General features: G+C 43.0%; 2 protein-coding genes across 4 annotated transcripts; both read right to left on the reverse strand.

The window, feature by feature from the left end:
- Window positions 1–13,389: 13,389 nt before the first annotated feature.
- CHAT (choline O-acetyltransferase) lies at window positions 13,390–45,490 on the reverse strand. Of its 3 annotated transcripts, none has more exons than XM_027895935.1 (15): window positions 45,403–45,490; window positions 41,659–41,803; window positions 39,553–39,744; window positions 37,308–37,426; window positions 35,822–35,875; window positions 33,012–33,192; window positions 31,804–31,981; window positions 27,409–27,578; window positions 25,269–25,369; window positions 24,948–25,076; window positions 24,306–24,428; window positions 22,736–22,877; window positions 19,647–19,709; window positions 15,481–15,618; window positions 13,390–13,760 (listed from the first exon to the last, which is right to left on the reverse strand). In XM_027895935.1, exons 2-15 carry the CDS (start codon window positions 41,719–41,721, stop codon window positions 13,491–13,493), a joined length of 1,923 nt encoding a protein of 640 aa, XP_027751736.1. In that variant the 5' UTR covers window positions 41,722–41,803; window positions 45,403–45,490; the 3' UTR covers window positions 13,390–13,490. The 3 variants fall into 3 exon arrangements, with proteins under 3 accessions (XP_027751736.1, XP_027751735.1, XP_027751737.1); XM_027895934.1 differs by lacking the exon at window positions 45,403–45,490 and adding an exon at window positions 44,667–44,796; XM_027895936.1 differs by lacking the exon at window positions 45,403–45,490 and adding an exon at window positions 44,260–44,283.
- Window positions 45,491–46,702: 1,212 nt separating this feature from the next.
- Window positions 46,703–48,496, reverse strand: SLC18A3 (solute carrier family 18 member A3). The gene has a single exon (XM_027895929.1). It carries the CDS (start codon window positions 48,494–48,496, stop codon window positions 46,916–46,918), a length of 1,581 nt encoding a protein of 526 aa, XP_027751730.1. The 3' UTR covers window positions 46,703–46,915.
- Between the last annotated feature and the right edge of the window lie 18,773 nt (window positions 48,497–67,269).

The following is a 67,269-nucleotide window of genomic DNA, read 5'->3' on the forward strand; positions in this document are numbered from 1 at the left end:
AAGTTTTCAATTATTAATAAGCGCACCAGGCAGTTCCTTTGTGATATTTAAGTGATGGAGTCATTAATGGCAAATGGAGATCTAATTTGTTTAGGGGGAAAACAGTTGTAGTCATCACTAAAGATGCAGCATGAAACACTGAAATATCATTTCTGTTGCAGAAATCTTTACTTCCTGTTCAGTAGCCCATAAATTCACTGATACCCTTATAAAGGAGCACAGACAGACTTTCTGCCCATGTTCTACCCAGCCAGCCTTAAATTCTCCTCCCCTTCAGAAGAGGGTGCACTCACACAAGAGAAGGTCTGTGTGAGAGCTTGGTTTGGCGTTAGCTTGTTTTCCTTGGGTGAGTATAAGACATTATCTCTATAGTGGGCTTGTTTTAGTACTGGTTTAAGTAACTGCCTTTGATTTGGCTCTCAGTGCAGTAGCAGCTGTCGGCACACAGACTTGGTTGAAGGGCAGTGATGTTTAGTGCTCTCCTAGATTTCCCTGTGCACCTGTGATGCTACCTGGGCTAAAGGAAAAGGTGCAGATCAGTTTTAGAAGATGCCTGAAAACACACCCCTGGCACCCTTTGTCTGGGGTTTGTGCTGTGCTGTAAAGAACACCTTCGTTCTTCTCTCTAGTGTGTCCCAAAATGACCTTGCCCGGTTTGTGAGGGTAATTCTGCAGTGATGCCTTGGATAGTCTTGCTGGCGTTTCCAATAAAACTCCCATATCTGTAGTCAGTCAGTCCCACAGGAGAGGCCGTCAAGTAAATGTGAGCAGTCGCTGTGTGCTGGTCAGGACTTTGCAAGGGTAAACTTCATTAGTAAAAAGCAAAGGACATATGAAGGAAGAGTATATTTCATTCGCATTAGAGGAAAGATTGTATTTCCCCAAATGAGTGTATCCACTGCTGGGGGTAAAATAAAGAGGGTAAAATAATATTTTCTAATATAGAACATGACAAAATGACCGTACATAATTTCCCGTGACTAGAAATAAATGTTTAACAAACTGCTCCCAATAGGCTTGTTAAAGATGAAATATTTATTACTATATGTTAATTACGGTGTTTAAGCAGTACTTAAGTAATTTAAGGGGTTTGGCTTCATCTTGCTTTCAAAAATTTTATGTGATTAAATCCTTCATTAGTTGTTCTTTGTGCTATAGCAGTTTGCACAAGCCTATCCTTAATTAATCAGTGTTTGCAATGTTGATTATATTGTATAGAATGAAGAGTGGCAAGTTTTCTTCATGAGTTTCCTTGCCCAACCAAAATCACATTCTATCACAATTAATGTTTTTGCATGTCGACTGAAACACAGTAACTTGTCAAGTCTAGAAAAATCTTATTAATATAGTGAAGTTACATCTTACTCCTGGAATATTAATGTCTGACACTACCACGTTTCAGGAAGTCCAAGTATACTTTTTTAGGCTGCAATATATGAGAGATACATACTTACCATATAAGTTCTCCTCCTTCCCCTGAACAGCGTAAGATATCAAAAGAACTGTAAATATTTAGCACTTTTACATCCTATGTACTGTCTTGTGCCAGCATATTTGGCACAAAATTACATTGAGGAAAATGTTTGGTTTATCATGGCTTCAGGCTGGTGTTGACAAAACTGTTGTCTTAGAGTTGATGAAGAGCTGAAGCTTTGTGTTGCTGAGGGACTCTTCATTGCAACGACCTACTGCCTATTCGGAAGGAAAGATAAACAGAAATAAAGCAGCTTAATCTCCAGTGATTCTAAACGGTTCCGAGTTACACTCTTAGATAATTAACTTCTCCTGTGATGTGCTTATTTAGTAGATACCTGGTCATATGTGACCATGTTTATTTAATGTGCTCTGCAATATTTATACCACAATACACCCTTCTCATTATAAACCAGACAGTCTTTAATTTATGTACACACACATATTCTGAAGATTTTGCTTAGACGAAACTCCACAGGCTTCAGGAAAATATATCTGAGAGTGCATGCCAGTTTATGACTGTACATAAATAGCTTCTGGAGGGATTGTCAGGAAAAAAAAAATCTAATATTTTTCCTTCTTTTCCGCATCACTGTTCTGATATTTATGTGAGTTAAAAAATTAGGGACGTGCTACATGAAGTGTGATAATTTTTTTTTCATCCCTTTTTTTCTTAGGCCTTTATCACAGCCCTCAGGCCCCTCATTAAACTCATCAGTAAAATCACTGTTTTCATAGTGAGCACAATAGTGGCCAGCTCATGAGCTCAACAGATTTATGCAGAAGTCTAACTTTGTGGTACCTGTGTCTGAAACAAAGCCCAAAGGGAAAGAGATCTCTGTAGCATATTCTGTTCCCCAGAATTAATTCCAAAGCCTATGACAAAGGCCACTGTTTTGTAATATTTCTGACTATACTTCATGTGATCTCAGTGGATGCCTTCCTGGGTACATTTACGTATACAAATACAAGTGAGCAAATATTTATGTGTCTGAAAAGTGCCTGTGTGTGGGTGTCTTTTCTTAAAACTGTCTTAGGAAACTGATCAAAACTGAAAGTTGTAGCAAGTAAACATTTCAAATTAACTTTAAATTAGTGATGCATCTTGTCTCTCTCTTGAATGAGCCAATACTGAGGAATACCATTGTAATTTCCCTTCCATGCACCACTTCCACCTCCACAGAAGAGCTCCTAGTAGCACACATCTCTCCCAGCAATAGCTGTGCCACTTCTGTGTTAGGCTTCTGAAAACGAGCTACTTGAAAATAAAGTGCCCGCTGTCCTTAACATGATAACGCACGAGATAAGCACCTACATGTTTACCCCGTGTAAGGGGAAGTGCCCCTTGTTGCAGTGTGTGGCTTGTGGCAACCACTGGGAGTGATGGCCAAGAGCAAAGTCCTCCTGTTTGCTGAGAATGAAAAGAGCACCTCAGTAGTGTGTTGCTCCTTTTCAGATGTGCTGCTTGTATGAGGAAGAAGCGTCATATCTAAGGAGGTCCTCTGGTCCATATCTAAACCAGAGGTCCTACAGTCTGTGCTTTGTGGAGATCTGCATTGCTCTGTGGAGGTGCCTCTCTCTGTCAGTTATAGAGGTGGCCCAGGGCAAGAAAGATCCTAAACTAAGTGTTTACCAAATTGTCTGCAACTGTGACAAACCCAGTCCTTGGAGGTGTGTTCTGCGAGGGGGAGTGGACTGGGTGCCACACAACCATGCTGCTGTGCAGCTCAGAGTTACTGCAGTTGTGTCCACTCTTTTTTTTTTTTTTTTTTAATACATCAACCATTTTTAATTTGTTTCTTGATACCTAATTTATTTTTTTTTTTAATTTTCCCTCCACTTTTGAAGAAATTACTGGAAAAACTGTCATCTTTTCAGCCGTTTGCAAAACGCAAAGAAACGCACTTGACAGAGCTTAATCACATTATGAGAGATTGTTACTCTAAAAGGCAAACTATTTTAGTTATATTGGGTTATTGTGCCATTAGTACCATTTGACTGCCAACTGTGCAGCAGCAGGGCTCCAATCAACAGGAGCCTCTGAGCGTTTTCCACTGCAAATAGTGCCAAGGATAGGAGGGAGAGAGGCTCTTAGTGGTACGGATTTTTTCAGTGATTAATAATACTTGAGATCCATTTCACTGATCAGAAATGTGCCTTAATGAGACAATTAGTCAGACCGTAAAAGCTGCACAGCAATTTAGTTGGTGTTACTACTGGAATAATTTGCTGTGGCTGTTTTCTTCCTCCTGACTGGACTTTATCACAACGGTCTGGATGAAAGTCACCGTGGACAAGACTTGCAGGCTAAGTTCAGTTTTCAAATGGCTATGATTGTATATGGGGTAGATAACTCCCTTAAAAATGAGGGAGACTTTGAGGAAAAAATTGGTTATTTCACCATAAAAAAAAAATTACATGCCTTTGTCCAAGTGGCTACTAGAGTGCCTTCCAACATCCAGCTGCCTGCTAGTGCCATGGCAACTAGTCACAGGTAGCGCCTGGGGGACAGGCACCAAACTGAAAGGACTACTGCAAATTTGTATTTTTAGCTTCTGTAACAAAAACACAGCAAAAGGGCCTCCTTTATGTGGAGCTATGAGGTCTCTTTTAGGTGCAGCTAATTTTTCATCTCATTGGAAGATATCTCAGTGTCACAATTTGGTCAGAGTATTACTCCAAAGCAAAGTCAGAGCAATTGTCCTCAACCCATGCTTGTCTTGAAAGCTTGCTGTCTCAAACCTGCAGCTGTGTGTTCCTCACAGCTTGTTTGTGTTTACTCCAGCTAAATATGTTGATCTATCAAGGCTTAATATCTCCCTACAAAACTGCTGTTATTCTAACTTGAAGGTATGTCAGAAACGTCCTCAGAGTGATGTTACAGAGCGCACTGAACTCAGCAAAATTAAAACTTTCTTTTTTCTTTGAAAAGAAAAGTAAAACCCAAAACAAATTACACTAGTGAGTTCATCTGCCTGGAGCACTCCCACTGATGTTCACAGCATTCCACACTCAAGGGGTCTGGGTATTTTAGTCTTCTATTTTTGGGAGTAAATTCTGCCCAAAACTAACTGATATTTAAGCTTAGTCTAATTAATCTGCATTTACCTAAGAGGCAAATAAACAATGTACTTGAAGAGCAGAAAGCCATCAGTTGCTGTCCCCCTGAAAAATGCAGTCGGTAGGTTTGTCAAACCCGTCCCTGTGCCAAGGGCTGCACTGGAGCTGGAGGCTGGAGCTGGAGGCTGGAGCTGGATTATGGCCGGGATAACCTGCTCGGTAGTTACAGGGAGGCTCAGGGTGACAGCGAGGTGTGAACAAACTCCCTGCTGTCCTGCTGTAGAAAGTGCTGCTGTTGTCTGTGCCAAGCTTGATTGTATTGCTCTTCTCAATCTGGTTCAGTCTGAATGTTCCAGCTTTCTAATCTGGTTATATCAGAGTTGCAGAAAGCAAAGATGTTTCAGTCTTTGAAAGCGACAATACAATTTCTGCTTCGCTCAACTTTGAGTATTTTTTTTTTCTTACTGAAGAATATTGGTTTAAGGCCTCTGTCATCTCTAGGGAAGTGGATGTATCTGGACATATAGATAGTGTTATTTTGACAGCACTTTTGTGTCAGATCAGTGTTACTGTAAGTGTGGTTTGCTATCTCCCTGCAGATACAGCTGGTAGGAGATACCGAGTGAAAGGATTTCGCTGTCTTTGGTTTCATGCTGGGCAGCCCATCTCTCCTGCAGCCTCACTAGAAGCTGCAGCTTTTCTGCCTGGTGCTCCTAGGCCCCAGGAAGTCCTGTGTTTCTTGGCTCACACTACTCTGTTAGGATGCAAAGACCAATCACTTCCTTCTTTCATAACTAATTACAGGCCAAACTGCCCAACTGAATATTGCTCAGGGTACCAGCATTCTGACATATGATTACTTGCAAACTGCTGAATTTACCTGAGTGTAAAGTGTTTTTAAAATAACATTGAGGTTGAGAGTGTATGTTGGCAAATGAGGAGCAATAAAAAAGATTCATACCCTAGTTATTGCAGGGAAAAGAGAAGAAAAGACAGAATTACTTTTGAGGTACATGTAAAATTAGTTGTGGTAATATGTGTGGTAATAATTAGCTTTAATCCTGTCCTTATGGCTATGCCAACTTCTTTCTCTCTACTTTTGGGCTGTCCAATGATTCACAAGTGTTCTCTGAGGTATTTGTGACCAAGAGTGGAACTGGCACATCTGTATAAATAAGTATCATAAGCTATGAGTGACTTTGAAGTTATCTTTGTCATAGGAAACTTTATAAAAGTTGGAAGAATAAAAGATATCCAGGGGTTTCAGTCTCCTTTTAATTAAAATCAAATATAAAACCTACATACAAGTTAGTTCTACATGAATTTGTAACATTCAGGGCAGTAACATACAACTGGTTCTGGAAAAGGTGGTATATTCTTATCTGATTGACACATGGGTGTAACAAGATTATCTAGTGCTTCATTAAGAGACCTAGAAGTGTAAAGAACCAATTGTCTCCTGACAACTGGTAATATCTTTGTGATGCAAGTGAATTGCCTGACAGAAACCCAAGACAGAAGGGAATGTGTCCCTGTAAATGGTTAAGCATTTAACACTACTTTTCTGGCTTCTTCACAAAGTGAATCCAACCTGCCATCGCCTCCAAAAGGAGAAAACCACAACTTACACAACGTGTTCAAGTGAATTTTTTGCCTTTTACATTTCTACTTCTTATCCCAGCATCTATATTCCTTTGTGTTCTCCCTCACAGCACTTGAGACCAGCCAGGCTCTACCTTGGTTAGCTGTGTTATCTGAGGGATTCACCTTTGATCTGGATTTGAAACAGAGCAAAAAGTGGATGCAGCAGCAAGGCCTGCTAGCCAGTGCTTCACTGTCTAGGATTGGAACAACAACAAAACAGTCTTTTGGTGGAAGAAATTTCCAAGTGGAACCTCTCAGTTCCTGGCCTGTTTGCCTTCCTTTTCACGAAGGTGAAACCAACAGGGCTATGGTGCTAGAAAAGCTACTGTCCTTGGTCACTTTGCTGCTCTTGCTTCCCAGCTCCTGTCCCCAGCCCTAGAGAAGCTGTTGAAAAGCGGGGAGTGGAGAAGCAGTGGCTTTCAGCCATTTTCTGCAAGACATTTGCCCAGGAGATGAAAAGACTTAAGCCTGGAACTCCTTGTCTTGCCTGCCACAAAAAAAAATGATAACAAATTACTCCTTGTGAGGCAGTGAAATGCTATTAGCTATGTTTTGCTGGGGAGGAGGAGGGGAAGATGGGGAAAAAAAAAAAACTCCACCAACCAACCAAACACTCACACAAAGAAATTTAGGGCTCAAGGAAAAAAAAAAAATCACTATTTTGAAAGCAGAAGGAAGCTGTAATACCTCTGTGGACCAAAACCCAGCAGTTTTTCTTGTGGTTGTGTGCTGGTGCATTCAGGATGGCCCTGAGTGGTGCTCTCCCAAGCATGGCCCTAACTCCCAAGCCATCCCCTGTTACTGACTGTGCCCTTCAAGCTGCCTCAAATATAAAGCAGTGCAGAGCTTAAAAGTGTTAATGTTGATGGAACCTGGACTGTTTATGCCTTAGGAAGAACTCATTTCAAAATGTAAGTCCTTTTGGACAGACTGTGATAAATAAAACTCAGGAGTTATCAAAATCCAGGTAATTGATGCTGCAATGAAATACGATCTCACCTACCACCAGCTCTACAGTGTTCCAGTCTGGTATCTTCCAGAATAAACTGATGTCCATCTTCCTGCAGGACAGTTGGAAAAGCACAAAAAAGTAGTCGCCAGTACTGTATTTGCTTGGTTTCTTGTGAACCCTGAGTGTGTCTAAGTTTTAGCACTTATGAGGGCAAGGAGCAAAAACTGTAGTTAAGTGCTGTACAAAACTCCCCACAAAGCCTGTCAGCTTTAATCTCTGGCTTCACTATTATTGCATTAATGGATCTCCTTTGAACAAAGCCTCCACCCTCTGTCATTTCTAGTTCTAATGGTAAAAGGCAAGAAATTAATTTTGTACTTGTGTTTGCCATTAACTGGCACAGCAGCTGTAAGAAACACAGTGTATTTATTTGTAAGTACCATGGAATGAGACTAAATTCAAAGAAATCTCCAATAAGCATTAAGATGGTATTATAGAACAGCTGGAACATGAAGTGAACAACCTTGATAACCCAATTGTTCATTGACGCATAATTCATTTTGCCTCTACTGAAAGAGTAATTCCTCAGGACCTTAAAGACTTGAGGTTTTTGTGAAGCTGAGAGTCAAACCAGAACAGACAAAACCATCTCCTGACCCACATATTTTTTTTTAATTAATTAGGTGCTATTTAGTTTCATTAGGGTACATTGTATAATGTTGAAAATTAATCAGAACTGGTGAAATAAGAGAACTGGCTGATAATGCAGTTCCAGCAACACAGGAAGGCAACATACTGGGCCCCCATAGATTTAAATTTGTTTTAATTCGTTCCTTTCTATTGACTTGTTTTACAAGGCAGAAGCATATTCTTGTATGTTTGATCACTCAGGGTCTCACCTTTCCAGGTTTCTATCAGCTCTGTGTTAGGGCTGTGCTGACCATCCCACATCAGTTGTTTCGGCAAGTGGAGCACTGCATTCTGTATCCTGGTTCCACTGTAGCTGTATGGGGTCAGTGTTCCTCAGACATTTAACCTAACTGCTTCACCTGCCACAGCTGTTTGCAGTATTTTAATTCAGCTTACTGAAAAAGTAGGGAAAGTGGCTGAGGAAACAGTCTGTTTCATTAAGCAGCATGCTTTCATCTTCTGCTGCTGCTTTGCCATCCTCATCAGACAGCTCTTGCTGCTTTCTAGGAAGCTTTAATGGCAATCTCTAACAATTAATTTACACTTATAAAATGGACGAGAGAGATGACATCTCTATACTCTGGGCTCTAAATTAAAAAGCCCACCCTATCAGTTTCCCTAGGTTAGGGCCTGGTCTCTCTCAGTCCATGTCAGGTACATTGCAATGATCTACCAACCCCAGTGAGACAACTGGAGTGAGTTGCCAGTAGCCCATAAATTGTATTAACTCGTGCTCTCAAGTTTCCAGTGTCAAGCAAATAGTGATTTATCTGATACTGACTAAATACATATTGTTTTTTGGTGCCTCTATGTGATCTAAAGCCTTTTTTAATCATATAATTTTACTTATTTGAATACTTGAGATCACACACATGCAATTCGACTTGTCTTGTAACCTTAGATTAGTTTTGGTAGGCAGAAATTTTTATTATGTGCGCTCTTACGACTGGAAAGCAACAGAGGAAAAGCGTTGCTCATTCCCTCATAAATGGGAAATAGACCACACCAGTACTTAATGAGGTGAATTAGAAAAGCATTGCTACAACTCTCCTCTGTGGGTGATGCATCACGGCAACCTGAGGTACGGAGAGTGAAGTTCTGCGGCGCTCGCTAACTCAGCGATGCCCCGAGGCGCTGCTCTTCTGCTGGAGCTGCCGGGGAGCCGCTCCACACCCTGCAGCGGTGCCGGGAGCCGCACAGCCGGCTCGGTCCCGCTCCGATGGCGTAGCTCACCTGCGGATGCGGCAGCTCCAAAACGTGGCACAGCTGCTCCGACCCCGGGGGCACCTGCTGCCTGCGCGGTGTTGGTTGCTGGAAATAATAGCTGAGTTGTAAGCAACAAATGTTGCTTCTTACTCTCGAGTACTTTGCTTTATGGCTAAATTTGGGGTTAAACGTTCCCGTCTTTGGTTTATGAGTTTATTTCAGACCGCGATTTTAATGAGTCTGTGCAACTGGAAAAGAAAAATATATACACAGTGTAATGCGAGCTTATTTAAGCAAACACAAAAGATGGAGGTGTTTGTGCTTTCCGAGGCGCGTTTGAGGAGCAGCTCTTTCCCCCTCTCGCTCTGACACGATTGCCAGAGCCCCCTTCGCAGCCTGCTAGCCGTGGGATGCGAGAGCCTTCCCTACGGCACGGCTACAGGGAACCAGGTGGCTGGTGCCAGGACAGGAGGGAGCGCCCGACGGTGCGGTCCCGGCTCGGGGGCTCCCCCGCCCCTGAGGGTCCCTGTGTCGGGGCCAAGGGAACTCGGGGGCTTCGGGGCTGCCCGGCAGAAAAAGGCGACAAAGGCTATTCCTCTGGCAGCTTTTATTTGCGGTGCGGAGCTGCGCCTGTGAACGAGCTGAACTCGCGTTACCGGCGTACACTTCAGCGCGTATATATCGATAGAGACAGATAAATAGATTTCGATAGAGACACAACAGGAACAACAAGTGCTATAAACACACATTTACATTTGTCATAAATCTATACTTTTTTATAAAAATAAAAGTATCCCTAAAATATTTCTATGTCATCTGCAACTCATAACGCTGTGTTGTCGCAGCCATGTCCTGCCAAACTACCCGTGGCACAAGGGGTTCTGGCAGCACTCCTGTCAAAGGAGCGAGGTCGGGCTTTTACACCCTTGAAACACCCCTGTTTTGAACTCAAACGTCTTTTACTTTTGCTCGCTGTGAATACAAAATTTCACGAAAAAATTGGCTTTTAATTTCCTTCATCCCAGCACTGCGTGAACGGTGGTGTACGCCCACGGAGAGAGCAAAACAATTACCTTCTCCAAGTTCTCTTGCAGGGGGGCTGTGTGTCCCGGGTCCCACCAAGAGGCTCATTAAATCATTGCCACTTGTTACATTAACGTAATTACACTTGGTTTGTCAATCAAAATTTTCTCTCTTTTTATGCCGAACAATCTATTCCACAGTTTTCTGGTTAGGAACGTTTTAAAAGCTTCATGTTTGATTTCTGTAAGTGCATAGAAGTGTGTATTTTTAAACTTCAGAAAGGAACTTCATTTATATAATACAAATAATTTTAAATAAGGACTCAAAAAAACTACCTATTTCCTGAAATCCTTAACAGATGCAGCTGCAGTATGAGATCATCCCACACAGGTGTAGGGGATTCTGTTAACTGAGAAGCAGCACAGTCCCTTAGGAAGCTTCTGCTGTCAAACAGAGAAGTTTGTGATGCCCTGTGAATTCTATCCATCCGTAATTTAACCAGGACTCTCCAATTTAAACAGACCTGAACTGAGTCTGAAGGTCCTTGCACAGAGTCAGGTAGTTTGCAGGTAGTGCTTTTAGCAGGGGTAGTGGCTAAGGTAAAGCACGTGCACAGGTGGCTTCCTCTGGAGGGACTCAGTTCATCAGAGCTGCTCCTTTCAGGTACTCAGGCTGAATACTAAAACCAGATCACTAAGATGCAAGTCTGGGATGGTTAGCTAAATAAACAGGAAGGGTGGGTGGTCACTGGTCCTCAAGTAAAAATATGGTGTCAGTATCTTCCACCACCAGTATATTGCAGAGTTGGAGAATCCAAAACACCTGTTATGGCAGCTGTAAACAAGTAAGGGGCTCTTAAGGATAAACTGGTATAAGGTTTCAGGTGTGGGTGTAGTTGCAGTCTGAATTCTCACAGTGACTGTGTTGAGTACAGTGTCTAAGCTACTGTTATAATTCTAAACAGAAAACTGAAATAAGAAACAGGTAATACTTGCAAATAACTATCAGGGCCTATGTAAGTAGGAATACAAAATAAAATTGTATATTTAATTAGAAGAAAATTAATAAATTATCAAATAACTATTTACAGTATTGTTATACACTTCAAATATTATAATTTTAAGCATAAAATTCTATGAAAAAATGTAGTGCTGCATTTATGTTAATAATGCAGAATGCCTTTCCAATGAAATGAGACAAAGAAAGATTACTGGGAATGTTGTGAGGAAATTTTCATAATTACAGTATAGGAACAATTTAAAGTTATATTTTGAACAGTGTATGCTTTAAGTGAACATTTGGTTTGACTAGCAGTTTTCTTGATTTTCATTTATTTATTTTCACATCCGAACTTTTAGATTAGATTAGATGTTAGGAAGACACTCTTTAACGTGAAGGTGGTGAGGCCCTGAAAAAGGGTGCTCAGAGAAGTTATGGATGCCCCATCCCTGGAAGTGTTCAAGGTCAGGCTGGATGGGGCTCCAGGCAACCTGCTCTAGTGAAGGTGTCCTTGTCCATGGCAGGGAAGTGAGAAAGAGATGATCTTTAAGGTCCCTTCCAACCTAAACCATTCTATGATAATTGTGGGGCAGATTTTATGCCATAATATTATTTATATAATCTAAAAATAGATTTTATCTTTGATTTGAACCAAAGCTTATAAAGTAATGAAACATACATATCTTTTAAGTGAAACATATTAACTTTAAAAAAATGACCCCAGCTCTTAATGTCTGTAAGTCATCATAGCTGATTTACTCCAACATAGCTGACTTTTCTCCAACTGATTATCAGGCCCACTGTGCTTTACTTATGGGGTTATGGAAATCCTTTATCCAGCAGACTGCTTAATTGCATGCATGCAACTCCGAAGAGGTGGTAAAATAGGCACAGACATACAGAATGTACTGATTCTGTATCTAGAGTTCTTAAACAGAAATATATCTGCATCTCTAGTTTATTGTAATAAATGTCTTCTGCTTTTAGGCTTGAGAGTGCTTAAGCATGGGATTGTTCAGTCTACCAAAGAAGAAGCATCTCCACCACTCCATGGGCAAGTAAGCAATCCCTGGCCAGGCCTCAGAGTGTGTTCCAGCTTGTGTAGCAAGGGATCTGCGCTGGAGTGAGTGGGTAAGTGTCTTTAGTCATTGAGTAAGTTGTATTCTACCAACGATGACTGAACACTTCTAAGTAAGGCAACATATTTTGGCTTGAGAGAGAGTAACTGAAAATATCAGTCCTTGGAAGGATTTGTAGGGAATGAAAGACATAATGAGAAAACCCTCAGGATAACACTCACATAATATGGGGATTACTAGATACTCTATTATTTTCCTGATTGAATTTACTGTATATTGCAGGATATGATATGCTAGTTATGCTATTAAAAATATAAAATCTAAATCCCTTCACATGGGATGATGCAAAGATGATATGAGTACCAGTACTCTTAAACTGGTATTCGTAGCTCCAGCTTGAAGACTTCCTTATATTGCAAATTTGCCTCTTCATTCTTGTTATTGCTCTTTGATTTTGTGTGTTTGCATATACTCTCCTCCTAGTCACAGTGACTGAATTCATTCCCATGCAAACAGAAAAGGTCTTAAGTGGGATTGAGTGGTGCTTATGCTTTATGCTTTGCTGCTCTGTCAGACTGGATTTTGCTCACTGATAGAAAGAAATAATTAAGTCAATTCATTATGGACACAATTCTCCCAGTTCTCTGTGATGGATCATGTCTCCAATATGCTACTTTCAGAACAGGACTGTGCTTGAGGCCAGTGCAAACCAGAATAAAGGCAAAATTATTTCTGCAGCATTTTTGAACTGGGGTAACATGTAAACGCTAGTATTGTCTTTTTAATCTCTGTGGAAATGCACAGTGGCCACTCTTAAAAGTTATCAGTTTTTCTTATATAGTAAATAGACTGGTGGTATTAAATACTCTTCATGCAAATATTCAAGATATAATGGTTTCAGCCTATTATTTACAGTGTTACTCTCAAAATTCCCAGTAGAGGAAATGTCTTTTCTTTTTTCTCTCTCTACATGCAAATCTTGCAGGAATAGATGTGAATATTTTAGAACTACTTGCAAGGGATGTTAATTAATTGGTGTGCCTTAGTATTTAATTCATGTCACATACAAAAGTACTCAATTTTTTAGGTAATAATATGGCACAAGTTAATTATGGTTAGAAATGTAGTACAACACATACTTGTATTACTTCCTCCTTCATTTCAGCCAGGGAGACCAAACTTTTTTGCTGTCCCTTAAGCGAGAAATGGTGGATTTAGTACACAGAGTTGTAAATATTGGCAACAATGAGAAACAAATGACACTTTGGTTGCACACTGTTCTATTACTATTATGATCTTGCCTTTGAACAACTATGTCATGTTTCTTCACAAGGTGGATCAGGAGAATAATTCTCACATCCTTCTTAGTGTTTGCTGGCACTCTGCAGCTGTGTGGCTGCATCTTGTTTAGCAAGTGGCTTTGCCGTAGCAGAATTGCATTTATTGCACAGATCTCTCATTGCTAGGAGACTTTCTTCCACAGCTTTTGCAAACACAGCTGAGGAGGTTTCTTTACATTCTTTAAAGCTTGAGATGCAGAATAATATATGCTCTGGCTGAGGGTTATAACATGCCCCATATCCATTGGGCACCACAGGCCCGTAGCAGCAGAACATTTCCATAGTAGTTGGAACCTGGTTGTGGGGAGAAGGGAAGGAGTGATCTCTGATTAATCAGGGGACCTGAAATCAGCTGGTTAGGAATGAGGAAAAAGATAAACAAATGCTAAACAAATGCTACAAATGCTGGTAATGTGGTGAATCCCCCCCTTATGGAGTATCACTGGCTTCAGAAGTCCAGACCCGGAACTCATTTACCTTGGCAGGTAAAAGCTGATCTCAGTATAGAATTTGGTTGCTCTGTTTGTTTGGTATCATTTAAAAACTGCTGTCATTTGAAGTAGCTAGAATGCATTTCTTTGGTCAATTTATATAGATATTGAAAAGCTATTATAAGCTTTGTTACAGATAGATAGGAATTTTGTGTAATTCTCATACACAAAATTATGGTACATAAAACTTCTCTGAGGTTTTTAATTTCTTAAGGTTATCCTAAGGTTATGTTAAACTTGTAATGTGAGCACTGCATTAAATTATAGAAATTAGTACTGTCCATTTCTAATAATAGTTTATAATTGGGATCATGTATAAAAACATTTTAATGCATCTTGGTGCTATATTTCTATTACACCCCAGTTTAATCATGGCATAATAAGGCAGTGAAACACTTTCTACTGCAGAAAATAAAAGATGTGTTAGAAATCTATATGTTTCAGACTTTGTGTACATGGGCCTTCACAAACGACATTTGGCTTTTTAATGGTGTAGAACAAGCCATCAGTCCTGCTAATAGAGCCATAGAATTGTCAGATAAATTTGCTGTGCAACAGCCGAAGGCCATAAAGCTATTCAGAAGCACTCTTTGCTCATGGATAGTTTCTTGGAGAATTTATGTAGTAGTGTGTTGGTCACATTCACTCATGTCTGAAAGCCTGCAAACATTATGACAAGATCAAATTACTTATTAAGGTTTTATGCTGTAGCATGATTTTATAACTCTCTTTTGTTGCAGAGTTCCAATCTGTGCAGTTGGGTTAGTGTTTCAGTTAATGAATTCATACATAGATTCCTTCTTTCATTAGGACTGCTACTACATGCAATGAAACATTTAATTTTTAGGCTGTATGCCATAAGGATTCTTCCTTATTCAGAACATTAAATGTAGGAAGTGTTGACTCTTAGAGTATCTTTGAATGTGCGAATAGCTGTAAATCCGTAAATATCTGTACGTGTCTGAAATGTCTGTAAATCTAAGTTGCACGTCTGCCTGGGTTGCAGTCTTACAGTGAATAACTGAAGGCTCTCAAAGATTTCAACACAGCTACTTTTAAGAGTAAAATATCCTCATGGCTCTCGGCTTCTTGTTTCTCAGAGTGGCAGCTCATTGGCTTGTGGCTGTACTGTCACTTCCCACTGGAGCTGTCACCTTGGGGAAGGAGGAGAAGAAAGGGAATGGGAACACACGTAGTTTGGAAAATGAGGAAACTCTGAGCCCTCAAGTGAATTTTACTGAGTTTGTTTGTGTGCATTTCCAGAATTTCCAGGAAGGGCTCTGGAATGTTGCAAATGTAGTGATAACTTCATTCAGTATTCACTGTGCTGATGTTGCTGATTTAGTGTGCTGATGGACTAGAAGTGAACTAAAAATGTGGAGCAATTTGCAGGCTTCTTGATGGTACCACTTTTGTTTGTTTTACTTCTTTACATTGTTTTCACGGTGAGCCACAAGGTCTGGCAGAACACAAATGAATTAGCCTTTGCTTAGCAAGACCAATGAACAGGAGAGAGAACTCACCTGGCTGGTTGAGAGGATGAATCGATTGCTTGTCAAGTATGTCTCATCCGTAAATATCTCTGGCAGTTCCTTGAAGTGTTCCCGTGCCACCTCTCTGAGCCCTAGCAGGTGATTGTCTATTGCCATTCCTGTAATAGCCTGTGTACAGTGTGATAGGACAACAGCATTTAACTGAGTTTGGAGACATTTTTTGGACTGTTACTCCCTAGTTTTCTGGTCAGAGTTGATGAACTTGGTTAGGGTGATGTAATGCCTGTAATGTTCAGATATTACTCTGAGTATGTACTTTGCAGAGGATCAGTAACTAGAAATTCATGTGGTGCTCTGAAGATGTAAAAATTAGAAAGGCAACGGTCTTGGGATGTACTGTATGATGATGTTATCTGGGTGTTTCTCATCTCTCAGAGCTGAATGTCCTGGGCTGGGCTTCCAAGGGTGCTGAGGGGAGCATAGGGGACACCAGAAATTTCTCAGCACGTTTTGGAATTTTCTGCTCATCATTAGGGTTATATTTTAAGATAGAAGGCTCCAAGACAGCTCCAAACTGGAATACATTAATCTTTCATTGCCTTGCTACTTGCATGTCACTCTGGCAGTTAAAGCATGTGTCATTCCACAGAATCTAGATTCAAAGATCTGGTAGGTGTCCACAACAGATTTAACAGTGCTTACAGAATAACAGACAGATTTGCCAGTGATCCTTCACAGATCTGTTAGCATATCCCACTGCTTGGGAAGACTGGGGTTGAGGATATAGAATGCCACTGAAATTTAATTGACTGCCAAAATATCCAATTTCTTCCCTCATTCCCTGTGTTGGCTCCATTGCAGAGCTGGAATATCTCACTACTTTGGCCTTCACTCCAATGAGACAACTGGGAACAGTGAGTGTAGGACAGCATAGTTGGATGGTAGCATAGTTGGGGTACCAAGGGTCTAGGGTCAAACTAAACAGGGTTTAACAAAGGAGAATAAAGTTCTTGACAAGCAAGAGGCCCTCAGCAGTCTCTACTCGCTGTCCTGCTCGCCCATGTCTCTGCTCACCATGATCCCCAATGCAGAACCAGCCATGCTTGCCCCCTGATTCTGCTCTTGAATGTCCCCAGTTCCCTCTCCTGTCTCAGGATCGTAGGCAAGGTGATAGGAAGCACGTGTGGGGGGTTGGCAACAGTGGCACACTGGTGGCTGGCTGGCCGGGTCGCAAGAACTGCTGCTGAGCCTGCACTGAGGCTTTCTGCCAGCAGCTTGCCCTGCTTGTGTCTCTGCTCTGTCCAGCTCCCTAATAGCTGTAGACTTAAGGGATTTATTCACTTTAGGATCTTTGCCTTGCTAGCAAACGTGATTGAAGATGGCTAACGGGATCAAAAATGAGCAGTGGGAGATTGGCAGACAGGATAGTTACAGAGTTTAGTTTCTTTAGGAAACCAAATCAAAATTTGTTCCAACCAGGTAGGAATTGCCTCAGGTAATACCTGCACCTAAAATCCTTCAGTCTAGGTTTGTTCTTGCTGGTGAAAGCACTGATTTTGTGGACTGAGCTGTAGCTCATCCCTGATCCAGACAGATAGGAAGAGAATGCTGAACCTGGGACATTGTACTGCACTGAGAGCAGAACTGATATCCCCGTGGCACAGGATCCTTGTAACAAGGGAAACAAGTAGCCTGAGAAAAGGCAGGATTTAAAAAAGAGCACAAGCTTGGTTTTCCTCTTAAGGATTAAAAAAAAAAAGAAAATTAAAGAAAAACACAAGTGTGCTTTTCCTCTCACAGGGAAAATATCTTTAACCACTGGTAACTGCCTGAAGCAGGGGTTTGGGAGTGCACAGAATCTTATTTGGGTTATGAAGGGCTAGCACCCATTGGAAAGGGGGCTATTTGTTCATCAGCCCACACAGAGCAAGGATGCTTGCAGAAAGGTGGCATACATCAGGGCTGTGCTTACGTTCTTCTTCCCATACAGGGAAACCAACTTGATAATCAAAGGAAATATTTTGCTATCACACAAGATTTATAAGGCTGTTAGCAATGACATTTTTGCAACATAGATCAATGTCATGTCTGAAGAGAGGCCGAGACAGGCTAACGAAATAAACTGTGAGTCAACGCATAGGAAAAAACTGTGCTAAATTGAATTTTAGAGCTCCACATTTAAGATAGCAATGCTACTAGTAAGCCTTAACAAGGGGAAATAAAATCAGTAAATTGCTTTTTGTTTTATGAAGTAGATTTTTTTTTTCTTGTTTTTCCTAGGAGCTATTACATTTCAGTCTGTTGCACACAATTTAGTCAGACCATCTAAGTCTTACCCACAGTTTAAAGGCACAACAATTACATTCTGCTATTCTGAGAAAGAAGGGGAAGCTTGTTGAGTAGAAATACCTGGAGAGCTTTTTGAATTTAAAAATAAATTATTTTTCCAATGGCAGATTTAATATTTTCCCATGATCTACACTGAGGCTGAATTTTATAACAGTTTCTGGATCTCAAATGACTTGGAGCTTGGAGGGGAGATTTTTTTTTTTCCTTTATTTTTCTTTTGTTGTTGTTGTTGGTTGGTTTTTTAAGACATATACAGAAATTTCATTGGTTATGACCTAGTAGACCTACAGTACGTTGTCCTCATTGTGAGGTTACCCTGAGATGGTTCAGGTGAGACAGTTGCCCTGAGATAAGACTTCCCTTCACTGTACAGATTACGTGGAATATCAGTTTCTAAGACGTGGGTTCTCAGAACAAGTCTTGAAACACAGAATTGATTTTCTTCCCTGCTTCTTTTGTTTCACAGTTTTAGGCACAGATCCTGCCTGAAAGCAACACTTTGCTTCTCCAATGCTCTGAGTTTACCTTTGAAACCACCTCTGAAAGTGAATGATTTCTTGAGTATTATGAATATCTAAACAGTACTCAACAATGTGGGCTTATTAGGCAATAGTCTGAGGTAAAATCATAGGTAAAAAATTCACTTATCATAGCTGGTTATTAACATTTATTAATTTCATGAGTGCTATGACTAAGTTGTTTATAGAATAAGTCTGTGCTTTGTCTTGACACAGTGGGATGTACCGCATTACTCAGGCTGAATGGTCTCATTTGTAATCAAGAGAAAATGAGTTGTATTTGATACTAAACTGATTTCTTCACTGGAGGACATCTCTTTCTTTAATTATACACTGCACTCGGGTCTTTAAAACAGGACTTACTATAATAATTCCCTCATTGCTAATGACCGTTATTAGAAATGGCACTTTGGAATACCAGAATACACTTTCCAGAATACCAGTCCATCTCAGAATCAAGTCCCAGATAGGGACCTCTCTCCTCTAGTGAAGAGAAATATAAGAAAATGCATAGATGGTCGGTTTTAGGGCAAAAATTGTTCCTGATGTGTTACAACTGTCTCAAGATTATCTGCAATGATATAGCTTATGGGTCTAAACACTTGTAAATTTGGGGGATCTGAATTTTGCTGCTGGAACTTTATTTTTCCTGCGTGTTACATAGCAGTTAAATTGGGTGCTTTAAGCCTTGCATACTTCCCATCTCTGATGAGGCTTTTTGCTTTTCATACCCCATTGAGCACCTCACTGCCCCTTTGCTTGGCTACCTTCATGGCCAACATTTCGTGCTGATCACAGAGCACAAAAAATAAAGACTTGTTTCACCAGTATTTATAAAAAAAAAAAAGAAAAATCCCTTTATGAAATTTGGATTGCAAGCTCTTTAAGATGGAGGCCATTTGTGAATTGTTAATTTGTACAACTCCAAGGTTTGTGCAATCCCAGTTTGTGGTTGGGACTCCTAATAATGACACAGATATAAATCATAAATGTGTCACAGATGCACATTCGCTGGGAGTAGGTTGGATACAGAGTGTCATGTCCCATGACAGTGCTAGATAAGAGAGCTAATGCCAGAGAGTCATGGTCTTTCCACTAATGTCTAATGAATATTTTGTTATCTTGCTTTTGAGGGAGTATTTTTTAAGGTGAGGGTAGTTGAATATGGCTATTTTGGCCATTGGAAATGTTCATAAGGATGACGTGGCAGATACTTTCCTATTTGGAGGTGCCGACATTTTTCTAGTGCTAAAATCATGATTGTGTCTTCATACTTTTCTTGAAAAAGCCAAGTAGTTCTTATTCCAACAGGTAGAAGGTTTTACTCACCAGAATAGAGTAATTAGTCTGAGCTGTAATTGCATCCTTAAATCTCTGCATCTTCTCAGAATCCTATTGAGGTAATCAAAAAAAAAATATATTATTAAGTTCTCAAAGAAATAGCATCTTCCATCAACTAACCAACAGCCAAACCACAAGCACTCTCAAATGTCCTTTGCTCCTGCCTCAGGTGTAAGTACTTATAACTGAAAAGCTCTTGCCTTGTTGTGCAAGAGCTGAACAGGTTTATTGGTTGTGGTTTGTAGTTCCTTTTGTGAATTCCTTCCATGGATTCTGGGGGTGTAGATTATTACCAGTTGAATCACTCCATTTGAAATAGGGAAAATGTTTGCCTAGTGTAATTCAGCGTTTTCAAAAAAGACAGCCAGTGCATCTTCTCCAGAATGGTTTATCTGGACAATGACAGTGATATTAATGAAAGCCATTATTGATATTTTACTAGCCAGTCAAAAAATTACTTCCATGTGTGAAAGGGCATCTAGAATTTTCCAAGGCTGCTCTACCTTCCACAGGTGCCTCACACTTCAGATAACAAGGTAGTAAATTTTGACTCCTGTCAAATGGCAGCCTTTTATATTAAGGGAACCATCCTAAGAAGTGCTGCCCTGCTGTACATCAAGTCCCACACTGCAACCATGGGAGACCCTGAAACAGCCAGAAATGTCTGGGTCTCCAGATAAACAGGAGACCTTCAGCTCCTATGGACGATGAATGATCTTTTGAACAAAGAATTCATTTTAGAAGCAAGTCAAGGTCACCATCAGGGACCTTCAAAATACAGTCTGATATTTTTTCACAGGGCTAGATCTAGGACTTAGTTCCCTTATACAGATTAAATTACCAAAGGCAGTCTTTAAATCTGATTAATTTACAGCTATTCAAGCAATCTCTCTAGTGTCAGTAGCTGCTGCTTTTAAAGCAAGTGTCAAATGCATGAGATATTTCTCCTGCTAAAGAATCAATCTGACTCAATCAATCTTTGGTGACTCTTCAAGCTATGGTTTGAAGATATTTTTCATTAGCATCAGAAGGAAAATGGTTTTAAATGTTATTTGAATTAATGGCTATTAACAAAAAAATATTTTGGGGAGTTCAAGGCTGCTTAAAGCAAGTGATGGAGCTCTTTGTCTAAAAAATAGAAATAACCCCCTAACGTTCAGCAGCGATGTGACTTAAGGAAATCACCTTGGAATAGGGTTGTATTAATTTTGTTTCTAATGTTTTTGTGATAATTATATATATAGTTTTGAACTGAAAGACAAAGATGTTCACATCAAAACAAAGATTTCTAAATGCCTCTTTGAAAGAACAATCCCAGACCAGTGTGAATGTCCTTTGTTATCTCTCAGTGGACAAGAAGCCAGGGAAACTATCAGTGTATTGGTTTGCATTATGATGGTAGGTTTTCCAGGGGGAATGAAACCATTTTTCTCCCTATTTGCTACTGCCAGGGCAGGCAGTGGACAGATATGGGGGCTGAGACTGAGCTCAGTGTAGGCACACATGGCACTCCTTGGCGTGCTGTGAAAGGGGAGCACAACCTCAGATTTGGGTGGTGAAATCATGAGCAATGCTAAAGCTTTGGGACTGCAAAACGTAGTAAGTATTGGAATATAAAAGGAAGGGACTATTGGAAGGAATAAGGAGGATGCGTTGAAACGGTATGTGAGGAGCAGGCTGGCTCCTCCCAGGAGTGCAGTCAATCTGCTGCAAAGTGCGTTGGGGCTGGGGCTGTGCTGAGCACACATGTGGAGAGAAAGGTGTGCACAGACAACAGTAGCTTCTAATGAAATATGATCAAGAACAATCTTGTCAGACAGTTCACTGATAGCAAATAACATCAGCCTCTTCTTGTCCTCTGTATGGTAGTCACTATTATGTGTAATAGGATGGTCATAATCTGCTATGAATTACCCACTCAGCACAGGGAATTACTGTTTTTTGAGTTATCATTTTACCGTGGAATTTGAGTCTTGTCCATCAGGAGCTAAATGCTAGGCTCCTAACCTTAAAGAGACTGAAGAAGCAGTGGCTGAACAGAGCACTTTTCTGGGCAAATTTTCATCATCCTCCGGGACATTACAGCTTGGTTTATCATATTTCATTAATTTACACCTAATCTACACCCCAGCAATGCATCTAGCAACGCTATGCTGAATTCTAAAGAACAGCCATGTGGGCTGTTGCCACTGGAGTGGGCTTACTGTGAAAAATAATCTATATTGTGGAAACGTTTTGCATCTAAACAGCCACCTGGAAATTCCCTGTACGGCAGCGAAGTGCAGTGGGTGGAAGTGGCACAGAGAGAGGCATTGAGGGAGGCTCTCCAGGGACGATGTGGGGACAGTGCACAATGCTGTTTGTGCAGCTATACTCTCAGCTGTACCTCTCTGCATTCCCATCTACTCTGTACAGTACTCATGCTTCTGGAAACAGATGGTGGCACCTCAAAGCAAGGCAATTTTAATTTTTCTTTTTGCAGTATGATATCAGGACAGTTTGGAGAGTTGCTTGATCAGCTTGATGGAGTTTTTCATTATTAAGGTTCAGCTCCCTTGACGATACTATAAAACTAACTCTGGTAGAAACATACCTTTAAAACAAAAAAGATCATCCAGGACATATCCACCTTATCCAGAAATCAAAGCATGGGAATTACGTCACTTCACACATTTTAGTCTGCAGCAGAGCTAACTACTGCAGGGGACCTGCCAGGCAATTCCCCTGGTGTGGCAGTACAATGGTCCTGAACTTTGCATGTTCAGCCTAGGTCTCTCCAGGGAGCTGAATTTGGATCTGATGACAGAACGTTCATAAGACAGCACTAAATCTGAAATCAAACGTTTTGTTTCTTATAATGTCGTGTTTAGGTACCTTTGAATCTTTTGGATGCTTAAATAAAAACAAGGGAATATTTATATTTAGCTTAATGGTTGGTTTGTACAAAAAGCAAAATCCTGTGAGGCTTGCTACCCTGCCCCATGCCTTTATGTTCTCAGTTAACAGTTAAAAAATGAGAAACTGGGGACAATGGAGCTATTATTTACTCAGTGTATTGGCAAAGAAGACCAACATACCGATACAGCTGTCTTGTCATCAGTCATTACTTTCACAAAAGCAAATGCTTCTGAGGTAGAAGACCTGATATTGTCCACCCGGCCCTCATCAAATCGGCGTAGGGAAGCACTTTCATAGGTCGGGACAAGTCTCCTGTGGCATCTGAAAGAAGGAAGTAAGAAAAGCAAAGAATAATTATTTTCAAGGGGTCATAAAGACTAAGAGAAATATAGGCTTGGTACATTTTATTGTTACAGCCACGCTTTTTGCACAGTATTCATCTGATAGAATTCTATAAGAAATTTAAAAAAGATCGATGCCCACTCCCTTCTAATATGAGGAGCCACATACAGCTGTGTATGTTTTAGTTATGCCTTGCAAGTAAAAAATGACTCGCTGTGTAGAAACAAGGCTAGTAAAACTAAAATTTACAGAAAGATCTCAAGGAATGTTTTATTTGTACTGCATCATAAAATAATTGTGTAATTAATCATTTATTTATGGGCTTGAAATACGTTTTATTTAAAATAACAAAAAATACACTCTGTGAGTGAATGAAAAGAAGAAAACTGAAAAGGATATTAGTACTATTCGTGAGCTGAAATGAAAACCCACATAGCAATAAGAACAGAGTGTGAAGACTGTTGTTTAATTTGGGTCCAGGTGTATGGCCACTATTCCTTGCTTCAGGAGACCTAGTGTGTCTTCCAGTCGAAGCAGGGGGTCTCAGAATGTAACTAAGGCTTTTGTTGCAAACACAGGATTTATATCATGGCTGGAATCCAGATAAAAATCTTGGACCAGGTAATTTTTGAAGTTTGATTAATGGAATATGCAAAAAATGGATGTTTAACACATGTTAATGGAATACATGAAATAAGTTGGGCACCTCTGGTTTTGACTGGATAAAGACCACGTCAGGTTTTAATTTGACGTGACACAGAATTGTTTGGGAATAGGCTGTTCTGCAGGAAACCATGCAATCAATCTCTAGTCTGGAGTTCTGGCAAACTAGAAAGGAGATTTTGACTTTGGTAATACCGTGGAAATTAGAGGACATTACCAAATCTTGGGATGTCTGTGAAGAAGGAGGCAGCAGTAGCTACTGTCCTGTGTAGGAACTCTGATCTGATATGCTGCTGTGGAATTCTCCCCTGTGAATGCTTTTCACCCTGCAGTGCAGGAGATGCCTGTGTGGTGAGTTCAGGGTTACTGCCACGTCCTTCCCAAGCTACCCACAGTGGCAAGGGAGTGTTTCTGCCCCAGGGACTTGGACTCCTATAGCTGCTGCTGCTACAGACAACCCCACTACTCCCTCCCACAGCCCCTCACCCTCTTCTCTTTGCCAAGGGCAGGGACAGCTGTGGGGAGGGTACTGGCTGGTAATGGCATGTGTGGGACACAGGGATGATGAGCAAGAAGAGGGAAAGGGAACAAAGAAAATGAGTAATCTGAGAACTGGATGTCCATTTCTGTCTTGTCTGTCCTACAGCCATTAGGCATGATCACTCATTTCCATGCAGGATGGACTCTCTTTTAAAAAACCACTACCCTTTTGTACCTTGTTCCTATGATCTGAATTAACCTTACCTGTAGAATGCCAGCTGAAGTGCTACTTGAATGTAGGCATCTGGGCTAACCTTTTGTTTCTTAATAAATTCCTTTCCATAGTGCTCAAACTTGTAGGCAATAAAATCCAGATTTTCCACTATCCTGGAAAACAAGCAGAAGCAGTTACTCCAGGGGGAGATGCAAGAATCTTATAGAATCATTAAGGCTGGAAAAGAACTAGCCTTTGTAGGAGCAATATGAATGTAAACAAATTACATTCCTGAATTCAAATTATTTATTTAAACCAGTTGTATTCTACTGTCCCCCCCTATGTATCCCTGTTGCCCTGGCTTCAGATTTAATAAGCTCAAACACGTAAAGGACAAAAACAGAGGATCTGCATTGTTTGCATCCTGTGAAAATAGGACTAAAACTGTTTCTTTTCTGGTGGTTTTTAGCATTCCTAATATTTACAGGGGAGGAAAACAATGGTAATGCAATTCCTGAATGCAGTGAAGTAGCTCCAGCCCACAAAGAGATGCTAGGTATGTCCAGGCTGGGAAGATGAGGAGGAGCGGGAGGGCAGGAAGCCCTCTAGGAGGAAACCCATGCCTGCACACCGTGTGCTGTGTAGTTCCCAGCTTGCAGTCACTGTTGAGAAAAATGAGGCATCTGTTCTACCTTTGGAGTTTTTCTGCTGATGATGCCAAATGTGTCTGAATTTCAGGGGAACATTTCCATCTTAGTCTCCGTGGAGCAGGAAGCTCGCTCACTGAATCAGCTCGTACTAATTTCTTGGAATTTTCTTTCCTGTTAGTATGTGAGACAGAAATCGTTAAGGTCACAGGATTAATCTCTCTGTTCAACACTGCTTTTTTGGCAAGTGAATCACTGGTTTCCAATAGTTTTATGGGTCTTAGGGCATCAGGGGGAATTTTCCACTGGCAGAGGCTTCCCCAGGGGCTGGAGTGGGTATAAAAGCTGTACTGAAAGGGAACTCACACGTGCTTGAGCAAGTATTCAGTGCACTGCACCATGACGATGCCGTCGAACGGGGAATGTTCACACACGGTGCCGCAGACTCCGTCTCTTCCTACCACAAACTAAACAAGGAAAAGAACAGGTGCAAGATATACAGGGAATAAATCGTGTTCTGGCCAAGTTACTCATGATGGAAAACTAACTAAAAGAGATGTTATTATTCTCCTGTGGTTTTCTCATTGCTCATATCAGGATCTTCTTTGCCTTACAGGGCAGTGGGTGACTTACTGGCCTGTCACAGGAGACTTTCTTGTCCTGTTAAAGGCATTGCATGGAATCTTTTTCTTGCTGCTATTTTGGACTGTGAGTCCTGTGAGAATGTAAATTTTAGGAATTCCTATGGGAGTCTGAAAATTTGATGTAGCATTTTTCTTTATGGTACAGAAAACCCATCAATAGAAAGACAGGCCAGGGTTCTCCTTCCACATTTGGGAGAAGTGCAACATCTAGATCTGGGAAATCCACAGGGTCCCATTTTATTACAAAGCTCATCCTTATTTGATAGCTTTCCCATAGCTTATTTTTAAGCTTTTTTTTTGAGGTGTTTTCTTAATTTCCTTCTTACTTGTCTTCATTCTTTATTTCATTGTGTACATGTGGCATAGCTGGTGACAACCCACTGCACTCTGATTCTGTGATACAGCCATGCAGTTGGTTGTTTCTGCATCTCAAACAAAAGCAGATGTCTAGGACAATACTGCAACTTGTCTCACATGTTTCCTGTCCTTTTTCTGCATTTCCCCCCACACTTCTTTTGAAGTATATTTAGCTGGACTTCTCTCCCTCAGCTCACTCTGTGCATTTGCATCACACACATGCCTCCTGCCTTCCTGCTTTCCGTGAGGTTTTCACTGAGAGTGTGTGTGTGCATGATGCAAAAGGTTCACCTGGACATTTTGTGATGCCTTACTGCAAAGGTGAAGAAGAATATGGAGAGAAAGAACAAGTTCCACTGTGAGAATGGCTTCCTACATAATATGTGTATGCATGGAAGAGCATGGGATCTTATTTCCCTAAGAATTTCTCTTCACTTTTAAACTGCTGGCCTGAATATATCTGGGCAGATGAAGCTCTTCCTTATACTATGCAATTTTATTTGCTTTCTGTTACCTTATAATAGTAAACAAAAAGAAATCTTGTTTACTCTCATCTGCTTGAAACATCTCAACAAGAGACCCTGCAAATAACAGGATTCTAACTAAAGACAAATTATTTCTTCTTCCAAAATGCAGCACTGGAGTCTGCTAATAATGTCATTTGCAGTGGCATAAATCGGGAATGATTACTGAAATGTATTTTCACTGGGGTAGGTCAGTGGAAGTGATATTGTTTTAGGGGTTTCTCTTTTCATGTTACTGTTCTTAGATATGGCAAGAGCAACAAGCATTACGCAAGCCATCTATCAGTCAGGGGTTTTTTCAATTTTTCATGAGGTGTCAACATTGTTGACAGTTGGAGATTAATACATTGCTTCATCCTGGCTCTATTGCAAAGTGTGAAAATAACCGTGAGACACTTTCAAATATGACAATCAAAATCTGATTGGGAAAAAGGCTGGAGAAGTCAATACTTTCAGGAAAGCCTCAACAAGGATGCCATTAAATGAGTAAACAGTCTGTTAAGCGAGGACTTAAACACATGCTAAATTGTAGTATTTGTAGGATGTCAGGAAAATGTGTAAGAAGAGAAAACAGAGGAAAAATATTGTGCTTTTCTTTTTCGTTCTGGGATGCCAGGCCAGCAATTTTATTTCATTTGATTGAGTGTAATAAAATTGCATTCTGCTTTCCTTTTTATATCAGATGTCTACCTACCCCCATGTCTGTGTATCTGTCTTACCTCCTCAAGTGCACAGGGCAGCTTCAGAAAATGTGAAAGTGCATTTGTGTTGGGGAATGCCTTGGCACTGCCAGCAAGGCAGTCTGTCTGCCTCCCCCTGCCCTGAAAGGACCAGCCTTGCTCACACCAACCCTGCAAAACCAAATGCTGACATCACCTTCCCCTCTTTCTCCCACTTGATTTTAAGTGGTCCCTGTCACAAGGCAATGGGAGTCCCTTGCCACGTGCAAGCAACATCCTCGTGTACTGTAAGGATTTTTACCTGCATGGGTTTGTCGTACCAGCGATTGGCCCCGTTTTTATGGTAGCCTCCTCCGTGCAGCAGCTGCAATGCCATGTTTGTATCATTGAGTTCCACCCCACTGGGGCTGTCCAGGCACACCAGGCATATGCACCGTTCAATCATGTCCAGAGAGTCGCGGTTAGTGGAGTCTGGGGAGAAAAAGAGGGAAATGTTCACATCCTCTTGCCTCCAAGTGCAGGACTGGCTGGGGAGCCCTGCTGCCTTGGACAGCGTTGGAGATCTGCAGTGAGCTGGTGTTTGCAGAGCTCTCTCCACAGCAGATTGTCTCAGGGCAAGGAAATGTTACACCAAGGCATTAATTCATGTGTTAACTTTTGTAATATCTCTGCGTATCTTTCACATGATTCAATAATATCCACTTTCTTTCTCTGCCTTTCATTTCCTGAAGTAATTATATTACAAAATAGATCTATTTTACTCTTAAAGCCAGCAATGTTTACTTATTTTATATGTAACAGTTAGAGAGGACAGGTGGAAAATAGAAAATTTCAGAGCTCACACTTGCTGCAGTATTCTGCTCTGGAACAGCAGGGCTTGTACTGGTTTTGTGCTGTTCTCCCATTGAAACCCCATGTTGTTTTTGTGTTATTGTATTAAAACCCTCTTCTCTCTCCTGTCCCTGGTCATTAGCCTATATTGCCTACCTCACATGAGGAAAATATCTGTGGGTGAGGTTGTGAGGTTTAGTTTTTGAACATGATTTTGCCAAAGCCATGGGCTGCCACATTCCACTTCCCTCCTGTCACTAGTGAACTGCTGAATAAAATGGGGTTTTTCTGGATCTCTTACTGTTTATTTTCCCTGTCCTGACACTCTTGCTTATAGAGTTGGACTACTGAGACTATTTTTACTTTGTCCTCAGTGTGTTCCTCCTTATTCGTGGTGTATTTACGTGGATTTTTTTCTCAGATTCTTTATCTAACTCAAAAATATTACAAAGTTTAAGAGTTTGTTTGCATCTGAGGACCAGTTTGAAGCATAGAAAATTTCTGATTGTGAGCACTTAATACAGCTCTTTGAAAATATAAAAGTGTGGAACATATAACAAGAACTTGTTTTATTTAGAAGCATATAACGTTATTAATTGCTATTAAATGGTTGTTAACAAGATCAAAGGAAAAAGGGCTTTCAAATGTGAGTTTAGAATTCCTTCCATTCTTAACAGATCAACTTTCATCTACTGGTTTTGCTAGATTTTGGTGTAAATGATTTTTGTTTCAGGACGTTCTTAACTAGAGATGTGAATTTAGATTGATCAAAACTTCTTTCAAGTTTGTGCTGAGTTCAACAAGTCTCTGCTCAATTCAGGAGATGATTTCAGCTGAAAGAATGGAAAAAAATATTTAAAATTAAACAATTCTGATTTGCATTTGAAATACAAGGAGCCATTTCAATATGTGCATGTTTTTAAAGTTTGCACATATGAAAAGTAGATTGATCCTCTGAAAAAACAGCATTTTTCAAATTAAGAAAAAGATGCACCTTCCTAGAAGGAGTAACATAGGTTACTGAGGAGCTAGAAATATAACAGATGCTTGTTATCATCCAGGTTCATTCTCTAGATGCCTTGTAGTAAAAAAGAGCTAAAACATGCAAGAAATTAAAAAGGTGTCAGGAGAGGGAGAAGCAAGTGATAGCAGTGACTGAGAAGGGAGAGGGGGAGCTGTGGCCTTTTGCAGGTTATGGTAAGATACTGTCTGCTGCTGTTTGGCAGCTCCTGTGAGGGAAGATTAGCAGCCATGGGACCAAGTGACAGGGATGGTAAGCCTGGCTCCTTGCAGGCTGCGTGGGGATCTGGTGGAGTGAAGATTGTTGTCTTCCCTTGCCCACAGAAGCAGAATCCTAGGGAAGGCACCTGGAGTGCCTGCCAGCTCCTACAGACACTTGAGCCAGGAGATTGCATTTGATGGGGCATATTAAGCTTTCTGCCAATGATCACCCTACATGTGAAACACTGGCATCCCTACAAAGTGTCTTCAAAAGCATTCATAAACTTCATAAGGAAGAAGCCATGTCCTTGTCCTCTTGACTGTAAAGCTCTTTTAGTATCTCCCATTGCAGGGCTGACCATAACTGTGGTATTTTTTTCATTGATGGTCTGGGTTTGTTGATGCAAAGGCTGAAAAGATCCTTGTGAATGGAAGCTGCCTGGTATACATCAGCTTCTGGTGTTTGCAGAGAGGCACCTTCAAGAAAAAACAGCTTGGATAGTGATTTACAAACTGTTGCCAGCTTGCTCAGCATTCTGCTTTACATTGTTTGATAGGTTTATATATATTTCATTGTGGCTGCTACCCACACATCTCTGACAGATACGAAGCCCTTATTCTGACATATGGCTTCAGGGTATCTGGAGTGTAGGTATTAGAGTGAATAAATTTAAGCTCTGCTAGAAACAGAAAAGTAGGGGAAAGATGGCCTTACAGAAGGAAACAGACATGTCTAGAGAGCTGATCAAACACTGAAAAAATTATCCTGTGAAGCAGGCAATAAATTGCAGAAGAACTCATGAACCATGACAAGAGCTGAAACAGAGAAGTGTGAGAACAAGCCTAAAGCCCTGCATGACTTTTCTTGTCCTTCTGCCTTTCTTATGCACAATTGCATTGAATTGGCCAGTTGGCTGTTGGTTAGTTGGGGTTTTTGGTTTTAGTTTTAAAAAGGAAAAGACAGTACTGAACCAAATTCAGGTATAGTATGCATGGAACTGCAGCCCTGGTAGCAGTAAGAATTCACTTCCTCTGCTTAGGAAGAGTGAGTTAGTTCTGCAGCCTGAAGGCAGTTACATTACTGAGTGTGTTTATAAATCATTGATAGCTGGGATTATTACAATATCTTTGAAATCTTCTCACCTAGAAGACCTATTATCTATTTTCAGGTCTGTGCAGGCCCATGGATATCTCTCCTTCATAGCCTCTGCAAAGCACTGTAATAGGTCCTCTCTGTCCCACAGCATCCTCTCTTGCCCTGCCCAGAACAGAACAGCTGTGGAGGGACCCCTTTCACTTCACATTGCTTCATAGGGTGCTATATGGTGATATTTGCTAGTGCAGGATCTGGGTTTTTTCAGCTGCATGACTGAGTTGGTTTGCTTCCTGATTAAAATGAATATTTTGGCATATGCCAGGCCATCTAAAAACACTATAGAGATGGTTCTGCTAGTTTTTGTTGATTCTCCCCGCCCCCCAATGATGCAGGTTTACAAGATGATTTTGCAGCAGGTTTCAAGGCATTCACTGTTTTACTTAAAAGCGTGACGTGCAAACAAATGATTAGGTGTTTACCTGAGTTTTCATTAAAATAAGGAAAGGAAGAGAAGGGGAAGAGCTAAAGATGAGACTGGTGTTACATAATATTGCTGAAATAATGGCCAGGACTCTGTGTGTGTGTGTGTGTGTGTGTGTGTTTATCTATACTAAGTTTTTATAAGCACAGAAAACACTTGAACAAGAGAAGGGAAATCTTCCTTGGGATGGTAAACATACTTTGAGACTATTGAGACTATTGGCAACTCTTCTATATTCCAGGGCATTGGTAAACCAGCAATATTTTCTGTAGCACTGCTGAACTGGAGATAAAGAGATGAGTTAGCATTATCTTCAGGAAGGAAAAGTAAATACTTTGGACATGTAAAATGGCAAAAAGAGGGTGTTTAGCTTCTCAATAAAATACATTAGGCATGGTGTGATAAAGATCACTAACCCCACCCTTTATTTTCAACAGTTTCAAAGTTTGACATTCAAGTCCAGAATCTGAGACAACTAAATGCTGCCTGTTGGAAGAGAGAGAGAGAATTGTCCCCAAATAATAACTGGTGTTGTCTTTCCTAGATACTTACTTAAGATTTGGTTGCATCAGCTGTGGTACCTTCTCCATTTGCTAGAGTGAGTACACAGCCAGATTCAGCAGGTGCTTAACTTGTAGATGCCTTTGTTAGATAAGATCAAAAATGTCTGACAGTTGTCAAAAGCTAAGAGAATGCATCATTCCTACTGGTAAATGCATTCCTACTGCAAAATGGATATGAAGAAAGAGACAAATCACAAAATCTGATGTGATGTAATGTAATTTATGCAATGAAAAACAGAGAATGGAGTGAGAGTTATTACATGGCATTAACACATAAACATACACAGCCAAAGGGTCAAGCTGTATCTGCTACTCCCCTGGTAACACACATTTGAACACTTGCACATACTGAGTTTCCTGCTGCTGCAAAAATTCAGCAGGAATGTTGCACATTCAGTCCTATGTTTGCTGTGACGTTCACTCCCAGCAGAGAAAGGCAATGATGGTGAGAAGGAAGAGGAGGAAGATGATGAAGAAGAGAAAGCTGGGATGGTTGCTGCTAACCTTTCATAAGGGTGGTCCTGGCCTCTGCCCACTCTGTTCTTCCATCTGTTGTCAGCAGGCCAATTGGAGGCAGCATTTCCTCTTCATTCTCTGCCATTTTGGCTATCTTTTGTAATTGAGTGAAAAGATCTCCCTCACTGAGACGGCGGAAATTAATGACAACATCCAAAACAAAAAACTGCAAAAAAATTACAGAAGTCAGAAGAACAGTCAGACTTTTTGTGGTCCAACATTTTGCTGTTGCCTGGGTAGGTGCTGAGATGCTGAAGTCCTGCCTGGAGAGGCAGGCAGTGGAGCACAAAACCACTGGGGACTGTCCCAGGGCTCACCCTTCCTGTGTTTTAACACCAGTGTAATACCAGTTGCTACAGGAGACTTACATTGTGTATTGGACTCAAAAAACAAAATGCTATTTGAATAAGCTCAGAAAAACATGAAGAGATAAAACCAGGAAATATGTAAATAATTATTATGATATTATTTGTTTAAAAATAACCTAGACAACTGAGAGAACTTCCTACTGGGATGAAAAATGGGACTTCCTGGAAAAGGGACCACTAGAATCTACCCCTTCATTCCAAGAGGGCCTGCAGGCATGACTCCAGTACTGCAAATAGTCAGGCTGGGCTATAAGGTACTCTGCCCAGCCAATATACTCTGCAATATATCTCCAATATACAGGTTGGGGCAGATTCACTGTAATGCTTCAGTATTTCTGCGTGCACCTCTGATAACTTCTTCAGGCACAGCTTAGGCCCCCCTACAGGGTGTATATGCCATTCACATACATATCATGGTGATATATATGCCATTCACATATATATCATGGTGATATATATGCCATTATATTGTGTGCCAATACTTGACTGCCCAGAGAAGTGCATTTCCAGCAAACGCACTCTAAGCAGGTACTTTTTCTCAGCAGTTTCATCTCTGTGTATTAAACATTTTTGTTTAAAAGAGAGAGCAAATGAATTCTGCCACGTTCCTACTTTCTGCATCACTGTTCTTGGAACATAATGTGGGCCAAGGACGAAAATGCTGCAGAAGCATCTTTTGGAAATTCTGACTGCAAATGCTTGGTAAGAAGTGAGCTCATACATAGCATGCTAATTGCATTTCTGAACAGAGATTAGATTAGGCTCTTCTGGAGTGAAATTAAACAAATTAAGAAATATAGAAAGGTATAAAAAAAGAAACTCTTTTACCTGATTGTTACAAGCAACAATGATGTGTTCTGGTTCTGGCATTACATTGCTTTTCTGGGCCACGAGGGTATCTTTGGTAGGTCCTGGAAGGCGATAGGAAGAAAAGAGTCCATAGTATTGCTTCATACAGAGAGGATGACCAGACAGCTGTCCACGAGAAAAATCAGCAGGTAAAGCATGGCTGCAGAAAGAGAAGGAGAAAAACAAAGCCAGAGGAAAAGAGGGGAGAGAGGGGAGAGAGAGACAGAAGGGAAAAGAAATCTAATCTGTCCTTTGTTCTGTTACAATTAGATCAGGTATAACACAAATTGAATAATAAAATGAGATTACAGTATAAGGGAAATAGATGAATTCCCATACCAAAGTTAAATACATCATTCCTGGCAGCTTCATGCATATTCATTAAGCAATTGCATTATGATCTAGTGGAAATGGAAAGAATAGCAGGTCACAAGCAGCTTTGGAATGCGCGTAGGAAGCCTGCCTAGATGGGATCCTGGAAATTTGGCAGGACGGAAGTCAGCAGAACAGCTGGAAAAGACACAGCACCTTGAAGAAAGGTACCAATGAAATTCCCTGCAAATCACAGCAACCTTGTGCTGTGCAGCATTGCTAGAAAGCGTTTGAGAGGACCTTGTTTGATGAACAGGAATCACTTGGGCAATACGGAGGGAATTTCTGTTTTCCACAGATCCTTGATTTCGTACTAATTCTTACTTAAACCTAGGGGGTATTATGCATTGAAAATCTATTCCTTTTGGTTTGGAAGGCATATGAAAACAACATCTAAAAGGCTCCTTTAGTGGCCATAAAAAAAAAGTGATATCACAGTTATGATTATGGATTGTAAAATACCCCACTGATGCTGCAGAAGGAAATAATAGTGCTGTTGGTTGGGAGAGGCTGCAGAGACCACAGGAGGAAGAAGATCTTGTGGTACAGAGGCTTTCCCTCAGCAAAAGAGGAGTACACTTCTAGCTTGCAGAGAGGGGCAGGGTCAAAGAAGCAGGCAAGGAGGGTTGCTGTCATAGAGCTGATACGGGGTAGTGTCTTATGCTATTTTATCTTGTTTAACCGTGTCTTTAGAACTGTTGCAGTTCTGAACCAAGGATATGCACTTTAGTTCCCAGTTCTCAAACTTTCTGTATCACTTATTTCCTCATAAATGTGCTTAATGTTTTTGTTCCCTATCAGCAAAACAGGGTCATTGGTGTTCTCCCACATTTTGCATAATGCAGAAATCCCCTTACGCTTAACCACACTTCAAGAGCATCTGTGATGATAGAAAACAGTGGGATAGCATAGTAGGTTATATAGAAGACAATCTGTACTTATAGCAGTTAAGAAAGGTGTTATTAACTCCAACCGATGGCACCAGCAAATCTTGTACTCATTTATACGTCTGTGTAAGATCCTACAACTCTTTTATATTAGCAAGGTAGCCTTTCTTTGAAGTGGAATATCTGCATAGTTAAAGCTAAACACCTGGGTTTGGGCTGAAATATTGTACATCTGCATGTGGGATGATCCAAGAGGGGAGAGCAGTACACTTGCTGGTACAAGTCCTTAACAACAAGGAACTGAAAATGTTACAGTTATGGTGTTCTCATAGTTACACAGTGATAATCAAACAGAAATAATAAATGAGGATACAGTAGTGAGAATTTCAGTGGCTACTGATTTAGACAAGCAAATCTGACCACAGGAGTCTTTGGCTCCAGAGTAGTGAGGTCAAAACAGTAAGAATTCAAATTGTTCTTTGTTTGAGCAATGTGGTTCCTTTATTCTCATCTCAGATGCTGTCACATAAAGATGCAACTCCAGCAGTATGCAGTAGTACTTCACAGCACACCAGTGCTGGTGTATGCAGTCGCATGGGATATCTTGGACAGAAGCATGTGTCCTTAAATAAGTAGCTCTGCTATACTTTCTGAGTAGCTGTCAGACTTCTGAAGTGAAACATCAAACACCTTATTTCTTTATCTTATTCATAGATGACAGGAACTTTATTGTTTGAATTCCTCATCCAAATAAGCACTGGTTAAAGCATATCACATAGTCTTCTTGTATTTCCAGACAAGAAAATTATCTGTTCTCGACTATAGTGTGGTCTGTGTTGTGCTTGGCTCTCCACTGTTCCTATTCTTCAGGGAGTGGTGGTTTCAGCAGTAAACTTGGAACATACTAGCTGAAGCTAAGAATTGCTATGTAAATATTATGAGTTACCTCATACATAACTTGAAGAATCCTGTATTTCCCCTGTGTTTATATACAGAAAGTAACAATTGCATAAGTAACTTACTTCAACTAGCTACTGAGCCGGCCTGTCAGTGGTGAGGCTTCTTCCCCTAAATGTGTTATTTCTCCGTGGGGAGGGAGGATTGGTGTTCTAAATGCAGAGTGCAGGACGTGGAAGGGGTGCAGCGCCCTGGCAGGTAGAGAGTGCCAGCAAAGGTGTGCAGGCTGTGTACCCACAGTGCTGCTGCTCTTTGGGCGTGGAGAGCACAGATTTCCTCTGGTGCTCTCAATAACTGTTAGGCAGATCGTGCCTGCCCTTTTGGGCTGCCCTGTGCCTGCTAGACTGATGACTACCAGCCATCAAAAAGTATCCCTCTTCAACCTGTTATATTGCAGTAATAAAGGAGAAAGTGCATAAAAAATTGCTGAAGCCCTCACCCTGAAGCATGCTGGAGCCCCAGCCCTTCCAAATCATGGGGGGGTGCAATACAGCCCAATTTTGTATTGAGAGCACCTTTGAATCAGAAGCCCTGTGGGTACTCAAGCAGCAGCTCTCCTTCCAAGCTACTTACGTGTCCAGTAAAGCTTTGTAGTCTTGCACTCCTGAAATGAGATTGGCGGCAAACCTGCAAGTGGCAGATAGAAGTGACATCAGTCTTTTGTCATTTGGCAACACTGGGCTGTTTCTGAGAGACAGAGGAATGATTGATGACACAGCATAAGGGGAGCAAGTCTTCTGGCTTGGCAAGAAGAGTTCCCTGCCCCCACCCAAAGCCTAAATTTAATTCATGTCAAGAGAAATATGAAATCCTAGAAACAGCCCCTTCAAATGGTTAAACAGATCACAGGAGGAAGCCTGAAAGCATTTATTTAGAGAATGGGAACAGAGGCTGAATATTTATTAGAATCCTTTACATGGGTTTCAGTATCAATACTCATAAGCTGTCCAATTTATTAGAGTACTTCCTGTCCTAAGCAGATATTCTTTTTGCAGAGCTGAGGACAGGTGTATTATTTCCTGACATTGACCATTTGCACTGTGTCAGAATGGGAGGCTCTGAGAAAAATATTTCCTTGTTAAAGCACGTGCAGTAGAAAATGCAAAGGGGAGGTTTTTTGAAAGCTGTGTGCACGATAAATTTAGTCAGTAATGAATGGAAGCATTTATAGTTATGTTTAAACTAAAGTAAAAAGATGCATTAGCTGTCTACACAAAATGTTAAAATAATGCATATTGGTTTCAAGGTTCTGGCTGTTTTATAATAGCATAAATTCACATGCAGTTAATTATTTCAGTAATGAGCAGCTAGAGAGTGCTAAAAGCAAAGAGGAAAATTGCACTATATGAAGGTAGATTTGATCTGCTTTGCTGTTTTAAAAGGAGAAAGTGTTTTGGCAAAGGCTGAAGAATGGAACCCTGTTTTAAGGGTGTCTGGAGAGGTATATTCTGTGCTTGGCTACGTGCTTAGCTTTTCACTTTTTAAATGATAGTAATTGCCCACAGTAGCTCAAAGGAGAAAGATCAGTTCAGGGCTGGGAATTATGGGCCTGAAGGAAGCAGTGTTCTTGGAGAAGAATGATTTCTGAATTCTTATTCTTAGATCCCCTGTGTTTCTGGTGCCCTTTTGGGCATCTGAAAGGTACTATGTAATGCCAGCGTGGCCTTTTCAGTTTGCAGGGTGGCTACAAGTCACAGTGATGGCATGTTAAAGATTATTTTCCTTCAAACTATGTGGCAGAAATTAGTATTTATTTTTTTTTCCTCACAAAGTGGTTTACTTGGATTACATACAATAAAAAGCTTTGCAAATATTCCTTAAAAATATATATCTCATGGCATTTTTTTCATGCAATAAATGTAATAGTAACGACATTTTCCTTTCTGAACATTAGTATGAGTAACCCCAGAAACACTGCCCTCAGTCAGCAGGCCTAGTAGGAAATCGTTTAATGGCTACAGCTCTTATTTTTTAATGAAAGTTGATTGTCTTTTTGCAAAAGCAGTACATTTAAAATATCCTTTCATTTAGCAAAAGCTGCAAAGTCGTAGTACATTACCTCAGCTGGTCATTTACATCCTTGAAATACTGACGAGCAAAGATAATTGCTGGGCTGGAATTGACTGGAAGAGCCAGCCGGTTGTTGAGGTACATGTCATCCAGCCAGTAGTTAAACACCTAAGGGAAGGGGACACGAAATCTTAAAGCTACAAACAGCACGTGGAAAGGCAGCCCCGGGGGTGAGGGGAGAGGGCTTGGTGCTCCTGGTGTCAGGCCTGGGCTCTGATTAATGGAGCTGCTGAGCATTTTCAGCCCGGGCTCCGCGACCTCAGCTCAGCTGAAGTCAGCCGCAATTCCATAATCCTATTTTTCAATCAATGGCAATTTACAGTGTGTTCCATTAAAAAGTAAACAAGCTCCATATCATGGTGCTTTGGGTATTTTGTTGTTTCCTTCTCTCTACAACCAAAAAATGCTTGAGTACAACATAATAACTCTTGCATTGTGATTAGGATATGTTTAATAGATGGGACAGAGTTTTACTGGTGATGGCTTTGCTCAAGCAGCTTCAAATATTTGTCCATGATGCCAGGATGTTCTATTGTTAGCCATCAGATACTGTCCTGTAGCAAGAAAAGAATTTTCCAACCCTGATGGTTTAGTCCTCCAGATACTGGCATGTGGATTGGGCCCCTGGAGAATTCCCTCTGTGTCCACTGACACAAATACAGATTGCTGATGCTTGACCCAGACAAACACACTTACTAAATTTCTAACCATTTTTATTGAAAGCACAGATGTACAGTAACTTCATTCCTTTATGTCTGAGCAGAGATTGAAGAATCATTATTTGGAAAATGGAGGCTTTCATAAAATGATCAAATGGTCTTTCTGAGTGGGCAGGCTTTGCATATGGCAACTATAAACAACAACGAAATTATGCAAAAATAATTACAAATGCATGCATCAGTTGAAAAAGTTTTCCTCCGAGATATTTCATTGCTGTTAGAACAGATGCTTCCCCCACAGTCTCTGGAGTCTTCAGGAGAACATGCTAGAGCTACACTCCTGGCAAGTTAAATTCTGCATAAAACCATTTCTGATTTATCTTAAGAATCAGGTATTTCATTTTAATAAGCAGTTTTTAAAACTGACACATTTTCAGAAAATGTTTACGAATCCTTCCTCTGTAGTTTTCAAGTTATAAGTGGTTAAATGAGCAGTTGTCTCCTGGAACAGTATTTGCTATCAGGAACACTAAATGATGGTTAGCTTAGACACCAAACCCATGAAGTTCTATGATCAAAACAACAAAACAAGATCAGGCAGCATTTCATTCAGAAATGAAGAACTGTTTTTAAAATAAAAGCACTGCCAGTACTGTAGCCTTTTTTCCCTGATTATAGCAGCAATTTGATGGGGTTTTCTTGTGCGTCACACAACTGAAAAGTAAAGGGAGAACCTCAATTCACTGACAAGAGTAGCAAGCCTGCAGGATTTCACTGAATCCATGAAACCATTTTCCTTGCTAGGATGGAAAGACTTCCGTAAAGTTCTTGTTTTCAGCTGCCACACAGTTAATGTAGGCAGGGTGAACTGCAACTTTGTGGAGTGATAAAATCTACTTTAGCTACGGCATATTTAATTTTCCTGTCTTGGGAAGTAGAAAGCTGGACTTTTTAAAAGGCTGAGGTCTCAGCATGGTCTGTGTGATAGATACACATGTATATGTATGTGTATATTTGACAAAGTAAATACTTCAGGGTAAATACATTGGTATAGTGTCACAGAGAATGGCAAATAATAGTTCAGTTTTAAAAGAGTCATTCCTATAATGAAATATTCCATTCCAGAATAATCTGAGTGGATCAGAGCTTTGGGTAGATGTCTATGCAAGGCACTTTTTATAGCCCTATCAGAAAGCATTTTTCATTTCAATAAAAAATCTAAATCCTGTTATTAAAGGGAAAGGAAGAAATTGCATCCAAAAATGATGTAATATAGTGCTTCCTACAAGTCTTGCTGACACCTCTGTGCATGTACCTGAGGTGAATGAACGTCCTCATTGATGCCAACAAACTGTTGATCTGAAAGCATAATGATGATACAGATTTTGACATAATTTGAAAAATCTAGCCTAATATGTTGGAAATACTCATTCCCTTTGTCAGAATCTGATGTGTGACCCCTGATTGCATTGACCAGCTGAAAGAAAACAGTGATTGCATGTAGAACAACAGAAGGAGTTTGTAGATGAGCATCATCCAACACAGCAATTATTTTTCTCATCTGTATTTGCTTACCCAGTTCATTGTCTTTTCCCTTCTTTCTTCAAGAATTTTCTGCAAGGATTCCCCCAGGCCTCCAGGAATTCCAAACTGTTCCACTATGACCTTGGTCTTCTTAAATTGCTCCTCTGGCACCAAGTGTTTCATGCACTGTAGGTACATACCTAAGGTCTGTTGCAGTGGTGGAACTGGAAGTTTTGGCACTGCCTAATCATAAAAAAAAATACATATATTAGCAAGTAATTCTACTTGTTCCTAATCTGTCCCCTTTTTTAATTCTTTATTTTTTCCTTTTGTTGCTGATTAATATATTGCATCCATTTTTTAATGGATTTATTCTGTTTTAGCAGCTGAAGGCCTGATTGCTTCAAATGTGCTCTCCAGTAACTCTATTTGAAAGCTTTCAAATGGATAGACTAGGGGAGTAGTGGAAAACTACCAAGAAGAATATTCCTTGGTAAAAATTCTAGAAATCCTAGGACAATGAGTCATGATGCAAGCATACAGTCTCAGCTAGACTCTAGGAAATCTGCAAATACATGACAGCATAGTAACATAATGACTGAATTAAAGGTATATTTCATTAGTAAAAAAGTACATTTAACTTGTGATTAGTAAAACCATGGGTTAATACTTGTCTGATTGGTAATATGAGAGGTTATAAAACTACAGAAATAAAAAGCATGCGGGTCTTCCTGTTTATTAGTACTGACTATGTACAGTCCTCCATAAACCTGTGTTTTACCCTGGCAAACCTTTGCTGTCAGTCAGTCTGGAACCCCCCTAGTCCGCTTGATAAAACATTTATGTTTATACTTGCTTTATCCTTATCCTGTTTTGGAGCAATATTATCTGGGAAGAAAAGAATCTCATGCAACTCATGCAATTAAGCTTCCTTTGTTTTTTAATGTAGAATTAACCAAGTGAAGCGTAATTAGTCATTTAAAAGCCAGAGCAGTTATGGGGGCAGTGGGAGAATCAAACAAGGAGATTGTTCATAAAAGACTGGGAAATTGCAAAAGGCTGTGACGCTCTAAGCATGGCTCCTCAGGGAGGTGGCTGTGTCTCCCAGCTGAGAAACGAGCATCTAATGCAGCTATGCTTGTCCATTAGTGATTAGTGTAGGCCATAAACTTTTGGAGGGTTTGTTTTTCCAATTAGATTTTTGCCTATCTCCCAAAGTACGCAAATTTCACATTTTTTTTTACTACATCTTGGTGTAACAGACATTGATTTTCACAGGATAGCAGGACCAGAGTGTGATTTTGGTTGGAAGAAAGGATTAGCAGTCACCTTGTCCCACCTGCTGCTCAGAGTAAATCTAGCTGAAGACTTCTCTGCTAGTGCATGCAGGGAGGGAGGGGTAGAGAAAATGCTCTGAACAGTAGGCAGGGACTCAATGTCCTCTGAGCTCAAATACCAGCTCTGCCTTTTGACATCCACAGAAAAGTCAGTGCTGCATTACATTTCCCTATCTAGAAAGTGAAGATTTTAGATACTCATAAAAAGTGTCATAGGATTACCTGTTATTAATGGAAATGCAAATCCAATTTAGCCTGTAATGCATCCCGGATCTCAGAAATAAGAGAATGGCAATTCTACAGTTTCAAGCCACGTTTAGTCAAGACATATTTCTTCTGTCATTGATTTCTTGGTCAATGGAAACAGATGTGCTAAACGGTATTTCTTTTTGATACCTTGCTTCAGCCCTGTCTTTCCAGGTTAGGTTACTGAACAGTTCATGACTCTGCTTAGGAAAAAAGCTTTAAACCCAAGGGGTTGACTACTTACAGGCATACACATCTGGCATCTCCTAAAGCAGCTTTAAAATGAATCATATGTGATAGTTTGATAGTTCTGTACTATTAAGAAATAATTACATGCCATCCCTGACTTGGTAGCAATGCATCTGCTGTTGTATAATAATATTTCATTTACTGGAATTCTTCACAGAGTGTTGGGAGAAAGAGTGTATTTGGATGTGAGAAGCATTCCCTGAAATAAAGAAATAGGCTCTGGAACAGAGCTTAGGCTACAATTATTATATCAGTTTACGTTAATTTACAGTATTAAAAGTTGTTAGGTCTCTTCGTTTTTGTTTTCCTGGAACCAGTCACTTACTGTCTCATCTTTACTGCTTGTATCTTTCTCTTTCTTCTGCGTGTTTTTTTCTAGGTCAGGCATTTCTGCATTTCTTTTGGTATCTTTTGTTGAGGACAGAAATTGAAGACACTTGGGGGCACTTATGGAGCCTCACGCCTCAGTTCTGGAAATAGAAGAGATTTAAAGTCCTGTCAGTACCCATTATTTATAACCAAAATGTACGAGGGGAGTATTCCCTGCGCAAGCATACGCAGGAGCTTCAGAATGCAAAACTGGAGAGAACTAGAAGTATAGCAGTCAAAAGTAGCTGAACTGAGCCCTTTGGAAATTGCTCTGACATTCTGTTTGTCTCATTTTGCTATAAATTTATTTATTCAGAATTATCTGATGCTCATAAAAGGTCCCTTCTCAGCATGGTTTATTTTGTCACTGTAATTTACTTTGCAATTTATTGTGGCATGATCTGTGTGCTTTGTATGACTGTTACACATTAGCTGGAGGAAAGAGGTGACTTTTCTTTGAGTGTACTTACGTTGACACAGGTAATAGTAAGGCTGCAATTTTCTATCTGAGGATCTTGTATTTCCTCCATTTACCATTTTATATGAAAGCACCACAGTCTGTAAATGTATTTGTCACTGCATGGTTCCACAGATACAGTGAGCTGCTGTGCTAGAAGATGTAAAAGCTGCAGAAAGGAGCTTGATGGAGATGTGCCTTTGCCCCCTGCAACCTAGAAGCTCACTGGGTGCCAGTGCTTTGGGGCATAGATGTGGTCTGGGGGACCCCATGAGACTGCCTAAGGCAGGCTGGTTGTGGGAGGACTGGCAGCAGTGGCATACACTGTGCTTCATACAGAGGTCTTCCCAAATAGCATGTAACTATCCAGGGAGATGGTTTAACCTGCCAAAAGTCACAAAAGGAATCTGTGACAGAGCAAATACTTCCACTGATGTCTCTCTGGTATTGTGCTTATCCTGGTTTTGCCTTCTAAAGATGCCTCTTACTGCTTTTCTATACAAAAGTAAGCTATATGACATATCTGTGTCTTCTGGCATAAGAGTGCCCACACCAAGCAATTGTCACTCAATTATGATAGTACATAAAGACAGCTAAAGCAAAGCAAGTTGTTTGTGTTCAGTCAGATCTTGATGGATTACAAGTTTTTTTGGTTTTATTTTAATTACTTTCCACTGTGTGTATGCAAAATATAAAGGACAACACGTGTTGACTATGCAGAAAATACTTTCCTTTCTGTAATCTTTGGGACTATACATTCAAGACACTTGAGATATTTCTAAAACAGGTTTTAAGAACAATTGGGATAAAAACCCTACAGTGTGTGAAAGTGCAATGAAGAGTTCTGTTTAGCAATGGCAGTGCATTATTCCTCTCCTGAGGATTGGCTTGGCTATTCCAGCTCTGCCAACGTGTATGTGGTCACTGACACCTGGTGTCGATCCTGTCCCGCAATGGCTTTCAGTGGAGCCATGTGCTGTGAAATAGGTTGTATGAGGTTGAGAGATGTCCCCGGGGCCCTGCAATGAGCCACACAGCAAACCCATGTTGATCTGTCATCTGCTCACAATTTCAACCCAGGTGAGAGATGATTTCCCTCATGGAGAGGCCACATTAACCCAATGTGCTGCTTCGCTCCCTCTTGTGTGCTGCACAGGTCTCATCACTCAGCCCTGCACTCTATTCCTAGCAACACAGGGTCAGAGCACTTCAAATAATTCCTGTAACTCTTGGAAGACTGTGGCTTGCCCAGTCTTCCAGTAGACTGGCTCCCCACCTGTGTTGAAACGCAGAGCAGCCATTTTGTCTTTAGAGCCCCTAAAACTGTATTACCTTAAAGTAATTACCTTAAACTCTTCTCACTGGGACTTTTGTTCTTTCTTTGCTTATGTCTTTTGTCAAACCGCAATATGGCGTCACACCCACTATAAATCTATACTGGCTCTGAGTCTTTGGGAAATGCTACTACTAATAGACCTGATCCGCGTATCTGTGAAAACAGTGTGATAAGGAGTTTGGAGGTGGTAGCCTGAACTGTGCTTTTCTCTGGCATGGGGATGAACGGAGGCTTTGTCTCTGGTTCAAGTGGTGACAGATTAACATCACACACAATCCTGTATTTGCTTAATAAGGGACGAGAAAACTGACACAGGAGAAAATCCTGCAGAAATTCAAGATGACTTCAAAGTTGCTCACTAGAAGGCTGTGAGGCGCATTGTCAAAGTTATTAGGCAAAAAAATATAAAATAATCCTAGCTGTTTTTATTTACAGCTGGCTTAGCTGGAGGGCTGGGGTGAGAGGCTTAGCAGGGTGGCTGCGAGTCACAGCAGGCTGAGGAGAGGGTGGCCTTCCCCACTGCTCAAAGCAGCAACTCAAATCCACAACAAAAGGCACTGATCTCTCTGTTAGCAGATAGCAGAGGAGGACTGAAATAAGCCCATGTGCTTATAGCTGAGTTCTCCATACATTGTGGACTCGGGAGGCAGCTTGCAGCATATAATATTGTTAGGGCAATACACTCGGCCCCCGTCTCTCTAGTCATCCTCGCTCTCGGTGTTATCAGAAGAATAAGCTTAAAGTTCTCAAGAATCTCTGGTTACAGTTAAGAGGGATGTCTGCGTTATCAGGAATACAAGTGTGAAGTGCGCGCTGCTGCAGCCGATGACACTGCGAGAGGAGCCAGGAGCCGCCCTGTCGCCAGCCGCGAGCGCCCACGCTCCGCCAGAGGCTCTCGGCGCGTCCCAAGCCCTTCCCGAGCCTTATTCCCGGGGGCCCCCCTTCCCTCCCGAACCTCCCGTCGCGGCGGGACACGCGGTCGGCGGCAACCAAGCGGCCCCGTGGGTGCCGCCGGAGCCGTGGAGTTTGGCGAGGGGAGCCCTCTTGGAGCTCCGCTCTGCGGGACCCGCCGCCCCCTTTCCCCGCTCCCAAGCCTCTGGCTCTCCCGGCGCCCGCAGCCGCGCCGTCGGGGCAGCGGGAGGCGCGGAGCGCTCAGCCCGCCCGCCCGTACCTGCTCGTCGGGGCGCTCCGGAGCGGCTGCCGGGCGGGCTCTCGAGTCGCGGCGGCTCTGTCCAAGGTACCGCCGCCTCCTCTGCGGCCAGGTCCCCTCTGGGCGGGGGCGTGCGAAGGGCGGCTCGTCTCCGCCGCCGCCTGGCTCCTCCCCGCACCGCCCGGCCCTGCCCTGCCCTGCCCTGCCCTACCCGCCCCTCCCTCTGCGCGCAACAGGCGTTGGTTCCTGCGCTGCCCCCGCGCCTGTTCCGCCCGTGCGAGGGGCTGTGCCCGCCGGTTGCACCGGCGCCAGCTCGCCCCGTGCCCGCCGTGTCCCGTGAGGGGGCGGGGGGAGCCGGGCTGAGCCGGGCTCGCCCGTGCTCTCAGCGCCGTCGGGGTCAGCCGAGAGGCTCCCTCTGCGGCGGGGAAAAGGGGAGCCCCGAGGGGGTTACTGCCCTCGCTGCCCCGCGTTGCCACGGGGTTTGTCGCCGTCGCCGAGCAGTGTCGCCGCGGGGCATCTGCGGCTCCTGAAAGCTCCACGGCCATACAGGGGCGGGCGGCGCTGCCGGTGGGCTGCCGGCACCACTGCCGGGAGGGGTGGGAGCTGCGACGGGGCAGCAGCGGTACCGGGAGGGGCTCTGCGGGAGCTGCCCCGGGGCCGGCAGCAGCAGCGGGAGCGCGGGCGGCGGACCGGAGGCGGCACCGCTGTGGCCGCTTACCGCCAAGAAGCGGCTGCGGTTTAGGGAAGTGGGGCTCACCTCCCACCGCGGTGGCCATCGCTCCTTCGCCGAACTCCCGGGCCAAAGAGCCGGCGCGCTGTTTTCATGAGTTTTGCGCCGCCTAAGCAGCGATTCGCTCGCCCCGGCAGGAGCTGCGGGGCCGCGCGTCCCGAGCAGTCCAGCGGAACGCACCGGCCGCTCGTCCGCCGGTCCCTCGCGGCGCCCGGATCCCCAGGGACGGGTGGGAGCCCTTAAACAGGCGCCGTGGCCGTTCGTAAATTTTTTCTTTCCCTCTTGAGATTACAAGTGATTTATTTTGTTTCATAATAAGCTAGGAATTTAAATAAACGATTTTATTTCATATCGACAGAAATTTGCAGGGAAAATCAGGCAGCCTGGTTGCACTGTGGTTGGACCGAAGGTTTCCACTTTTTGCAAATGTTTGAATGAAGTACTTCACCCATCTTTTGTTTTGTTTAATCCCTGAGGCGGGCACGTTGCAATTGGGGCAGCATTTAACGCCACGAAAGGCATTTTCTAGTACTGTGTCTCTTAACTGCTGGTCATGTAATTTTTTAAATACTCGAAAATTGAAATTCATCACTGTGGGAATTAAAATTAAATTCGAATAAGAATAGAAGGAGCTGTTTTTAGGCAATTGGTAGGGTGTTTGCATTGCAAAGTTGTTTGCTCAGATCTGGCATGTTGTGAAAAATGAATGAGAACATTTTGTACTGGGGTCGTCTCCTGTGCAATTTAGGTAGGTACTGAGATTTGTGCAATGGGGAATTAATTGTTAGTGCAGGGGTTACAATGAGCACAACTAGCTCCCTCCCTCAAGCAGCCCTCAACAACAAACAAAAGACAATCGATTCCCTTCAATTCCATTTATTCAGATTGTATTATTCTTGTAATTTGGACTTCAACATAATACAGCATATTGCACTTACTGGAGAGCAGCACAAGAGAGAAAAAAAAAAAAAGTACAATACTTCAGTTTTATTCCCAAGGAAGAATAAAATGTGACAGTGTGACAGTTGTTGCTCTTCTTAAACATATGAAACCAACTGAAAGTCTGAGTATATGTACACAAGATTTCTTAAGTCCCTGAATAAGCCATTTGAAATTTTACACATACTTTTTTTGCTTTTCTTGTATTTTTTAAACAGAGATATACAGTATGTCACAGACAGTTTCAGCTTGAGGACACTCTGCGCAATTATACCCCAGCTACAAGGCTGATGGGTTTTTCGTTTTCTTTTTGGTGGGTTTTTTTGAAGGATCCCCTCAGATTTATGCCAATGATTACTCCGATAATTTCTGTCAGTATTGCTCCCCCACTCCCCACCCCATCCACTTTGCCAGAATGCTGAAAGAAATACCGATTAAAAATAAATCTAGAAGAAAGCCATTACATCATGACAAAGGTTAAACTGTATATATTGCACATCAGTACAGAAACATAATGCAGTAACACTTTTATCCCCCCTTTTCCCTCTCTCTCCCCCACATGTCCTTCCTTGCTCATGGGGCTGGGCTGCATGGGGGAAATCTAACTGTACTCATAGTCTGATGAGTCCTCCTCTGACACCCCTTTCAAGTCCCTGTGATATGAGTCCATGCCATTCTCATCCATCTCACCCGCTGGCTGCAGGTTTTTGCCCATGCCTTTGCGCTCTTCCATTTTGATGGTGTCATAGAGTCCCTTAGGTCCTTCCTCAAGGAGGATGTTCCTCTCCGAGTGAGAGGGCTTCATTTGGCAGACATTTTTGAGAAAGAGGAGGACAGGGGCATAAAGCACATTGGCAAGCCCCATGCCCAGGTTGAGCTGTGCAAAGCCCATGGTGTGCACAATCTGGCCGGCCACGATGGGCCCCAGGGCGTACGCCACCGAGTAGGAGATGTCTGCAATGGCATAGACGCTGCCGTAGACAGAGACGTGGCGCACGTCCACCAGGAAAGCCAGGGTGGGCAACAGGGCTGTGTCCACCAGGGCGATGCCGAAGCAGATGCCACAGAGGGGAATGATGACCTGCCCGAAATTCCTGCAGGCCGGCACCAAGCAGGAGCTGGCGCCGATGATGGCCATGCCCAGGGCCCCGTAGAACCACTGAAGGTGAGGGTACGCAGCAGCCAGCCGGACAGTGACGTAGACACCCAGCACGTGGGGGAAGAAGGCGGGCAGCCAGGTGAGGCCCACCTCCCACTCGCTGGCCCCCATGGAATCCTTCATCCAGTTGGCGATGGTGGGCTCCAAGAAGGCCAGGGGAATGTTGCAGGTGGCCAGGGCCCCTGCCACTACGGCGATGTAGGGGTCGATCATGAGGCGGTGGATGGGGGTGCCGACAGGCATGTTGGCTCTTGCCCCGGTGGCACCGGGCGGCGCCAGGGCCAGCAGCAGCAGCCCGTCTAGGAGGCAGACGCAGGCCAGCACCAGGAAGGGCACCCGCTTGCCGGCGAACTCGTAGAGGACGCCGCCGAAGGGGGGTGCGGCCAGACTGCCGAAGGAGATGCAGGCCAGCGCCGTGCCCAGGGCGCGGCTCCGCGCCGGCTCCTCGGCGTAGCGGTCGGCGATGAGGGCGATGCCGGCGGTGTCGGCGAAGGCCGAGCCCAGCCCCTGCAGGCTGCGCGCCGCGAACAGCGTCGCATAGTTCTCGGCAAAGGCGAAGGTGATGGTGGAGAGGAACATGACGGCCAGCCCGGCCAGCAGCGGCACCTCGTAGCCCACGCGGTCGATGAGAGTGCCGCTAAGGGGGTTCACCAGCAGCTGCAGAATGGCTTTAGAGGCGAACAGCATCCCGATCTGCACGTCCTCGTTGCCCCCTGTGGCCGGCGGGTACCGCGCCGGCAGAAGGCTCCGGTTACCGCCGCCGCTCCCGTTGCCCCCCGCGGGCGCGGACGGGCCGGCGGTGCCGCCGCGCATGGCCGCGATGTAGTCGGGGACGATGGGCACGATGACCATGTAGAGCATGTTGTCCAGCAGCAGGGCCACGCACACCACCAGCAGCAGCAGCCGCCGCTGCCGCCGCGCTTCCCCCATGGCGGTGCCCAGTTGCCGCCGCCGCTCGCCCACCGCCTCCGAGAGCCGCTCCACGGCGGCCCGCGCCCGGCCCGCGCCCCCCGCCTCCGACATCGCCCTCAGCGCCGCCGCCGCCGCCCCGCCGCCCGCATGGGGCACGGCGGGGGCGGCCCCGCCGCCTCCGCCGCCCGAGCCGCTGCCGCTCACCTCCCGGCGGCCGCCGCCAGCCCGCGCCGCCGCTGCGAGGCGGCTCCGAGGGGCCGGTCCTCCATCACCACACTAATAAGCGCCGCGCACGGAAACCCCACCCGCCCCCGCCACCGCGCCGGCCCCGCCGCACGCCCGCCCGCCCTTCGCGCCCCGCCCCGCTGCACCGTGCCGGACACAGCCGGGGGGCTGCGGGGCGGGGGTGCCGCCGGGGCCTGCCCGCCCCGGGGGTGTGCCTGGGGGGACGGGGGGCGGCGGCACCGCCCCCGAGACGGGGGCCCGACGGCAACTCTCGCCGGCCCTATGGCGCGAGTGACCGTGGGTGTTAGGGTGCCGCTGGACGCGCCTCCGGTTCTCCTGCAGCCTCCCGGAGTCCTCTCTCCATCGCTTCTCCCCGGGCCTGGGCGACAGCGGGCTGGCTCTGACGTGCTCCCGTCGGTGCTGCGGGCAGCGGTCCCGGCTGCTCTCGGCCCTGTGCCGCCGCTGCCTCGGCGGGCGGTCCGGAGCCCGGCTAGCCGATGGAGGTCTTTGACTACCGGCTGGACCCCTGTACGGTGCGAGCCGCAAAGACCTCCTGTCCCCCGAGCCGGGACCGCCCGGAACAGCCGCCCCCCTCCCCGGCCACCCTGCGCCTCCCCGCGCAGCCGGACGCGGCGGCTGCCGCCGTCAAACCCCGCAGCTGCTCGGCGCTCGCCGCCAACACCCGGTGCGGCTCCGCCCGCGACGGCGCAGCCGGGCCAGGGCAGGGCATGAGGGCACGCGGGGGGACTTGGGCTAATCGGGAACGCGGTTAGGCAGGCCTGGACTGAGCCCTGCCCCTCCTCGGGGGTGTGTGAGACCACGGGAGCTGCTTTGGAAAGCAGGAGAGCAACCGTCTTCCTGCGTGCGCTCAGACAAACAGCAGGGAGATAATGCCCAAGTGCGGTGATGCTGCGTTCTGCCCGCATTTTGCCGGGCCAGTGTGGCAGCTGGAAGCCCTGCGGAGCAAAGGGCCTCACTCGGTGCAGAGGCTTTGGTGTTAAGAAGATACTCGTACCGGAATGCAGCATATCATTACTCCTGTAGCAGAAATGACATGTGGGCTGGTCCAAGGAGGATCTCTGCAGAAGGCTGTGTGAAATAACTGCATCTTTCAGCCGAGCAGTGCCTGAGTAGATGTGGAGTTCGGGCACCTTCATTTGCTTGCATAGCCGGACTTTCACAGCTGAAAGGGAGATGATTTATCTGTCAGTTTTATCTCGCTCTGTTGCAAGAAAACTGTTTAGATGGCCAGAAAGACTTTAGGATGGATCCCTGCATGGAGTGGCATACAGATCCAATGGTGCTTGCACAGAAGTGGAACCTTAAAGCACAGTTAAAATAAAAATACCCCTAGACATCCATACTGTCATTGTTATAATTATTTGTAATTCCTTTATTGTACTGCTGTAAAACTATAGAAATACACCACTGAAAATCGGGGTAAAGCTCTTTACCTGGGACTTGAATAAGCTACTATCCTAAATGCTTCAAAAGCTAAATTCAAGGTATAGAAGAAAGGTAACTGAAGGAATAAAAGAGTCTTAGTGGAAGGGTTCCGAGCTGAAAGCCATGGTTGCTGCACTTGGCTGCACGGTTCAAGATATTTATTACCTGTAAGGTTGATTTAGTTGGGGAAAAAACCCAAACCAAACAAAGGTCGTTCTTATCTGATTCTTTAAGTAAACCCTGGGGTCTGCCTGAGAACGTATTTCTGTATGGGACTGTGAGCACAGTAGGAGCAGCTACCCGGATGATAATGGAACTGCTGAAGGATGCATCTCCTGTTTGGGATGGATATCACGTTTGCAGTACGCGGTAATGGGTTGGGGGCAGATATGACTTTGGATCATTGCTGTGCTGCAGTCAGGAGTATTGGAATCTTGGCTCTCGCTTGATGAGGCACTTTATTTGATTAAAGTTTCCCTTTTAATCAGAGATATGGTCATTTCCCGTCTCTAAAATGGAATCTGGCTCTGGGGGTCATGTCTGGATAATAAAAGGACTGGTTCTCTTGTCTCAGGGGAGTTGATATCGAATTTATTACCATCAAGAGAAAGCAGAATTATACTTGTAAAATGTTGCATAATAAATTTAGCCTCCTTAGTAAATCAAATCAGCGGATACCCTTATCTGCAAGAGATGCGTCATCGCTACGTGAACTTGTTTGACTAGACAGAACTAATGGGGAGAAAATGTACCTTCAAACGTGGTCCAAGTTGATGGATCCATAGTAAATTAAAGTAAGAAAAAAAGTCTCCCATGTGTTTGGCTTAGAAATTTATAATTATATTTGGGAAGGGACTTCAAGGTGAGATGAGATGACTTTTAAAATGTTGTGCTTTTATCCCAAAGCCCAGAGATGTGACAATTATTTAGTTTGAGAGGAGGAATGCGGAGGAGGTGATGTACTTCATTTGTCCTCCAGTGCAGAACACACGGTTTTGAAAAGCCACTGTTAATGTCAAGGAGATAGAGAAGATTTTAGGCCTACAAAAAGAGCAGAGTTGACTGCACCAAGACTTCTTATCATTGTCTTTATTCTAAAGGCTGTAGATGAAGGAAAAGTAGCTCATGACGACTGTTGAGCAATAAAGGGGAATTTATTCTTGACTCCAAAAAAAAAGCCCAAGGCCCAGGAAAGGAAATTATACTTAGGATCTTCAAGATTTCAGGAAAAAAACCCTCAGAAAATATATATCCTATATAAGCATGTAAACCTACATGTCTGATGAAGGTATCAGTTTAAGCTGAACCCGAGGGGAAAATGAGGGTTAGTATGACCAGCTGATCACAATTCCAACACTCAGTTTAAAAAGGAAGACCTACCTGCACTGAGAATTTTGAAAAATGAGAAAGGTTTCTCTCCAAACACCAAAATAAATATCTGAGTAGTTAAACAGATAAAATGACTTGTGTACAGCCTGCTCTTGCTTGTCCTGCTAACTACTTAATTGATAGTCCTTGAGCTGTGGAATGACAGTTGTTTTGGATGCTGTATCAGGGAGATTTTACAGAGAAAGAAGGAGAGAAGCAACAACTGTTGTGGTGCACTTGGCTTTCAAGAATGGACTTAAGTTAATTGTGCATCCTTAGGAGCCTTCCACAGGAGAAAAGGTTTTTGCTGTGAGGTGTCCAAGCACAATGAGTCAGAGACTTAGAGTTCCGCAGGTCTGCAAAATATTAATATTCTTAATAGCCCAAGTACTTAGTGTCCGCAGTAGGGAGCTTGTCCTCTTAAGGATATGGCAATACTTTTTAGCACTTAGTACTAAACTAATTATGTGTTTCTTTTCTGATTAAGAGGCCTGATAATCTGATTCTGCCAAGTAGGAGAGGCTCGCCAGTTTGACAAGTATGTTACGGTCTTTAGAAATGTGGTAGAGGAAAAGGGAGGAGATAGAAGGTAAGGTCCATTTTCAACTTAATTTCAAAAGCATTTTTGTGCAGAAAATTGTTGGGATGTCAAATGGAAGTCAATAAGTTATTGTCATGAGTGGAATTATTGAGAAAACACTGAGTTTTTTGCCTTGACCATTAACACATTCCCATATGTCAGTATTAGCTGAGGTTTCTGCCCTTCCTGTTGAGCACTAAAATCTTTGTTGTCAAGGCAGATGGACACATGGGTACAGTCAGGGGCACACAAAGGCATGCAGGGAATCTTTGGAGAGCAGGGGAAAGAGGGAGTCCTGGCAAGGGCTGGCAGGTCCCATGGCTGGTGGTGCCATGTGATGGCACTGGGCAGGGGTATGTCAGGCAGGGCTTGGTGCCCCTGATCCTGCTTTGGGTTCCTCCTGGGCTGGTTGGCAGAATGGGCTGGGCAAGCCTTAGCCCCTTCAGTCAAGGGTGCTTTTGGTGTTAGTGGGAATAGCCATGAGGCACAGCCTTCTGGGGAGGCCAGAATAGTTGTAATTCTCTTTCAAAACTTCATGTGGAATGCGGGTGTAACGTGGGATGGGGATTGCACATGAAAATGTGCCTATTCATTCCTGTAATAGGTTTGTTCAATAAGCAAAACTGCTCTTTTTATAAACGGTTGTCATAACCCTTTTTTTGAGGAAAGGTAAATGATCAGGGTTTGGTTTTTTTTTTTAATTGATGTTAAACCTATACTTCATGCTGCATCATTCTTTGGCAATAGTGCTTAGAGAGAGACAGAAAAATAGATGTGAATAAGATAGAAAGTGATTCAAGGATTTCTGTCTAAACTTATGTTAGCTCTAGCAACTGTTGATGTTCTTGTTAGTTGTAATAGATAGTTCTTCAGTTAGAGTTAAAAGAGAGCTATTAAATTATGGTGTGTCTTTCAACTCTAGAAGTACAGGGTATTCTCTCTGACAAATTTATGTCTGTACTTTTAAATAGCCCAGCAAACTGAGTTTCCACTTTCTCTCTTATAGAATACTTAGCTATCCAGTAAAATTAAAGACTTGAGTAGTTTCCTGGTGTTCTGTTTGAAATTTCTTTTCCTGTTTTGTTCCCACTAAGCCTATGTTTACTATGTGTGTCACCTTAAACCACCTTTTGCTCTTCTTTACATCCTTCAAACATTTGCTATGTCAGTCCCAGAATAAATGAGGATGACAAATGATGTCCATCTTTGAGACAAAAGAAGTATCTATAAAACCTGGGAAGATGCTGTTCTTCCCAATGACTGCTTCTCTTCCGACTACTTTAGCATAATTTTTGTCCTCTTCTGTCTTCCTCTACTCTTTTGCAGAAGCCTGTCAAAATATTCTCCAACCAACCACCAAAATACACTTTTTTTACCAAGGTTACCATGTTTTTCAGCTTTTCAACTGTAAGAATACCGAATCTATCCTTGCTGCAAAACCCCTTAACTTCATGCGTGTACTCATTTCTGATCCAATTTTGCAGGAAACAGGAGCTGAAGAAATGTTTTGATGCTACTTGGTCTTCTTAGCATGTTTCTCCACTAGCCACTCATATCTGCTCATTTTTGGGACATTGGTGTAATCCAAATCAACTTCCTCATTAGCTCCTCCTTGCTTAACAGCCTCTTAGAATTATGATAGCAGGAAACACATCTCCCACAGACTTACAAATAGTTTCTGTGGCTTATAAAAGGGGTATCAGATTGGCAATCTGATTTGCTGACAGTTTAAATGTACATTTCCATCATTCTGGACATTCTCCTCCTGCTGACTGCAGAATAAGGATATTTCAAAAAACCTGTCAGATATTTTGGTTTGGTAATCTGTAAAGTGACCGGCATTGTCCCAAGCAGAAAGAACTGAATATGAATGTTTTACTCAAATGGTAAGGCAAATAATTAAATGTATGTTTACAGGATATATTGTAAATGACATACCCCAGCGACAGGATTATAAGTCAGCTTGTATCTTCACTATTTAAGTGAAATTTCACTGCCAAGGAAAGCTTTGGCATCTGGCAATTTTTTAATACCTTTCTACAAAATTATTGCAAAGGAGACAATTCTGAGTAAAGTATGAAATAGGCAAAATAGGTGTTCGTGTCTGAAGACAACATAATGTTGTAGTGGATCCTACTGTTCAGTGTGACTTAAGAAAGTCAGAAAAGATAAACCTAGATAATTACTCAGTGCCTTAAATATTTACTCGTGCATATATTACATGTTAGGTTTGTTTGTGGCCGAATTTATCACCAATCATGCCCATCCCTTCTCATTGCATTCTTTAGTTCATATGAAGTTATGTTTCTGTTGCTTTCATACTCTGCCCTACCATATTGAATAGCTGTGACATTTCAAAGCATCGAAAACAGTTGAGAACAAGGGGAGGAAATGTTCCTTTTGCAGCATAGATAAAACAGATGGAGACTGAAGCCACCTTTAGATATCTGCAGGTGTGTAGGATTAGTATGCACACAAATTTAGGAAGGGGAATCAGGTGTGCATTATGGCTGGTACCTCAGGAACTTATAAGATTGAGTCTTATGCGGCTGGGGAGGATGGGCTCTGGCAGCAGCTGAGGCTAACTTTGGGTTGGGATGAACCAGTGTCGCTGTGCAGCTGCTGTTGGAGTGAAGACTTGGCACAGATTGTCGGTAGAGGCAAAAGAGTGAAGGTAATGATTTTGTGGTGCTTTTTGTCACTTGTGTTATTTGCTGAGATCTTTGTTGTCAGTGCAGCTTCAGAGCAGTATGTCCATGTGGCCCTTGCCAGCTGGGGGCTCTTCTTGGCAAGGTACAAAGGGCGGTGGCTCCTGCTGGTGCTTTCAGATCTATCAAAGCAGCCTTTGGTATTTTTGAATAAAGTTGAAAAACTATACTTAATAATGCATTAGATAATTTTTTTTTAATCTTTGTTCATGAATCATCTGAAGGTGCTTGTACAGTGGCTTCTCACTTTGTTTGAAAATATTAGAAGTTGCTCTCAGCATGAAGGTTGTTCTCAAACAACATGCTGCAAGTACAAGATGCCTGACATTAGACATCTGCGCTGCACTCAGACATCTGACTGGCTCTCAGGGCCTGGGCACATCCTGTTGCTTCCCTCCTTGGGCTGGAAGCACGAGGAGTTGCTGCTGGTTTCCTTTTTTGTTCCTGGTGTCTCATCCTTAGCATGTTTATGCCAATGCAGGGCTTTGGGAAATCTTCCTTGGGGCTGGTTGATGCTTCTGGAGACCCTTGCTGGACAAGAGCTGGGCTTGTCAGTGGAGTGACAGGCAGTGTTGGGCAGTGCCCTGGCCTGGCCAGTGCCATGGGGCTGTTTTCCTGCTCCCTGCCCAGGGCAACCCTGGTCCTGCTCAAGGGCTGTGAGGCTGCTGTTCCAAACTGCACAGCACGGGTGGAGGGGTATCACTGACTGTGGGCTGGCTGCACAAGGAGTCACATAAGAAAACTGTGAAAGGGCAGGTGTTCCATTTGTTATTTGGTTCTGGAAGTGTGTCCCTGCTTGGCTGTGGAACTGTTTGTCCTCCCCAAAGCCTCTGGGACTACCATCAGTTAAGTCACTTTTAGACCTTGTATTTGCTCTTCTCTTTTCTTGGTTGCGTTCAAATCAGCCTCCCTTCTGCTGTGTTCAAAGAGTCTGACACAGGTCTGGAACTCAGTTCAAGAGATCATTTCTGCAATTTTTTAATGTAAATTCTCCTTCAGATTTTCAGCACATCCAGTAACTTTGTGTTTAGAAGTTGTACTGAAAACTCTCTGGGGGATTTGCAAATCTAAGGAGATGAAGTCCATTTGCTGACCGAGGCAGGACCAGCTGGGTAGCAGGAGGATCACCTGGGAGAATCAGTTGAGAGATCTCCTGATCTGAGCCCTCTTGCTTGTGAAAAATGCATGGGATTTGCTGTCAAAATGTGATGGGACTGGTGTTGTCCCTGCTGTAATCTCAAAGAATGCTTGGTTCTGTAGGTTAGATTCAGAATCAGCATTTCAGTTTTTTTTTTTTAAGCAGTGTGATGGTGGCACCTGCAGATGAACTTCATTCTTACTGAATGTATCCAATTGATTTAATTGTGAACATGGCAATAGAATGGAAAGTCCTTTGGATCTGTAGGGTGCTCTGGTTTTTTTCCAAAGATTTTTCAAATTTTATTGGTACTGTTGAGAACTCTATTTTTCAACTATTTCCATAGTATCTGAACATTATGTATTCTGTGCATTGCATGACCTAAACTGTATGTATGGAAAAGAAGGCTGTTCTCTGCAGGCTTCTGCACTATGCACATTCCTTGAGTAAAAGGAAAATGCAGGGAACAAGCAGCAGTGAGCTAAAGGATGTTGAACATACACTGTGAAGGAAAGTGTCTCTAATTAGAGACAAATGCGACGACATTTGAAGGGAACCCTTTACTTCCTGACAAGGTTTGTAGGAGTTCAGTGGGGTCCAAAAATTTCCTTAACAGTGAACTTGTAAAGAGATTTTCCATTTCCTTGATTGCTGCTGTATTTAAAGAAGATGGCACTCGAGAACTGAGAGCAGGATGCAGTGACCTTGCCTTACCCGTAGCACCCGTGGAAGCCACCTATTCTTAGAGCCCTGTAATTCTGCTCTCGCTGGGAGGCTGCCTTTGATTTGAAGGCAAAAGGCTAGAGCTCCCATGTGGGAGACTGCTGTCCTGCATCTCTCACTAAGCGTGCATTAACTGGAGAGCAGGCATCTGATTAACATCCCTAGTGCTGCCGTAAATCAATCTGTATATACTTAAACAAGTTACCTCAGCCTAATGGGAAAAGATGTGGTGAGACAATTAAAAGAATTAACCCAGAGCAGGGGGGTCGATACCAGGGAATAATCTGTTGCTGGAGTGTGACAACCAGGCGCCGTGGTAGTTCTGACAGCCAGTCTCTGCAGGAACCGAGCCCCAGTCTCTCATGAGGAGGCTGATGCATTTTCAGAGGATCTGGCAATGGGGCTCTGGGGTTTCCAAATGCTGATGAGGTTTAATTATTTTTCTTATTAATTTTCACTGCTCTGAGGTGGAAATCAGCTGTATGTGAATGAGTTCACTAGTGTGTGTGTGTAAATAAGCTAGCTCATACCTGCCAGTACAATCGGAGCATAAGCAATAGGGTGCAATCAATTTTAGTGATTTAATAGTGTCTAGGTAAGCTTTTCTTCTTACCCACTGACTCAAGAAGGTTGTCTTGCAATATTGTTCGTATGCTTTAGTGAGTTGCCTAAATTGAGCAGTGCAAATGGCTGCCAATGGAAACCAGAAACTCAGACTTCTTATTAGATTTAGACTACAGTGGTCATTATGGTGAATTTAATTACAAAAAAAGGAGGGGGAAGGGGAGAGTGGCTAAAAAAAGAAATTAGTTTGTTTCCTTTACCCCTCCCTACCTTGTGAAAAGTCATATTGACAATGCATGTCTATCAGGTTTATGCCCTTACAGCATGCATTACAAGCTCCTATTCAAGTTTAAGAAAGTTGCACAGGAGTCCTTGAAAAATGAGCCTATATCTTCACCAGCCACTATTCATTACCTGAATCCAGTTCAGCCAAACCCTGTGTGAGTTAATGGAATCCTCTGGTCCTCCATTTCCCTTGAGTCTGCTTGTGGCTTCCCTGGAAGATTTTTTTTCTGTGAGGCTACTCGTGCCTGGAAAACAAGTCAATGTAGTGCACCTGGGGCCAACAGAAATCTCCTCCTTTCCTGCCAGTCCAATGTAAAGAAAGTCAAACTGTGTGCTGAAACTCAGAGAGTTGTGGGAGTCCCTGCCACACAGGCACGTTTTAGAAAAAGGTAAGAGAGTCAAGAAGAAATCGAGAGCTGGTGCAAAGGGACACTCCAAGAATTGTGATTGTGTGCCTGACCCTCCTTTTCCCTTGCAGCTCTGTTATGTTCTTCAGGCAGAGAAACTTGTTTTTGCACCTTCTCTTTGGTTCACCCCCAAGCAGTAACAGTCAAGTGCTACTGGGACCGTAAGGGTAAGTGTAAGGACCATTTTAGAGGTGGGGAGGAAACTCTGCCACGTATCTTCGAGCATGTAATGCTGACACTGTGGGTCCAGTGGACCACTAAAGCCTAAAGGATGAGGTTAAAATGCTGATAGTGTTTCCAATAAGCTAAGTTATTGGCTGTCTGACCCTTGGCTTGTTAAGTGTTTCTCTTGGCTCAAGGCACACCAGCTAGTGCTGGGACTGGCTTTGCTGCTCCTGCTGCATTATGGAAATGCCAGCAGTGAAGCAGCTAATGCTGCAGGACCCACCATTTCCAGAGAGGCAGTGTCAGTGATTGTGAGGGAGCTGCCTGCTGACCCTGCTGTGCTGCTCCAGGGGCTGGGGTGTTCAGATGGACGCTGGCTTGTTACAGAGCTGCCCTGGGGTTCGGAACAGCCATCTGCTGCTACTTCCCATGGGGAAATGACATTAAGCAGACAGTTAAAGACCCCTGAAGATACCCTTAAGACCAAGTACTGTGTTTGTACCTGGAAAAAGGGTGTCCTGTGTGTTGAGAAGGCAGTGGGAGTTGAAATATATACAAGGGCTTTAACAACTGCAGGTACCATTACATTACATTTACATTACCACTATAGAGAGAGCAAGACTGTGTATGCTGATTATTGCAAGGGGGAGTATTTGCACTCTCTTTGTTAGGCACTGGCTAATTTCAAGTGCTCTAACTTGCCCTTCTGTAATTACCTACCTTTCCCTGGCAGCTGATAGTGAAGATGGCTTTCCTTCCCCCTTGCTCATACGTGCATCACTCCATTTTTGTGTCTGTTGTACTCTAGATATGTTTTTGGAGGATGTGCTGAAAAGAGTCTGGAGCAAAGAAAGGCTCTTACTGGCTCTGGCACCATGGAAAGGCTATTGGGAGATGCAAAAGGAACGCTGAACCTTGTTGCTCTGCTTCCTGTTTGCTGCTTTGAAGCATCCTGGCACTGAGGTAATGTGCCAGGCAAGCTTTGTGGCCATTTTTCAGTGTGCCATCTGCCTATAGAATGGATCTCAGCTGGGAAACCCTACCAGGACAGGGCAGAGGTAAGGGGTAGTGCAAACCTGGTTCTGACCCTCCCCTAGCAGCTATCCAGATGCATCTTCTAGCACAATGCCTTTAGCAAAGATCTATAATCATTGAACTTTTGACCCCAGTCTCTGAAGTAATGCCAAGTATGTTTAGCACACATACAAATGAAGTGGAAATCATTATTGGCTTGCTCATGACCTGCTGAAAAATGGTTCCCCTCCGGGGGCTCTGTTTGCATTTCCCTCAGTCTCTCTGAGCATTCAATCTTTCAGCAGTTTCATGTGCTACAAACTGAGCATCGCTGTGCTCTTGATCAGAGCTACCTACCATTGCCTGTTCACTCCAAACCTTGCCTTGCCTTGCCTTATGTTTTCTGAGGCAGCAGTAATAGAGCTCACACATAACACACCATGCTTACATTATAGGTCCAGATGTGACTCGACCACGTCTAGCTCATGTCAGGATGAGAAATCGTCTCAGCCTGTTCTCTCTGTCCTTCCACTACCAAGTCCCAGGCAAAGGAAATGCAGATTTGTGGGCTGTCAGGAGGCTGTGCTGATCCAGATGAATGACAGCCCAAATGGCAAGGTTTATTCCGACCCTGAATTTTATTTCTCTGCTTTCTCTCTGCATGCATATATTTGTCTTGTCTGGGCTGCCACATGGGTGTTGACAAAGCTGATCTCTTCTTTAAATGTCCATCACTAGAGCCCCTTCCTTCTCTTCAAAACAAAGAAACTTCCAAACACTCAGAAATCTCTGAATTATTTATATGAAGGGCAGGAAAAAAAAATACTATTTTCCTTTTTATTTCTTTCCCAAGCAAAGCTACGAATATAATTTGAGATAAGGTCAAACCTCACTGAGAGAATTGCTACTTATTCTATGTAAATACAAAATAGTTCCAACAACTGGATTCTTCCTTGCAAGAGTCTCCTTTGCATTTGCATGGAAGTGATCACAGAAAGAGGGAAGTCCCAGTATTCACCTTGTCACCTTATCCTGCATTACAGTTGAAATATCCTGAAGTTGATCCTTCCCTTTTGTGACTTTGGATGCCTACTTATTTCTTTTCTCAGTTGTACTTTTTTTTAGTAAATGGCAATTTCTTCTCTCAGATGTATTATTTTTAGTGGGCTGGGGCAACACTAGAATAAATAAGACAAGGCTTCAATAAAAAAAGAGTAATGACATTAAAATCAGTAAATTAAATAACCATCTTGAGCTATCTTAATAAAGAAAAAAACATTTTTTTTTATTGTTTTAAAGTCCTTTTCTGTCAGTATGGCAGAGCCTGTGATGAGACAGCAGCTCTTCCTGGGCAGAGCACCCTGTGTTTGCATGCTGTTAGGCAGGATTGACGGCTGGCCCTGTGGCAGCAAAGCCCTCTCCTTCAAAGAGGATGGTGTTACTGCAGCTTGATGTGGGAATGTGGCAGACCAAGGGGAGCAGGACCCTGGCTCTTCTCTCCCTGCTCTGCTGTTTGCTGCAGTCCACTTGGAAATCTTGCCACTGCACTGAGGGGTAGCTTGGATCCAAGTAACCTGTGCCTGTGGCTGCCTCTGGTGCTGCTCGTGCATTCTGCTGTTCGCTTTGCGTGCAGTGCAGGGGTGAGGGTTACTCTGTAACAGCAGATTTACCAGGATATTCCCAGCATCCTTCTAACCTCCACTCTTTTATGTCATGGGACAGCTCTTCTGCATCTGTGACAGATAGCTGGTGGAGCAGCACTGCCCTGGGGTGTCCCACCACTCAGGAGTGGGTATCAGCCCCGGGACTGAGGAGAACAGTGCAGATCTAGAGCAGAGCAGGAGGGAATAGAGCCTCCTGCTCCATGGAAACTCTGGGACTCTGCTGTCAGTGTGCAGGTGACCGTATGTGCACTTTTGTTCCCGAGACTTCAACCATGTGAGAGATGCTTTCAATTTGTATCTGTGCACCCAGTTGTATCAGATATCTTTCCACTGCACTTGGGTAGGGCTCCCATCTGTGGACCGGTGACTGAGAGGACTTCTATCTCAGTAAAACCTGGCAAGGTGGCAGCATGGCCTTCAGAATTGCTGCAAACCAACTGAGGGTTCAGCCAAATCCCCAGTTCCTCTAATGTGACCTTTTCAAAGAAGATGATGTGAGTATGTGGTAAGGATCATGGGAACCAGTTCCTCTGAAATTCCCCTGAGTTTTTGAGATTCTGCTCCACTGCTGCACGTGAGAGTATTGCACATGTTGTACACGCAAAGGGACATGTGGTCCTTCTAAGTCCTTTGGTTTCAGTGGCCTTCCAGAAAAGGCAGGGCAGATATGCCAGAGACCAATTGAATGAGGGGGAACAGACTTGAGGGAAGAAATAAAACACTTTTGTTGCTAGTGTCGCACAGATTAGTTGTTGACTGCAGTGCTCCAATTCCAGGGACTTTACCCGAATATCTTAAATGACAGATTTGCGCTTTGGGAAACGCCCAGGACCCTTCCCTGTTAGGCTCTTCCAGGCAGCAGTTAAGGACACTTAGGAACAGATTTGTGGCCATTTAATGCCACCTTCTGGTTATAAATGTAACAGCAGAGATGCTCTCAGAAATGCATTTATTGCTGTCTTTGGTAAACTGGGATAACCAATACCTAACTTCTTTCGTTGCCTTCTTGGATACTTTTATTTTAACACATTTTTCTATTGAGTAGCATGAAAATTTTCCCTTGGATCACTATTTATATTAATAAATATACTGAGAAGAATAAAAATATTATATTATCTGCTATTGCTGACCTAAAAGAGAGAGTCAAAATTCCAGAAAAGGGCTTGCCAGATTTGCTATAGAAAATCTGCCACAGTCATTTTTGTCTGTCAATAGCAAAGGCCCAATTTTCAGCAGCTAGCAAATGTTTGTCCTCCTGATGTGTTATTTAATGATATATTGCTACTAGAATTGTTTTGGTGTTTAAACGGCCTTACTACTCAGCACAAGAGGACTCCTTCCTTACAAAAAGAAAAGAATTGAGTTACCTGGCAGAAATGTGATAAATAAGGGATTTCCATAAGCTTCTCTTACTTTGCACTAATCCTATGTGTAAACTTTTCACTGACTGCATCTTAAGTCAGTGAAGATTATGATTAGAATTGAACTGATATCGCGGGGCTAAAAGAAACGAACTGTTTAAGATGAAAACCGATCCTCGGTGGTTACATTTGGGTGATGGGGGGAGAGATCGATCTCTGGGCTGTTTGCTCGTACCTCTTTCCCCAGTAGGGGGTGCAAAGGTAGCGTGTGTTTTTTTTTTGGGGAAAAAGCCCTTTTCTTTTTCATCTCAGCCCCACACCGGTTATCTGCTGCATACTATTTAGGAACGTTTTTAACCACAAAAGAAGAAGAGAGCATAGAAGAAGCAGAGTGTAAGGAGATGGAGAGGCATTATTTAATAGAATTTCATTTCACTTTGGACATATACCAGTTGATACAGGAGATGCATTCTGGCAGGGAATAGGGTTCCCTCTACAATAACTCACTATTTTCTGACTTTTTTTTTCCTGGGGGAGGAGGAGACATTTTATTTTCATATTTTAACTATGAAGAAAATTCTACCTTTTTATGCCTTAGCACAATGATCTGATGCCATCTTTTGCATGTAAAAACCACTTGCTTTTCTGAAGTGAGAAGGAATTTAGTTATTGGGGAATACCAAGAAATTAATTCCACCTTCAGGTTAACAGAGCACACTTATTTAATATTTCCTCCTACTTCTCGGAGTGTTTGATATATAAACTTCATTCTCCATTACTTACCAGTATAAACCCTGATTTGCTGCTTTACCAAGTAATGTTCTTGGCTGGTGTATGCTGACACTAAATTCTGCACAGAAACTGTCTGATTTCATGCCTCTGAGACCCTGATGGGAGTTGTCTATGTCCAGAAAATTTGCTAGTAAATGTATATTTTCACTAGATGACTTATTGGGTAATGGTATGTATGTAGTGGTAGAACTATTTGGAAAGAATTAAGAAGTACAAGATATTGTTTTTGACATAAAAAGTAATAGATTCTGTGATAAATGTTGGTATCTTTGTGCTTGATAGAACACTTAGCAACTTCTTCCTCACTTAAGAATTACTTTAAAGTTATTGGCTTCAGCAGGAATTTTGTATGAGGAAGTCCTAGTTTTATACTCTCTAAACAGTTCATGAGGATCATGACAAAAGTATCTTCACTCTGAGGATGTGTGCACTATAGTTTAATCAGTGGATCAAATATTAACTCACTTGTGACATTGTCTTTTATTTTCCTTATTTCTTTCTATTGTAACTTCAGTAACGCATTAAGATTATGTCAGTGGAGACGTGTCACAATGTAGGAGATTCATATTGTTCAAATGATGTGTTTGGTGAACAGCAAACAAATATAGAAATCTTAAAAGTATAAGAAACCAATTTCTTTCTGGCAGAGTTCTTGTCTCTTAAGGGCAGTCTGCTCAGATGCTTGGGTGTCATGATCAGCTATCTTTATTTGTTCCCAGTTTGTCAAATCCAGATTTCAGAGTAAAATCCTCAGCATTTATGCAAGAGCACAAAGCAAATGGCAGCTGCTCTGTCTGGGCTGCTTAGAGCCGATTAGGCTGCAGTGAGATGAGCTGTGAGTGGCCATTGGCCTGAAGAGACCGGATAATGAATGTCCCTCTGACTTGCTATAGCCAGCTCTGTCCTGTAAGTCTAAAATAAATCACAAGCTGAGCCCTGGCTGGGCTCCTTAGACAAGCTGTGAAATGGAGGGGCCAGCCAGGGCTTTAGGCGTTTCAGCTATTTTGTAACTAGAGTCTGAGATGTACCTCTTGGCCTTCTTCCAAAGAATATTTCCTGTGTTTTCAGGCATCCTTCCAGTGCCATCTTTGAATTTAAACACCCTCTTGGTTCTGGTCTTATTCAACCTTCTTTTATATACAGTCTGGATGGGTGCTGAGAGAGGACACCCTGATTTCTGCAGGAAATTGTACAGTCCACAACTAATTCTAAATCCAGCAGAAATAGTTCATGTTTCTTACTAAAGCTTCAGCAAAGACTGAAGCTATTCCCTGTTGAGGGAACATAAAAGCAATTTCTAAAACTGAAGAAACGTTATCACAGAGACCTGTGGCTTTCCCTTCTCAATGCTCTGCTTTCGGCCACTTTGTGCCGTCAGTCTGGGACTGATGATCTATACTCAGCAGCTTTCTTCCAAGCAATATTATTTTTTCAGAGGAGGCACAGCACTGAATGACCTTCTGTCTCCCAGCTGTGGGGGCAAGTATCTAGTCAGCAAATGTTTGATGTGGTGTGTTTGGAGATGTCCTTGTGTCGTACCTCTGAGCTGGCAGTGGTGAAAGGAGAGACGCGATTTCTGCCCTTGACCCAGCAGAGGGCATGAGTTGGCTCCTGGGATTCATACCAGATCCAAGTGCATGTGGAAAGCACAGCTCGCTGTTTATCCATCACTGTAATTTCTGCTACTGGTAAAGACACTCTAAGGCGTGTATTTTGGAGATTATCACACTTCTTGGGTGATTAAAGTCTGGGGACAACCTGAGATATGTGGTAATCACTCAGAAATCCACTACCAGGTAGATTTTGTGGTTTAAGGAGATCATGCCATTTTGCTCTGTAGTTTTGGATGCTGCAGCAACAGTCAGGTTCTGCTGTTGCTGGGGGAAGGGGGGGATGCCCAGGAAAGCAGAGACCCCTGCCCAGAGCATGGCTCCAACCACCCAGGAGTGAAGGTGGCTTTCGTGGAGAGCTGGGCTCCCATATCATGCTGCATCTGCTCCTCCTGCTTCTCAGATCTGCAGCATCTGTCAGGCTGAGCTAACATGATTATCCCCAGGATGCGATTATCCAAAGGTGATTTTTTTTTTTTTCTTTTCTTGCTGTGACAGGTGATGGGAACTGACTCTTCACCTTTGGAGTCACACTGACAGAACAGGGTTTTCTTCAGGAAACTAAAGATGGAAACCATAATTCTGTTATGTATCCTTTCCTGTCTCACTTTCCTATATTTACATCTTGGATCACCAAATCCCTGCTCTAAGCAGGGGTTCTCAAATGGTGATATTTGGCTGTTGTGAGTGCAGTGGGACAGTCACAGAGGATCTGTGATTGTGAGAGCAGCCCTGGCTTTATGGGGACCTGTGCAGGCATAAATGTTTAATGGGGCAGGCAGTGCCAGTCCCCTTGAAGGAGAATGTCTTGGACTGTGTTTTTTGTCTCTAATTTTGAAGCAGTGTTTGTACCAGTGTCGGCAAGTAAATATTAGTGTCAGAATAGAAGGCTTAGACAATGCTCAGTTTTAAAATGAACTTTGTCAATCTGTTGATCATATTTAGAACAGCAGGGGAAATGCCTAGAAGAGGGTGTTTGGAGGAATTATGGGATGCATAGATTACCTAGACTTGGTCCTCTGTTGTCTGCAGTCCTGCAGCATGGTGGGCAGGTGAGCCTGCAGCACACATCAGAAGGTCATGTGCAACAAATTAGGAGAAGTACATCTAATTATTACTATTGCAAGGCTGTTTGCTCTCCTCTGATCAGCTTTTTCCATCATATGCTGAAACAACATGAGTTGTCTGACATGCTGGGGATCACTGTGACTGTGCACCGATTTGGTTTTTGATGTGGCGTACTTAATTACTGTAAAAAGGTATGGAAGACCTCGAAAAGGAAAATAGTACGATACAGATATATTTGATGACAGATAACACATCTGAGTGTTTTGGAAGTGATCAGTATTATTTTCTCTAAGAGAAAACAGCCCACAGAGACTTGCACCCTACAGTGACACAGAATATTATGCCTGCTCAATAAATCAGGTAATCTATGATCAGAACCAGTCTCTGTACATTGCAGCAGGCCCTTGAAGCTGTCACTCAGTGACCAGTGCTCTGTTTGCCTCAGTGCTTAATGATAGTCAAAACCCTGGGGAGCCCAGGGGAATGAGCCACCCGGCTGGGCCTCTCCTCTCAACTGGTTGCATCCTCCACCATCTCCCCTTTCCTCAGGGAGAAAGGGTAATTTGTGTTTTCTGCTTTAGAGGATGAAAATAATTTTGTAAAGTGCCGCCTGTTCAGGGCTTGCCTGAGGTCTGCTCGCAGAGAGTGTGCGTGTACCTCTAGTTAGGTGGCCTGGAGAAAAGCTCAGCTATGGGGAAAGCAGTCTGATGGTATTGAATGAACCACAAATCTGCCTGTGCTGTGGCCACATCATCCCATTTTCAGTGTCTGTCAGCGTAAGTTTTGCCCCAGTTTCTTGTCTGTTTCCCTTTCAAACAGTCATTCCACAAATGACTCTATGGAAAAGCTAGATTAAAGGGTCACATAAGCTGCTTTAGCAGCCATTAGTTTAAATACACTCAGTAGTGCAAACATTTGTATGCCAAATCAATTCAGTAAATGGAGACAGGTCACTGTATTAAGCAGAGTAGTGGATACTCAGGACACAAGATCCTCTCAGCAAGAGATGCAGAGACTGTTCTCTCTCCAGCACTTTGCTCTTACCAGAAACAGTTCATCATTACTTGGAAGTAATGATAGACCTGGTTAGAGAGGTCTCTGAGAGATCTACCATATCACCAGGACTGAGAGGATTGTCCTTACTCCTAGTGAAGTAAGGTGCTGTTTAGTTGGGAATAGGTAAGTAGGTACAAGTCCCTGTCCCTACTTGAGTGTGCTTCTGGAGGGAGGGACAGCCTAACTAACAGCAAGAAAAACTATCAATACCTTTCCCTTCCAGGGATGCCGTGGTAGGAGAGAAGAGCATTTCTCTTGGCACGCTTGGCCAGTGCTGCTTGGACAGTTGTGCTAAATAAATAGTGACAGTCACTAACAGTGGAAAGGGCATCAGATGTCCTGCAGTCCTTGGGATAAATGTCTGTCTCTACTGTTAAGGGAGGGAGACCACATGTCCTGGAAAGTCAACTGGGCAAGAACTTGTCCAGGATTAGACAGGTATTTTGCAGCTCAGCTTCTTGTGTTGCCAAGCCTGGTTGTAGTCAAAGTGCGGGGGAAGATCTGTTGGCCATGGAGGGGAGGGATGATGCTGGAGAGCACCCAGAGCCAGGCTCTGCACTGTCGGGGTGGGCGGCGGGTCCACCGTGCCCCTTTTGAGGGATGTAGAGGAAGAGGATTTTGATCTAGACGCCCTAAGGCCTTTCCCCTGAAAGAAAAGCAGGGTCCATAGAGATCTTGGTAAAAGGTGCCAGTCCTGACCATGGGAGAAA

Source organism: Empidonax traillii, unplaced genomic scaffold (assembly GCF_003031625.1).
Source record: "Empidonax traillii isolate 1590-97213 ecotype Southwest subspecies unplaced genomic scaffold, ASM303162v1 scaffold475:size860808, whole genome shotgun sequence".
Classification (NCBI taxonomy): Eukaryota; Metazoa; Chordata; class Aves; order Passeriformes; family Tyrannidae; genus Empidonax; species Empidonax traillii.

Bases quoted from the DNA above. Each gene is read 5' to 3' on its own strand.
- CHAT (XM_027895935.1), bottom strand. From the start codon at position 41,721: ATGCCTGACCTAGAAAAAAACACGCAGAAGAAAGAGAAAGATACAAGC. The intron at 25,370-27,408 runs GTAAAAATCCTT...TTCCTTGTTTAG, and splicing joins GGTACGACAAACCCATGCAG to TTTGTGGTAGGAAGAGACGG. The intron at 15,619-19,646 runs GTGAGTAAAACC...CACTGTACACAG, and splicing joins AGACTAATTACTCTATTCTG to GCTATTACAGGAATGGCAAT.
- SLC18A3 (XM_027895929.1), bottom strand. From the start codon at position 48,496: ATGTCGGAGGCGGGGGGCGCGGGCCGGGCGCGGGCCGCCGTGGAGCGG.